Source organism: Henckelia pumila, chromosome 3 (genome assembly GCF_033568475.1).
Source record: "Henckelia pumila isolate YLH828 chromosome 3, ASM3356847v2, whole genome shotgun sequence".
NCBI classification, from domain to species: domain Eukaryota; kingdom Viridiplantae; phylum Streptophyta; class Magnoliopsida; order Lamiales; family Gesneriaceae; genus Henckelia; species Henckelia pumila.
Genome location: NC_133122.1, coordinates 165,102,087 through 165,174,175, shown reverse-complemented (window position 1 = coordinate 165,174,175; position 72,089 = coordinate 165,102,087). Strand labels below are relative to the sequence as shown.

At 37.0% G+C, this 72,089-nt stretch overlaps 2 protein-coding genes across 4 annotated transcripts; both read right to left on the bottom strand.

Annotated features, from left to right (window-relative positions):
* Nucleotides 1–35,057: 35,057 nt before the first annotated feature.
* LOC140892991 (josephin-like protein) lies at nucleotides 35,058–36,902 on the bottom strand. 3 transcript variants are annotated; one of them, XM_073302056.1, is made up of 4 exons: nucleotides 36,871–36,902; nucleotides 36,712–36,790; nucleotides 35,982–36,082; nucleotides 35,058–35,609 (listed from the first exon to the last, which is right to left on the bottom strand). In XM_073302056.1, exons 3-4 carry the CDS (start codon nucleotides 36,063–36,065, stop codon nucleotides 35,139–35,141), a joined length of 555 nt encoding a protein of 184 aa, XP_073158157.1. In that variant the 5' UTR covers nucleotides 36,066–36,082; nucleotides 36,712–36,790; nucleotides 36,871–36,902; the 3' UTR covers nucleotides 35,058–35,138. The 3 variants fall into 3 exon arrangements, with proteins under 3 accessions (XP_073158157.1, XP_073158156.1, XP_073158158.1); XM_073302055.1 differs by lacking the exon at nucleotides 36,871–36,902 and adding an exon at nucleotides 36,430–36,505 and having other exon boundaries at nucleotides 36,712–36,845; XM_073302057.1 differs by lacking the exon at nucleotides 36,871–36,902 and adding an exon at nucleotides 36,440–36,505 and having other exon boundaries at nucleotides 36,712–36,845.
* Nucleotides 36,903–37,617: 715 nt separating this feature from the next.
* Nucleotides 37,618–60,683, bottom strand: LOC140887777 (AUGMIN subunit 3). Its single transcript, XM_073295248.1, has 18 exons — nucleotides 60,248–60,683; nucleotides 59,924–59,960; nucleotides 59,295–59,398; nucleotides 51,181–51,376; nucleotides 48,569–48,635; nucleotides 48,082–48,185; nucleotides 46,876–46,960; nucleotides 45,838–45,892; nucleotides 44,386–44,517; nucleotides 41,259–41,328; nucleotides 40,984–41,041; nucleotides 40,801–40,856; nucleotides 39,817–39,969; nucleotides 39,388–39,499; nucleotides 39,165–39,306; nucleotides 38,345–38,420; nucleotides 38,061–38,156; nucleotides 37,618–37,945 (listed from the first exon to the last, which is right to left on the bottom strand). Exons 1-18 carry the CDS (start codon nucleotides 60,421–60,423, stop codon nucleotides 37,814–37,816), a joined length of 1,851 nt encoding a protein of 616 aa, XP_073151349.1. The 5' UTR covers nucleotides 60,424–60,683; the 3' UTR covers nucleotides 37,618–37,813.
* Nucleotides 60,684–72,089: the final 11,406 nt, after the last annotated feature.

Genomic DNA, 72,089 nt, shown 5'->3' with positions numbered 1-72,089 from the left:
AAACTCTAATAATAGAGTCCCTCTAAAAATACAATTTACTAAATCCACGTTTACATATCTAGTTCCCAAGTTTTAGTATCCCAAAAGTCATGCTTCTGCTGCGCCACTCTGATAAACAACATATTTTATATAATTCTTAGTACTATAATGAACATACAACTATATGCTTATATCAACTTATACATAAACCCAAATATTAACTCTATTGCTCAACTTCCCAAATACAACAATCGCATTATACCAAAACTTGACTGATTACATATGCTTATACACTACACTTATCTGTACTCCAACATTCGTGAGCCGAACTATCTGACGCATGATTTGGAGCTTGCAGTTGTTGTATTTGTGCTTAAAATTTGGAGACACTACTTGTACGGTGAGAAGTGCAAGATTTTCACTGATCACAAGAGTCTTAAGTACTTCTTCACACTGAAGGAGATGAATATGAGGCAGCGCAGATGGTTGGATCTAGTGAATAATTATGACTATGACATTAGCTACCATCTCGATAAATCTAATGTAGTATTTGATGCCTTGAGTCAGAAGACTTCAGTTATTCCATATTTATCAGTGCAACGACCTCTACAGATTGAGATTCAGAGGTTTGATTTAGAGATCTACTCGATTGGGCATGCACCGAGTTTATCAGCAACTGATGGTACAGTCGACTCTACGAGATCGGATCAGAGATGGACAATCTATAGATGAACAGTTGCAGCATATGAAACAAAAGGATGAGGCCAGAGGCAGTCTTATCTATACAGTTGAGGATGGTATTGTTCGGTACAGAGGACGGATGTGGGTGTTGAGTTCTGATCAGCTGAGAGCAGATATTATGACAGAAGCACACGCGTCTCCGTACTCCATACATCCCAGGAGTACGAATATGTACCGAGACTTGCAGATGTTATATTGGTGTCTTGGCATGAAGAGGGACATTGGTCGCTTTGTATCAAAATGCTTGACTTGTCATCAGGTCAAGGCAGAACATCAGCGACCAGCAGGGTTGCTTCGACCACTTCCCATTTCTGAGTGGAAGTGGGAGAACATCACCATAGATTTCGTGGTTCGGTTACCGAGGAGTGCCAGAGGATGTACATCAATTTAGGTTATTGTCGATCGACTCACCAAATTAGCGCATTTCTTGTCGGTGAATACTACTTTCACCATGACTCAGTATGCAGATCTTTATATTAGAGAGATCGTCAGATTACATGGCATTCCAGTTTCTATTGTGTCAGACCGAGATCCGAAATTCACTTCTGCGTTTTGGAAGAGTCTGCACACAACCATGGGGATGAAGCTATTGTTCAGTACTGCGTTTCATCCTCAGACAAATGGACTGTAGTGACCCTACATGGAATCACCTACTAATTGGCAACTAATAGCATGCATTAAACTTAATACAGCAAAATACTTAACAGAGTAAAACGTGCGGAAACATAATCCATAAATTACATATCAGCTTAGTAAAATATATCCAGGCTTAATATTGTAGTGATACAACCATATCGAAAAACTTAATAGTAAACATTATACAACTATATCGAATCCTGCTGTATAATTAACTCCTCAAGTCTCCTGCTCCCTAGTCCGGCCTTGAACTACCAGCTCCGTACATCCTGCGACCTAACCCGTGGAATAGGGTATCCAAGATAACAACTAGGATGTGAGCGCTAATGCCCAGTACATAAACATGAGTAAACATATGTATTTAATGCATGCAACATGATGACTGGTAAAAGGTCATCTGAAAAGTCATGCTCAGTACCGGTGCCACAGGAGTGCTGCCACCGCACGGATCAACCTCTGGGTGCCACCACACTCGTCTAGTACACCAGAGTAGTCAGACATAAATGTCCCCGCCGTCGCGGTACTTTCAATGATAGGCTATCAAGTATAGAGTTGAGCAGCTCTATAATCAGGTATATCAAGGTATAGGCTCAACGTTTATATGCACATGACATATGAATATAGAAAGCGGTAAATCATATATCATGCCATATAATAATGCCAAATAAATGCAACATATAAACATGTATACACGTTGGCAATCTCAGTCAATGTGTGCGTACATCTAGGCTAGTTCAAGTATAGTAGATCCTAGGTTCCAAGCCTATATTCAAAAGTTCACCGTATCACTACACAAGATCTATAAGCCTTAACTAAGCTAATAAGTACTCACAAAACTTAAATTGATTCCCGGACCATACCTTCGTCCGTAGATAGCCCTTTGGAGTTGCTGGTCCCGGATGACTATAACCACACCTTGGTTATTCCAGAACCTCGATTATAACCAATAGGGCCCTCAAATGTATAACTCACACTATATAACTGGAGAAGGAAACTCGGAAATTTGTAATTCAAATTGAAATCGAATGAGTCCTATTTATAGGAAAATTTCTAGTCGAGTTCGGGCCCTCCGAACTGGGGTTCGGATCATCCGTTCCAGCTTAATGCATGCATGCAAGACACGTCGGGTTCGGAGCCTTCAAACTCAGGTTCGGATCGTCCGAACTTCTCTTCGTCCGACACTTGTCAAAATCCATGGCTAAGTAATCCTTCTTGCATGGCATGAGGGAGTTCGGGCCGTTCGATCCTTAGTTCGGATCGTCCGAACTTACCTTAGCTCCGAAGTCAACAAGCCATCTTCGGAGCCCCCGAGTTGCTGAGTTCGGGCCGTCCGAAGTTCTCTTCAGACCATCCGAACTGGTTCAGAAAAATGAAAATCCAATTCTTGATTCTGAAGTCCGATTAGACCCCGGAATTGGTTAATCACCAACCCTTAATCATGTTTAACATATTATTATCTTAAAATGGAATCTGGGTTACTACATTCTCCCCACCTTTAGATATTTCGTCCGCAAAATAAAATCTAAAGACAAATCAAGATAACAATATGAAACATCAAACCATGTTTTATTACAACAACTGTAATTACATCTTTACATGGTAATCAAAAGTACAAAGCAAACAACTCAGGATATTCAGCCCGCATATAGCTCTCGGTTTCCCAAGTTGCTTCTTCAACGCCTCGGCGCTGCCACTGTATCATCACAAGTGGTATAGTCTTGTTCCAAAGAATTTTCTCCTTCCTGTCTAGGATACGGAGTGGTCGTTCAACAAAAGACAGATTTGGTTCTAGCTGAATATCAGTATGCTGGATAATATGAGATTCATCAGCTATGTACTGTCGAAGTAACGACACATGAAAAATATTATGTATACTGGAAAGAGATGTCGGTAACGCCAAACGATATGCAACATCTCCAATTTTCTCCAGTATCTGGAAAGGCCCAATGAAACGAGGTGACAACTTGCCTTTCACACCAAACCTCGTCACCTTCCTAAAAGGTGACACTCGTAGGAACACATATTCACCAGGCTCAAACTGAAGTGGCCTGCGGTGAATATTAGCGTAACTGGCTTGCCGATCTTGAGCAGTTTTGATCCTCTGCTTGGTCAAATCTACCTTGTCTACAATCTGCTGCACCAATTTAGGACCCTCGACTTGTCGTTCCCCGACTTCATCCCAAAATAACGGAGTACGACACCGTCGACCATACAATGCCTTGAAAGGTGTCATATCAATACTACGATGATAACTGCTATTGTAGGCAAATTCGATCAAAGGTAATTGATCCTGCCAAGATAAGCTAAAATCCATGACAGAAGAACATAGTATATCCTCCAGCGTACGAATAGTTCGCTCTGACTGCGCGTCAGTCTCCGGATGATATGCAGTGCTCAAACTCAGAGTGGTACCCAACGCCTGCTGAAAATTACCCCAAAAACATGAGGTAAATCGCGGATCTCTATCACTAACTATGCTCATTGGAATCCCATGTAATCGCACTATCTCCTGGATATATAAGCGTGCCATGCGATCATAAGAATACTCCCGGTTGTAAGGAATAATGTGTGCTGATTTCTTCAAATGGTCAACAACGACTCAGATAGCATCACACTGACGTGAAGTCATAGGCAAGTGGGTGACAAAATCCATAGTCACATGCTCCCACTTCCATTCTGGAATCTCAAGATTCTGCAGTAATCCACCTGGTCGTCGGTGTTCAGTCTTGACCTGTTGACAAACCAAACATCTTGAAACAAACTGATATACACTCCGCTTCATCCCTTTCCACCAGAATCTGGTTCGCAAGTCCTTATACATTTTCATGCTTCCAGGATGAAACAGACAATCGAATCCTGTGAGCTTGAGATAGAATATCATTCCTGAGCTCCGTAACATCAGGTACAACCACTCGATTCGATAAGCACAATAAACCATATGCTTGAAAATGGAATCCAGATGTATTACCCCCATTGGCTAGACGTGCCAAACGCTGAGTCTTAACATCAGATATCTGAGCATCTCTGATCCGAGAATACAATGCTAGCTCAGATAATATAGTATACAAACTAATTTCAGTTATTCCTTTCTTGTGCTTGAGTGTAAAACTCAATGAACAGCACTCTTGAACCAAATGAGATATTTCACTAGTCTGAAGTGCAGAAAGTCTCACCTACCGACTCAAGGCATCAGCAGTAAGATTAGCAGAACCTGGATGATATTTGATTTCACAATCATAATCCTTCAAAAGATCCATCCAGAGTCTCTGTCGCATATTCAACTCTGCCTGAGTGAATAAATATTTCAGACTCTTGTGATCCGTGAATATCTGAAATTTCTTGCCATAAAGATAATGTCTCCAAATCTTGAGCGCAAATACAATGGCGGCTAACTCGAGATCATGCACTTGATAATTATTTTCATGCGTCTTCAATTGTCAAAAAGCATAGGCAATAACATGTCCATGCTGTGTAAGAACACATCCTAACCCCTGACCAGAGGCATCAGTATAGACAACATAACCTCCCGATCCAGAAGGTAGAGCTAACACAGGTGCAGTAGTAAGACGTCTACGCAGCTCGTGAAATGACTCCTCACAATCTGAGGACCAAATGAAGGTAACATCATTCCATGTAAGCTGTGTCAAAGGCCTGGAAAACTGTGCAAAATTCTCGATGAACCGACGGTAATAACCCACTAGACCCAAGAAACATCGAATCTCAGCAACCGTCATCGGACGAGACTTCACTGGAAATCACATGACCAAAAAACACTACCCGATCAAGCCAGAATTCACACTTGCTCAATTTTGCATATAGTTGCTTATCCCATAACGCCGGTAAAACAATTCTCAGATGCTGTGCATGCTCATATTTGTCATGAGAATAGACAAGAATATCATCAATGAAGACGATGACAAATCTATCCAGATATTCTCAAAATACCTGATTCATCAGATTCATAAAGACTGCCGGTGCATTCTTCAAACCGAATGGCATCACCAGAAATTCATAATGCTCGTATCTGGTCCTGAAAGCAGTCGTAGAAATATCTGAGTCTCATACCCGCATCTGTGAAAGAGTGGGTGCCCGGTGAGCCAACTTGTGGCTAAGGGCTTTGATGACTCTATGTATAAACAATCTTTTGTTTAATATAATTTACACTTTTATAATGGCATCTACTTTATCTTTTATCATATTATTATATTGTGACATACTATAAGATGTTTAGATAAAGACCTTGAATATACTATAGTGTATGTAAGATGTGGTGGCACATGGGGATGGCTATCATGAAACACATCTTATAGTCACTGTATATTCTAAACAGTTCCTAGTCGATTGAGTCGTCCGTAAATAAGGATAAGGATCGCTCGAGATTGAGACTAGCATTTGCGATGCCGAGTACCACGTTTCATTGGTATGGAACATAGAGATGTTCAAAGCATGCAAATGGATATTCATACGATGAATGATCGAACTACCCTATCCGGACTTTCCAAGTGGTTATCACTTATCGAGTGGATAAAGTCCGCGGTTTTGGTTGTACACCATTAGTCCTTACTACTTGAAACATCATTGAGACTCTATATGCTAGTACTGTACTTTGACTAGTTTACCCACTCTATTTGGGTCATCAGGTGTCGGGATTGGGTACAGTTACGACACATATAGGAGTCGATGCTTTGTTGTCAAGGATTCACCACATACTTACTAGTGTGGATATCCTATGCAATCTGAGGAGATATTAGTGTGACGAATCTCTGGCCAGAGTACATGATGTGTTTTAAGAAATGGTTTCTTAGTAGCACATGCGATGTCACTATTTGATCTTCAAGATGCATTGCATAGTTATCGAATCTCGAACGACTCTCGATTTACCAATAGTTGTTGATTCGATCGGGATATATGGATGAAGGGACCGTACTATACGCTAACCAAAATCTATTGGTTCTTGCAGGCACTATCAGTGATACCTAGGGAATCATGGGGCGATGTTGCTAGGCGCTCTTACCATGATTCGATGGGCAAGTCGGAAATTGTTGTTCCGAGTCACAAGGAGTTGTGAGCCCACGGCTAGCTGTATCCCTGAACCATTGAGGGTCACACAAGTAATGGATTTTTAATCCCCGTTGAGATAATTAAATTTAAAGAGTTAAATTTAGTGAATAAAGAAGTGGGACTTCTTATATCAGAGTAGAAGAGTAAGATTTCCTAAAATGACATAGTGATGGACATTTTTGGAAACCACTGAATTCGGATTCAGAAAATTTATCTTGACTTTAAAAGATGCAGAAATGGTTTCTGTGCACATTGGTGAAATTGGTTTATCAATCTGAGTCACGATGAATTTTATATTAATTTCTGAACATGTGGGCTTTGCTTGTTAGGCTTGAACTTATGACTAATGGGCCCTAAGCTGTTAGCAGCCCACATTATAAATAAGTTATTGCAGTACAGAAATTAAATAACAGAGGCTCATAATTTCGAACACTAGGGTTTTTGAGACCTATAGTAGCCGCCCCCTTTCTGTGTTTTCTCTCTGAAAATTCCAGCCTGTGAATTTTGAATTTGCAGTCTGGTTTAACGGATCAAATTCGTTAATTCTCTTCGTAGAAACTTCTGATAGATTTTCTAGTGCAATCTATCAGAGGGATTAAACTTCTGTTCGTGGACCTGATTGAAGAATTGTTCGTCCATCAGTTCCTGGGATATACAACAAGAGCAGAGTTATCTGTTGGTGTCCATAATCTCGTTTCGAGATTCAAGGTAAAAATTTAATTGTTATTTAATTTTTACACGCACAATTTAATCATAAAGTTTTGATACCCATGATATGGAATCGCGTTCCATATAAAATTTTTAAACTTCCGCTACACCGGGTATCAATTCTGATTGATCTGAACACCGTTCTTCAACAGTGGTATCAAAGCCAGGTTGCTCAGATCAAGCGATTAAATTAATCAATTGTAAAAAAAAAATTTTAAGCCTCGGTTTTTGAAACAAAACAAATTTAAAAATTAAATTTTTCGACGGGCAAAACACGGGCAGCGATTGGATCAGCGCAGGGCAGCGACGGGCTGCCCGGGATCGTCCCGGGCGGCCCGGGAAAATTTATTTTTATTTTTAATTAAAATTTTAATATGTTAAAATTCTATTTTTGGTCCGATCAAAAATTGTTTTTGATTGGTCCACGAGGCGTCGGATCGAATTGTTCGAGTCCGAAAATTTTAAAATTGATTTTTGGATAAATTTGAATTTTTGGAAAATTTATAGATTTTATCCGTTAAATCAGATTTTATGAAATTAATTATTTTTGGTACAATTGATGATAAGATATGATCTTATGGAAATATTGAGTAAAATATGATTTTATGTATAAAATTGGATTTTATATGTAAAATATGATTTTATTTGATAAAAAGATAAAATATGATTTTGTATGTAAAATAAGATTTTATATATGGAATATGATTTTATCCTTTTTAAATTTAATTGCCATTGCATGTTATCCAATAAATTAATTTTGAATTAAATATTATTGGATAAGGATGATCGATTGCCATGACCAATTTTGTAGGTGTATGTTAGGAATTTACATTTGTTTTTATTGTTGTTGGATTTATTAATGGGCCTGGTTTATGGCCCAATATGAATTGTCATATGTAATAAAAGTGGGCCTGGTTTATGGCCCGTACCCACCCCTTAAAATGTATCCCCTACTTGTCATAGTTATTTATTGTAAATACATTATACTTAGTGGGAGATGAAGATTGGAAGCGTGGTGGGCCCAGCAGACAATAAAGACTGAAGAAATGTAAATTGAAAGCACAATGTAATAGGATTGCATTGCATACTTGCATATCACCTAGGATTGGACTTAGACTCGTGATTGGCAACCACGGGTCGATTAGTAATGGAATCGATCATCCTAAAATATAATATATGATATTATCGTTGTATGCATGTTTTAGACTAAATTGTATGAATCCCGCAAGCATACAAATTTTAAATGATGAGACAAATTTTCAAAATTAAAATCTCTCATTTTAAATATGATTTAAAATTGATATCAAGATTAAAAGGAAATTTAAATATTGTTTAAATGTTCCTACCTTCCATCAACGATCAATGTATGAGATGCTACCCGCGGATACGGTTCGGCTCATATTATTGGGGGGGCCCGTTCGTCGGAAAGCTGTACATTGGATCGACACATGTTGTAAGTTGGGTGGAACTCCCATGGGATCGGCTTATATTATTGGGGGATCCACAGGGCGACCGTCCATCACAACTTAATATTGATGGGTCATCTTGACATGTCACAATAAACGGCGTCACATTATTGGGCCCTTATTGGACATGAGGTAAAAACATGGAGGTTGCTTTGGAAGCAATTGGGCTCTACCTTTTGAAAATTATGGTTGGCTGATATTATTCGGGACCATAGTTTGTCAATTGGACTCCGTGTTCCCACTAAGAAAAACAGTTTCCCGTTTTCACTAGAGGGTAGTGAAATCGTTAAAATAGTGGGAGTGAGATTCATAAAATAAATTTCGCCTATTTTATGTCTTAGTAAATTAATTAAACAATCACTGATTATTGTCTGTTTCTTTTCAGTATTTCATTAAGATGAATTCGCGCAATCCACTATTCTCTATTCTCGAACAAAATAAACTGACTGGCGCAAACTATACGGAATGGTTCCGTAAGTTGAAGATTGTCTTGACCTCGGAGAAGATGCTCTACGTGTTAGAAAAATCTCCTCCGAAGGAAGCACCAGCTGATATAAGTCCGGAAGAGTTGGCCAAACTTGATATATGGTGGGACCATGATATCAAGGCCAAATGCTATATGCAAGCTTCGATGTATGATGAACTCCAGAGGCGATTTGAGGATACCGTGAATGCTGCTGACATTCACGTACAACTCAAGGAACTTTTTGGGGCTCAATCGAGAGCTGAAAGGTTCGCTACTGTAAAAGAGTTAATGACGTGTCGCATGCGTGAAGGGACTTCGGTCCGTGATCATGGGGTACGAGTGATTTGGCTCATTCAGAAGTTGGTAACGCTTTATTTGGTATTGGAGCATGAACTCAATGTGGACTTATTACTTCTCTCTCTTCCTTCATTGTTTGACGGTTTTGTGGTGAATTTCAATATGAACAAGATAGAGGTCTCCCTTGAAGATATGGTCAATATGCTTGTAACATATGAAGCCACTTTAAAGAAGGATAAACCAGTTCTCTTGGTGGGCTCCTCTTCTTCTGCTAAGAAGGGGCCAAGTACAAAGGGTAAGAAACGTTCTGCTCCATCCAAGAAAACCGGACCCGAGAAGAAGAAAAAGACAAAGGCTTCAAACATGGAAAAGTCCAAGGATGTTTGCCATCACTGCAAGAAACCCGGTCATTGGAAACGTAACTGCAAGGAATATCTAGAGCAGTTGCGAACTGCGAAGGGTATGTTCTATATTGAAATAAATGTTTCACTTAATACTACTTCTTGGGTATTGGATACCGGATGTAGATCTCACATTTGCAATGATTTGCAGGTGATGACAAGAAGTCGCAAGCTTAGAATGGGTGAGACCCAGCTGAGGCTCGGAAATGGTTCTAGAGTTGAAGCCAAAGCTATGGGAGACGTTTATTTAATTTTGCAGAACGATTTTAAGTTACTTTTGAGAGATGTTTTATTTGTTCCAGATTTGATTAAAAACATTATTTTTGTTTCTATGCTTGATAGAGATGGTTTTTCTTGCAATTTTGTGAATGGGATTTGCAATATTTACAAGAATGAATGTTTGATTGGAAATGGACAACTTGAAAACAATCTATATAATTTAAAATTAAAAGACGTTTCAATAAATTATGTTGATAAACCGGTAACAACGAACAAAATGAAAATCGATAGTCAAAACCCGGCAAACCTTTGGCATGCTAGGCTAGGTCATATTTCCTCAAGGAGGATGAACAAGCTAGTGGGAGAGGGCATGTTTGATATGTCTGATATTAACTCTCTACCTACTTGTGAATCCTGCCTGAAAGGAAAAATGACTAAATCTCCATTCAAGGGGAAACCTGAGCGTAGTCAAAATCTGTTGGATTTGATCCATACAGATGTTTGTGGTCCATTTAGAATCGGTACTCAATTTGGCCACACCTACTTCATTACCTTTACTGATGATTATTCAAGGTATGGGTATTTATATTTAATGAAATATAAGTCTGAAGCATTTGAAAAGTTCAAAGAATTCAAGGCTGAAGTAGAAAACAAGCTAGGTAAAAGTATTAAAGCACTTCGAACGGATCGAGGTGGAGAATACTTAAGTACCGAGTTTTTGGACTATCTGAAAGAGAATGGGATTCTCTCTCAGTGGACTCCTCCTATGACACCTCAGCTGAATGGTGTATCGGAGCGTCGTAATCGAACTTTGTTGGACATGGTTCGATCCATGATGAGCTTCACTGAGCTTCCACCTTCGTTTTGGGGCTACGCGCTTGAAACGACGGTATTGTTGTTGAACAACGTCCACACCAAAGCAGTGGATAAAACACCATACGAGTTATGGAATGGCAAAGCTCCTAAGTATTCGTACTTGAGGATTTGGGGGATGTCCTGCTTACGTGAAGCAGACAGTGGGAGATAAGTTGGATAGTCGATCCACCTTATGTTTTTTTGTAGGGTATCTGAAGAATTCAATCGGATATTATTTCTATCATCCTACTGAAACAAAAGTGTTTGTTTCAAGGAATGCCACCTTCTTGGAGAAGGAGTTCTTATTGGATAAGAAAGGCGAGATGATGGAACTCGAAGAAATTCGAGAAGAACCCAAGATACAAAATAATGATCCTACACCTCAGGAACCATTGATGGACACGCCTATACCTAGAAGATCCGAGAGGACTTCTAGACTTCCTATTCGATATGGTCTTCTTCTTGAAGGGGATCAAGATGAACCCGACGTTGGATGTGATCCAAGAAACTTCAAGGAAGCAATTTCTGATGCGGATTCAAATTTATGGCTTGAAGCTATGCAGTCGGAAATAGATTCGATGCATACAAACCAAGTTTTGTCTTTAGTAGATCCTCCCGATGGAATTGTTCCAATAGGGTGTAAATGGATCTACAAGAGAAAGCTTGGGCCTGATGGTAAGGTATTGACCTACAAGGCACGATTGGTGGCGAAAGGTTATACTCAAAGACAAGGAGTTGACTATGATGAAACCTTTTCACCAGTTGCAATGTTCAAGTCCATAAGAATCCTTATTGCCATAGCTGCTTGGTATGACTATGAGATATGGCAAATGGATGTGAAGACTGCATTTCTTAATGGAAACATTAAGGAAGAGATCTATATGACGTAGCCTGAGGGATACACATCCATGGGAAGCGAGCATAAGGTATGCAAGCTTCAGAGATCGATCTATGGTCTCAAACAAGCATCAAGAAGTTGGAACCAGAAATTTGATGAAACAATAAAGGATTTTGATTTCATCAAGAACCCGGAGGAACCGTGCGTGTACAAGAAAGTAGTTAAGGATGCTGTGACATTATTAGTACTTTATGTTGATGACATCTTACTCATTGGGAATGATGTAGGGATGTTGCAGTCAACAAAGATATGGTTATCAGGTAGGTTCTCGATGAAGGATTTGGGTGAGGCATCCTATATTCTAGGGATACAGATCTATAGAGATAGATCTAAGAGAATGATAGGACTCACTCAAGCAACCTACATCGACACAATATTGAAAAGGTTTTCAATGGATGGGTCCAAGAGAGAACATCTACCTATATGTCATGGAGTTTCTCTATCCAAGTCCATGTGTCCCAAGACTGATGAAGAGATAGAGAAAATGACACATGTACCATATGCGTCAGCCATAGGTAGTATCATGTATGGGATGATATCTACTAGACCGGATGTAGCATTTGCTCTGAGTGTCACGAGCAGATATCAAGCCAATCCCGGTTAAATGCATTAGAAAGCCGTGAAGGACATTCTTAAGTACTTACGAAGGACTAAGAATATGTTCATGGTATATGGAGGAAGAGAACTGAAGTTGGAAGGCTATACCGACTCTAGCTTCCAAAGTGACGTGGATGACTCGAAGTCAACCTCTGGATTTGTGTTCATGCTCAATGGCGGTGCTGTCTCTTGGAAGAGTTCCAAACAGGACACCACAGCGGATTCCACCACTGAGGCAGAATACATTGCGGCATCAGCTGCTGCTAAAGAGGCCGTTTGGATGAGGAATTACGTCAAAGAGTTGGGCGTCATTCCTGAAGTTGTTGGTCCAGTCCCGGTGTACTGTGACAACATGGGTGCCGTTGCTCAGGCAAAGGAACCAAGGTCTCATCAAAGATCCAAACATGTACTGAGGAAATACCACATCATCCGGGAGATCGTGGAAAGAGGAGACATCACTGTCGAGAGAGTGGCCTCTGCAGACAATATCGCTGATCCACTTACTAAGCCCTTGCCAGGACCATTATTTGACAAACATCGCGAAGCAATGGGACTGCGTAGTATGACTAGTTGGCTTTAGGGCAAGTGGGAGATTGAAAGAGTGGGTGCCCGGTGAGCCAACTTGTGGCTAAGGGCTTTGATGACTCTATGTATAAACAATCTTTTGTTTAATATAATTTACACTTTTATAATGGCATCTACTTTATCTTTTATCATATTATTATGTTGTGACATACTATAAGATGTTTAGATGAAGACCTTGAATATACTATAGTGTATGTAAGATGTGGTGGCACATGGGGATGGCTATCATGAAACACGTCTTATAGTCACTGTATATTCTAAACAGTTCCTAGTCGATTGAGCCGTCCGTAAATAAGGATAAGGATCGCTCGAGATTGAGACTAGCATTTGCGATGCCGAGTACCACGTTTCATTGGTATGAAACATAGAGATGTTCAAAGCATGCAAATGGATATTCATACGATGAATGATCGAACTACCCTATCCGGACTTTCCAAGTGGTTATCACTTATCGAGTGGATAAAGTCCGCGGTTTTGGTTGTACACCATTAGTCCTTACTACTTGAAACATCATTGAGACTCTATATGCTAGTACTGTACTTTGACTCGTTTACCGACTCTATTTGGGTCATCAGGTATCGGGATTGGGTACAGTTACGACACATATAGGAGTCGATGCTTTGTTGTCAAGGATTCACCACATACTTACTAGTGTGGATATCCTATGCAATCTGAGGAGATATTAGTGTGACGAATCTCTGGCCAGAGTACATGATGTGTTTTAAGAAATGGTTTCTTAGTAGCACATGCGATGTCACTATTTGATCTTCAAGATGCATTGCATAGTTATCGAATCTCGAACGACTCTCGATTTACCAATAGTTGTTGATTCGATCGGGATATATGGATGAAGGGACCGTACTATACGCTAACCAAAATCTATTGGTTCTTGCAGGCACTATCAGTGATACCTAGGGAATCATGGGGCGATGTTGCTAGGCGCTCTTACCATGATTCGATGGGCAAGTCGGAAATTGTTGTTCCGAGTCACAAGGAGTTGTGAGCCCACGGCTAGCTGTATCCCTGAACCATTGAGGGTCACACAAGTAATGGATTTTTAATCCCCGTTGAGATAATTAAATTTAAAGAGTTAAATTTAGTGAATAAAGAAGTGGGACTTCTTATATCAGAGTAGAAGAGTAAGATTTTCTAAAATGACATAGTGATGGACATTTTTGGAAACCACTGAATTCGGATTCAGAAAATTTATCTTGACTTTAAAAGATGCAGAAATGGTTTCTGTGCACATTGGTGAAATTGGTTTATCAATCTGAGTCACGATGAATTTTATATTAATTTCTGAACATGCGGGCTTTGCTTGTGAGGCTTGAACTTATGACTAATGGGCCCTAAGTTGTTAGCAGCCCACATTATAAATAAGTTATTGCAGTACAGAAATTAAATAACAGAGGCTCATAATTTTGAACACTAGGGTTTTTGAGACCTATAGTGGCCGCCCCTCTCTGTGTTTTCTCTCTGAAAATTCCAGCCTGTGAATTTTGAATTTGCAGTCTGGTTTAACGGATCAAATTCGTTAATTCTCTTCGTAGAAACTTCTGATAGATTTTCTAGTGCAATCTATCAGAGGGATTAAACTTCTGTTCGTGGACCTGATTGAAGAATTGTTCGTCCATCAGTTCCTGGGATATACAACAAGAGCAGAGTTATCTGTTGGTGTCCATAATCTCGTTTCGAGATTCAAGGTAAAAATTTAATTGTTATTTAATTTTTACACGCACAATTTAATCGTAAAGTTTTGATACCCATGATATGGAATCGTTCCATATAAAATTTTTAAACTTTCGCTACACCGGGTATCAATTCTGATTGATCTGAACACCGTTCTTCAACAATCTGGTGGTATCCAGATCTCAGATCTATCTTTGAGTAAATAGAAGTACCCTGTAATTGATCGAACAGATCATCAATCCGCCCAATGGATACTTATTATTGATGGTGACACGATTCAACTTCCTGTAGTCAATACATAATCGCATCGATCCATCCTTCTTCTTGACAAATAAAACAGGTGCTCCCCATGGAGAAACACTCGGACGGATATATCCCTTATCTAGCAGATCCTGCAACTGCTGTTTCAATTCCCTCATCTCTGACGTTGCCAGACGATAAGGTGCTCGGGATATAGGCGTAGTTCCTGGTACTAGATCAATACCAAATTCAACCTCTCGAACCGGAGGAAAACTAGGAATCTCATCAGGGAATACATCAGAAAACTCGCTAACAACCGGTAACTGATCGATACTCGGACTACTCATGGACATATCAACTGCATAGATGAGGTAGCCCTCCCCACCTGACTCCAAGACATGACATGCCTTCAGAGCCGATACAAGTGGCATCGGAGGTCGCGCACCCTCACCATAAAAGTACCAGCTATCACCCTCATCCAGATGAAACTGTACCAGACGCTGATAAAAATCCACAGTAGTGTGATACAAAGTCAGCATATCTATTTCCAAAATACAATCAAAATCTGCCATCGCTAGAATCATCAGGTTAGCAGACAACACGTGACCCTCAAACTCTAGAAGGCAACCCATCACTAGACGCTTAGTCACTACCTCCTGCTCCAGCGGAGTAGATACAACTAAATCCATATCTAATGATACATAAGGTAATCTATGTCTCTTAACAAAACGGCTAAAAATAAAGGAATGTGATGCTCCAGTATCAATTAAAACAAGTGCAGGAATACCACATAACAAAAAGGTACCTGCCAACATGCGATCGCTTCCCTCAGTAGCCTGGTCCTGAGACAGAGCAAACACCTGCCCTTGAGTCTGTGGACGATAACCAGAAGGACTCTGTGGTGCTGGCTGCTGACGTGGAAAAGTAGAAACCTGAGATCCAACCTGTGATCCCGATCCACTAGCAGAACTCATGCGCTGAGGACAATCTCTCCGCAGATGTCACTGCTCACCACAAATATAACAAGCACCAGTAGCTTTCCTACATGAAGCTGCAGGATGCTTCCCACCACAGTGACTGCAAAACTCCTCCTTCTTCTTCTTCTTCCCAAAGCGGAATGTACCTCGTGAGCCACAAGAACCAGACGAAGTAGTAGGAGTAGAAGAAGACATAGGTCCAGATTGCACAACAGATTGAGCCCTAGGCCCAAGAGATCCACTAGGCTGTTCTGGCATCATCAACAGTGCCTGCCTATTGCTTTTCTCCACTTGACGGCAATGGTTCACTAAAGTCTCATAAGATGTCGGATTATCACATACGACAACTTGTGAGTAGATATCTTGATTCAGGCCTTGCAGAAAGATATCATACTTGGACGCATCACTGTCATTGATATGAGGACTAAAAGGTAGCAGATCAAGAAATCGTTGCTGATATTGATCAATAGTCATTGATCCTTGCTTCAGAGTCAGCAACTCCATAGATCATGCCTGTCGAACTGCTGGAGGAAAATACAGTTTCTGAAACTGCAGACAGAAATCCCCCCAAGTCACCTATCCTTTCTCCGTACGTTCTTGAGTAGCTTTGGCATCCCACCATAAGCGTGCTCGATCCTCTAGAAAGAATTCTAGAACTTCCAGTTTCTGCTCCTCAGTGCAATCGAAAGCTTGAAACGCACTCTCGAGTTTAGACATCCAACCTCTTGCCTGTTCAGGATTCTCGCCTCCCACCAAGGGTTTCGGCCCTACTTGCATGAACTTATTGATAGAGTAACGGCGTCTACCCTCATGAGGACGATATCGACCATCATGATGGCGATGATGACGATGATGACCACCTCCCTGGCCAATACTACCGTGACTCTCGTCAGCCATATCCTGAAAAAAAATTGCACATTAAAATCCCAAATGCGCAAGAATTACTCAAGACTAAACTAAATCCCAAGTACTAATTCCCAAAATCTATGCATGCTCTGATACCAAAAATGTAGTGACCCTGCATGGAATCACCTACTAACTGGCAACTAATAGCATGCATTAAACTTAATACAGCAAAATACTTAACAGAGTAAAACGTGCGGAAACATAATCCATAAATTACATATCAGCTTAGTAAAATATATCCAGGCTTAATACTGTAGTGATACAACCATATCGAAAAACTTAATAGTAAACATTATACAGCTATATCGAATCCTGCTATATAATTAACTCCTCAAGGCTCCTGCTCCCTAGTCCTGCCTTGAACTACCAGCTCCGTCCATCCTGCGACCTACCCCGTGGAATAGGGTGTCCAAGATAACTAGGATGTGAGCGCTAACGCCCAGTACATAAACATGAGTAAACATATGTATATAATGCATGCAACATGATCACTGGTAAAAGGTCATCTAAAAAGTCATGCTCAGTACCGGTGCCACATGAGTGTTGCCACCGCACGGATCAACCTCTGGGTGCAACCACACTAGTCTAGTACACTAGAGTAGTCAGACATAAATTTCCCCGCTGTCACGGTACTCTCAGTGACAGACTATCGAGTATAGAGCTGAGCTGCTCTATAATCAGGTATATCAAGGTATAGGCTCAATGTGTATATGCACATGACATATGAATATAGAAAGCGGTAAATCATATATCATGCCATATAATAATACCAAATAAATGCAACATATAAACATGTATACTCGCTGGCAATCTCAGTCAATGTGTACGTACATCTAGGCTAGTTCAAGTATAGTAGATCCTAGGTTCCAAGCCTATATTCAAAAGTTCACCGTATCACTACAGTATTAAGCCTGGATATATTTTACTAAGCTTATATGTAATTTATTGATTATGTTTCCGCACGTTTTACTCTGCTAAGTATTTTGATGTATTAAGTTTAATGCATGCTATTAATTGCCAGTTAGTAGGTGATTCCATGCAGGGTCACTACATTTTGCTCGGCTCTAAAATCAGGTATATCAAAGTATAGGCTCAACGTGTATATGCACATGACATATGAATATAGAAAGCGGTAAATCATATATCATGCCATATAATAATGCCAAATAAATGCAACATATAAACATGTATACTCGCTGGCAATCTCAGTCAATGTGTAAGTACATCTAGGCTAGTTCAAGTATAGTAGATCCTAGGTTCCAAGCCTATATTCAAAAGTTTACCGTATCACTACACAAGTTCTATAAGCCTTAACTAAGCTAATAAGTACTCCCAAAACTTAAATTGATTCCCGGACCATACCTTCGTCCGTAGATAGACCTTTGGATTCGCTGGTCCCGGATGACTATAACCGCACCTTGGTTATTCCAGAACCTCGATTATAACCGATAGGGCCCTCAAGTGTATAACTCACACTATATAACTGGAGAAGAAAACTCGGAAATTTGTAATTCAAATTGAAATCGAATGAGTCCTATTTATAGGAAAATTTCTGGTCGAGTTCGGGCCCTCCGAACTGGGGTTCGGATCGTCCGTTCCAGCTTAATGCATGCATGCAAGCCACGTTGGGTTCGGAGCCTCCGAACTCAGGTTTGGATCATTCGAACTTCTCTTCGTCCGACACTTGTCAAAATCCATGGCTGAGTAATCCTACTTTCATGGCATGAGGGAGTTCGGGCCATCCGATCCTTAGTTCGGATCGTCCGAACTTGCCTTAACTCTGAAGTCAACAAGCCATCTTCGTAGCCCCCGAGTTGCTGAGTTCAGGCCATCCGAAGTTCTCTTCGGACCATCCGAACTGGCTCAAAAAAATGAAAATCCAATTCTTGATTCTGAAGTCCGATTAAACCCCGGAATTTGTTAATCACCAACCCTTAATCATGTTTAACATATTATTATCTGAAAATGGAATCTGGGTTAATTCATGGACAGTCAGAGAGAGTGATACAGATTCTTGAGGATTTGTTGAGGGCATGTGTCATCGAATTTCAGGAAACATGGGAGTCGACATTACCTTTAGTGGATTTTACGTATAACAACAGTTATCAGGCGTCGTCTATAGTTATGGCTCCCTACGAGGCTCTTTACGGAAGAAGGTGTGGATCTCCTGTGCATTGGGATGAGGTTGGAGAGAGGGTTCTTTTAGGACCCCGAGTTAGTACAGTAGACTACGGACATTGTGACACATATTCGAGATCGGATGAGGACCGCGCAGAGTCGTCAGAAGAGTTATGCTGACCGACGACGATGAGACCTCGAATTTGCCGTTGGCGATCATGTGTTTTTTAGGGTTTTGCCTATGAAGGGCGCGATGCATTTTAGTAGGAAGGGCAAGCTCAGTCCGAGGTTTATTGGTCCATTCAATATTTTAGAGAGGATTGGTACGTTGGCCTACCGTTTAGTACTACCATCTATTCTTGCGACAGTGCACAACGTATTTCATGTATCTATGCTTTGGAAGTATATCTCGAATCCATTTCATGTACTAGATTTTGAGTCTCTTGACACCAGAGTTATCGTTCGAGGAACGACCAGTGCAGATCTTGGCACGAGTGGATCGGAGACTTAGGACGCGTGTTATTCCTATGGTCAAAGTCCAGTACTAGCTGAATCATTCCAAGGAAGAGGCTACTTCGGAGACCGAAGCCGATATGAGGACGCGTTATCCGGAGTTATTCGGTAAGTATCTCAATTTCAAGGACGAAATTCCATTTAGAGGGGGGGAGAGAATTGTAACGTCCGAAAATTTCGTTTACGTTAACCTGCATAACTAGGGAATTAATTATTTTAAAATAGGTTAAAAGGGTTAAATGATATTTATAAGTATTATGTGACATGTTTACATGCATGCTTTAAATTTATTTATGACATTTAATCCGATTATTTTGAAAGTTACAAAATTTTAAGAAAAAGCCGATTTACGATCGCGTAGACGGGATCGTGGACAAACGAGGTATAATTTTTCATCTAGATTAAATGCCTAAGGTTTTCAAGAGTTCTAAATAATTATTTGAAGGCTCAGTTTATAGAAAAGTATAGGTTTAATATGCACATATCATTATAAATCCATTTTTCACTTAATTAAGTCATTTTAAGAGCATTTAGTACGTTTTTTAAATTTAAGCACCTTTTTGGACGAAAATTAAACATAGTAGTATTAAAGTGGCCATTTCAAATCATCTGAGTGATGGCCGATGGCTTGTTCCATTATTGCAAAACGTGTAGACCCACCTGCCATATGATTTTCTTTATATCAAGGATTTCTTTGGTTCCCTCCCTCAATCATCCACCTTTCACCTCTTCTTGTCCCTTCGTGAATTCCATCTTCAGCAGCCTAGAACATTTCTTCACGCCATACACACACCACACGTAAAGCTTGGAGAAAACTCAAGGAAAAATTGGAGTTCGTTCGTTCTCACTACAACAAAAATTGCTTTCCGCAGCGCACAATACATGCTTCACAAATCAAAGCTGTTGATAATAGACGTTTATTGGCAGCGCAGAATGTATGCTGCCGATAGTTACATCCGCAGTGCATAATACACGCTGTGATTTGTCATTTCCGCAGCGCAAAATGTACGCTGCGGATAGTTACATCCGCAGCGTACATTTTGCGCTGCGAAAATGACAAATCGCAGCGTATATTATGCGCATCCGCAGCGTACATTGCGCACTGCGGAAATGACAAATCACAGCGTGTATTATGCGCTGCAAAATGTAACAACCACAACGTTCTATGCAAGCCTTGGAAAGTAAAATATCAACAGCACATATTGCATGCTGCGGAAAGAAGTAATAACAGCTCGCAATGCATGTCGTAAAAAAATTATGGACAACAACAATGAAAAAATAATTTTGCAAGCATATTGATCATTAATATCGTTCTATGATTCAAATGTAACAAAAAATTCAACCGATAAAAATAAAAACTAAATAAAATTATTCGATTGATAAAAATAAAAACTAAATAAAAATATTCATATTTCATTCATGAAAACCATAAAAATAAGATTTTTGCACAAATTATGTGCAAACTTAGCACTAATATATATAAAGTTGCTAAAACTAACTTATTTGTCCATCCTACCAACATATATAGGAATCTTAACATAAAAAACAAGACACAAAATCCCTCATAAATGTATATCAATCACACAAGACAATAAATTTTGATAGCCATGCTACTGTACTTCCTATTGCATCCTCAAGAAAACGCATTTCGTCGTTTGGTCGAATCAAGTCCACCTTCTCCTCAAAAACTCTATCAACCCAAACTTTCCAACAAGATCCACCAAGAGCAACATGATGCAGTTTTGCATTTGGATCTATAAATGCAATTCTACCTTCTGCAACAGTTAATCCTTCAACACACCAATGCAACAGCTTACATTTAGTATTATCACGAATTTCTCCACGACTTGCATTCTTCAAATTTGACTATAAATAAAAAAATAAAAATTTATTAATTTTACAATGCCTAATATTAATATATCGCAACAACTTAGTGGTTTAGATGTTTGTTACCTGAACAGTAGCTAGATGTTTGTTAACATTACCAAAATCACCATTTTTTTTGGCACCAATGTTGATATCACTACTGCTACCAAATTCATTCCCAACACCGCTACCAACGCCGCCACTAGCAACCTAATTTTACAAAAAAAATCTTTCAAACAATGTCATCATGATAATCCAAGAATTTAAGTGTATATACCATATATATTATATATGTTGTTTGATTACTAACCTGTTCTTGATGATTTAGTTGGCCCATATTTTGTAAAAACATGGACCTCATTTCTTGCATCATTTCTTCTTTCATTCCTTGCCTTATTTCTTGCATCTCATGTTAAAGATTATTCACCATACCTTGAAGTTGTTTGACATTTCCATTTTGTTGTATAGAAGCTCCAACCAAAGATGGTGTAACTTCAAAGCCCATTCCTCGCACCCGGACCTCGAGCATCCTTACCAAACACGATGCTAATTGCATCTTTAGCAATGTTTGACGTGTTTTGAGATTCTAGTGGGCATTGTTGTATTTCTTTCTGCAAATAACAAAGATAATTTATGAGAAAACAAAAAATTCAGGTTTTCCATATTTTATTTTGACATTATGCGAAAAAAGTAATTTTTTTACCATTTTCTCTCCAGCAGCTTGACTACAAGGTTCTCCATTTTTTTTCTTGTGACCTTCAATCCATACTCGAGATCTTGTAATTTTTGTATCTGCTGAACTTTCTTTTTCCTTAAATATAGAAATATATATATATAATCATCATACACAAAATTCGAAAGATTTATCATTACTTACATAATAAAATTAAATAATATTTACCATGATGTGAGCCAGACAAGCATAACCTCTTCTGCTCATTGTGTGAATGTGATCTTTTTTTACTCTCATTGCTCTAAATTTGGCACTCTTTTCCTGATATTTAACAAACAAATAAACCAATACATTAATATAAAGATTAGAAAAACATACAATTAAATTGAAATCTGAAAATTGCATAGTATATGAAGCTAGACAAAGAAATAAGCTCTGAAACAAAAGATAAGACACTGCACAAAGAAGGTAGATGCTTCTCAATGAATAATGCAAATAATGCTTCTAAATTTGGCACTCTTTTCCTGATATTTAACAAACAAATAAACCATATCAGATAATAATTTCTCCACCAAATCAACAACAAACACAAGAAAAGTTAACAAGCACACAACTAGAGAACTACTAGACGGATATATAAAATCTTGCTACTCCTGATCCATCCTTATCTATGCAAAATCAGCTTCTTAATATCAAGTGACAATCTCTTCCCTTGAATATTAATGTTGAAACATCACAACAACAAAATACAGACATTAGATGTCCGGTCAACCATCAAATTTAGTCATAACTCACAATACAGAGATCTGCCCCTGTTCCAACAGCTTTAGGTAATATTTTCCGGCAGCTACTTCATATCATTTAACAAAAGTTCATTTACAAAGAAAGATAATTCTACCACAAATGTAGTAAATTATTATCACACATCAAATCCTATATAAAAAAATGCACAAAATTGAATATGCATGATTCAATAAAAAAAAATGACGAGCAACAAGGATAATTAAAGAGATTATGCTTTAAAAACATGGATTTACATTAATACAAAACATCAACAATTTTTATGATTTAGTTAATTAAAATATTTTCAAAAGCTTATAGGTTAACTGCACAAAATGCGCAGAGCAGAGAGTTGAAGTACCAACCATCCATGTTCAAGATTTACAAACTTTAACAATGAAAAAAATGAGAAAAGCATGCTGCAGACCTATGGTTCATAATACAACATATCAATTAGTTAAAAAAAATTTGCATAGCAAAAAATGTCATGATACCTGTACGATATTTTTTTCCATGCGCACATATTCTGATCACAAATACCAACATGCCCATCATCATCACTATCTAAGACTTATTCTCAAATATTTGGGTTGAATACATCAAATGTGTAGAAGACCATCAAGTTGTAGTTTATACATCAGAAATTCTAGCAGTAGCAAGAATCCAAAAAAAAAAAACAAGACAATCCTTCTAGTTTTTTTTATAAAAAATAAATGCTTACTTGAAAGGTAGGTGACAGTGTCTTCTTTATAAATAATTCCCATTGATTTTGGTCCATAAATTCAGGCTTCAAAATACTGAGATCTCTTGAAGCCCCTCGACCTGCATCAACCTCTCGTACAAGTATTTGAAGCTTAGACTTTCTATCACGCAACAATTTGACTAACTTTTGAAATACTACTTTTTTTTCCCAATCCTCAACTTTAAAATGCATATGTACATAAAAAAAAAAAAAGTAAAGAAAATATGTCTAGATTTGCTTATAGAATTAAAAGTGAAAAATTCATTTATTGAAGATATTATCTAAAGACAGCTCCACATCTTTTCCTTCACTTCTTCTTCTATATTATTCCATCCATCTGATGTGTAAGACACAAATTCTTTTATCATGCAACCTAGAAAAGAAGCGTACTTAACTGAATTATCTCCAACCGGTTGTCCGAACTCATTACGCTCTAGCTCTTTGCATTTCTGTTGGCCAATACCCACTTTCAACTTTGATGGACCCCGTCCCTTTTTCTTTATTGTTTCCTCAATTGGTTCTTTACCATTTAAATCATGTGATAAATTAGGCGGAGTGTCCGAGTTCCTTTTTGATAAACTATCAGCTATATTTTCCTGTAAAATAGCAAAAGAAGATGTTGAAATATGCAAGTTTAATTTATTAAAATAAACAAAGATTTAAAATAAAATACAATGTCACCTGAATTTGATCTACAGATGCTTTGTTGCGTTTTTTCCCAATTTTGCTCATCTTTTGAATGTTATGTAAAGACCTGATCAAACATGTAATATGACAAGAAACATCGCTGAAAATAAAACATGCAAACAAATATATTGCAAAAAACAAACTTGAGAAGAACATTTATCAATCCAAATAATTAAATAAAATTTCTAAAACTAAAAATCCCAATCATGTCTCAGTCACATCAATTCCCTCACACTCATTCCTTGAGTAAGGTTCTTTCTCAGTAATGTTAATCTCAAGTTGAGACACATCAAGAGGTGTTGATGACGTATATGCATCCTCTTCCAACACATCCATGTTAGTACCTCAAGGCGGTGCTTTTAACAACACATACCAATTTGATTCATCATTGTCCCTAGAAGAGAATACTTGCTTTGCTTGTGATGCTAGAATGAAAGGATCACTTTCAAAAGTTCTTATTCCTTGGTGTAAGTTGACCAGTGTAAAACCATTCTCCATTTTTATACCAGTGCTGGGATTGGCCCAATCACACCTAAAAATAGGCACTTGAAAAGAATAGTAGTCCAGTAAAATAATATCTCTTATAACCCCATAGTAGGATAGCCTTCCTACTATGTGCAAAGAATCATTACCACCAGATTGACAAATAGTGTCGGCTACAATTGAAACACCACTGTCTTGTGTCAACCTTTCAATATCAATTGTGTGAAACCGATGTCCATTTATAATATAACCTGTATAAGATGTAACATGCTTTCTTGGACCATTGGCTAGCCATTGAATTCAGCCTGAGGAGTTACCACAAACATGTTTTGATAACCAGTGAGCAAATGTTTCCATATGCTGCTTCTGTAACAAAGTTTCATTGTTTACAAGACGATGATCTGTTTGTTTAAGCTCCTTAATGTGCATCCTATTTAATTTAAATATTTTAAAAGGAGATGTTAGAATATACAAATTATGTAATATATCAAGTGTAATAGAGTATGAAATTAACTATACTCACTGTAAGTAAGATTCAACTTCTGCAGTATTAAACAACACATATCGATGTGCAGCTTGCAACACATTGTCTTCTAAAATCTTTTCTTTTCCCTGAGAAATTGGGCGACCTTCGACTAATCCATTTTCCAAATCCTCATTTCGATTAGAACGGACACAAATACTAGCAGCTTTTTTTATATAAGCACTACAAAAGCGCATTCGTTCATCTGCGAGGTAACACTCAGCTATGCAACCCTCTGGCCTTGCTCGGTTCTTCACATAAATTCAAACTGAATTTACTAAATCATGCATTTACTCACGAAAAAAGCTAGCATGTATTCGCACAAGTGACATGTACACTCAGAACTATCAATAGCACTTATTTATCACCAAGAAGATGATGACTAAATATGGACAACTAAATAATAAATAATCAAATAAAAATTTGAAAACAATTCAAATTACCTAATTCTCAATGTGTAAAGTTTTGAATCAATAAACTAAAATATTATTATTTACAGAAAATTTTGAAAGATTTCATCATATTATATGGTTAAGAAATTTGACTATTGAGTGGTTCGGTTCAAAGTTTTACTTGTTAAAAAAGTGTAGGGAAGTAAAAAAATGAAAGGCAACAAGTTTTTAGGAAAATAGTTTCATTACTTTAAAAGTTTTTCATAAAATAATTCATTTGAGTCTCATGAGCAACGTAGAATGCAGAGTGTTTACCAACGAATTCGGCTTAAATATAAGCAATTATATTATTTAAATCTCTCCCTAAATTTTCACTCTAAAATTATTTGAACAATATCAAATAACTACACAAAAATCAAGCAAAAAGTACAGTAAAAAAAATAAGGGAAGAAACACTCAAGTGACACAAGGATTTATCTCTATATATAAAAAAAAAAAAAAAAAAAAAACAAAACACATGACTACTGAATGAATAATGACCAGATTTAACAAGAGCCTTAGATTTACAAACTAGGACTGAACATCGCATTTGCAACTAAATGTTTAAGGCAAAAAAAATCAGGAAAGAACACGGCACTATAAAATTCAAACTAAATTTACTAAATCATGCATTTACTCACAAAAAAAGCTAGCATGTATTCGCACAAGTGACATGTACACTCAGAACTATCAATAGCACTTATTTGTCACCAAGGAGATGATTACTAAATATGGACAACTAAATAATAAATAATCAAATAAAAGTTTTAAAACAATTCAAATTACCTAATTCTCACTGTGTAAAGTTTTGAATCAATAAAATAAAATATTATTATTTACAGAAAATTTTGAAAGATTTCATCATATTATATGGTTAAGAAATTTGAATATTGAGTGATTCGGTTCAAAGTTTTACTTGTTAAAAAAGTGTAGGGAAGTAAAAAAAAATGAAAGGCTACAAGTTTTTAGGAAAATAGTTTCATTACTTTAAAAGTTTTTCATAAAATAATCCATTTGAGTCTCATGAGCAACATAGAATGCAGAGTGTTTACCAACGAATTCGGCTTAAATATAAGCAATTATATTATTTAAATCTCTCCCTAAATTTTCACTTTAAAATTATTTGAACAATATCAAATAACTACACAAAAAGCAAGCAAAAAGAACAGTAAAAAAAATAGGGGAAGAAACACTTAAGTGACACAATGATTTATCTCTATATATATATAAAAAAAATGAAACACGTGACTACTGAATGAATAATGACCAGATTTAGCAAGAGCCTTAGATTTACAAAGCATGACTGAACATCGCATTTGCAACTAAATGTTTAAGGCGAAAAAAAAAATCAAGAAAGAACACGGCACTATAAAATTCAAACTGAATTTACTAAATCATGCATTTACTCACGAAAAAAGCTAGCATGTATTCGCAGAAGTGACATGTACACTCAGAACTATCAATAGCACTTATTTATCACCAAGGAACATTTCGAATAGAATGTCCTCACCTGATATATTGTAAAATCCCTAGGAATCCTCAAGCCCCTACATCCAATAAATTATCAAATTTATATATATATATATTAATGTATAAATAATATTCCTCATCTGTATATAATATAATGTCATACTTTTGAAAAAGATCGGGTCAATGTTGCGAGCGTTGACTTCTGACCTTAGCTGGTTGAACAAGGAAAAGAATTGCAAATTAAATTTTTTTTCCTTCAGCATCATAATTAATTACAAATGTTTCGAGTTTTAATCATGGTTACTTCATCATAGAACTTTAAGAGAAATGATTTCATAACAGATCTCATCCTAATAACAGTACAAAGAAGCCTTTGAAGAAGCAGAAAATTGGGAAATTAGAACAGATTAAATGCAAATTAAGCATATCAATTAATGGAGTCGAAACGACGAGGATTATTCACCAAATAAAAGCTAGTCAAGTTTTTATATAATCGCAACAGCAAGCGGAACAAGCTGGAGCCCCTAGAAAAGATGAACAAGGAGTTGGTTATGGTGAAGCAACTGGAGCAGGTTTACCCACAGCAAAAGGTGGCATATGTGGTTGCTGACAGAAGTGGCAGGCTGGAGAATTTCCAGGTCTGCTTGGGTGCGGAGGAGGATGAAGCCCCAGCCAGATACATCTCTAATGTGCAACAAAGGTTTCGACTGGAAAAGATGCAGCTCTGATCCTCTAACTCTCACTTGCTAACTCACTTCACTTTTGTGCCGGATCGACTTGCAGTTTTTAATTAAACATATATATTTTTGGCTAATTAATAATATTTTGGCTAGCGTCATTCTGCTGTATCAATCCATCATGATTTGAAGTGTTTTAAGAAGCAGAAAAAGTGAGAAAATCAAAAGAGGATTAGGAAGCAGAATGACATGATATTCTACGGCGAAAAAGCTCTCGCCCTTGTTGTTTTAATTTCCTAAACGCTAACATTTCTTGACGTGAAAATCCAATTCGTTTGAACAGGAAATTATATTGTTAACTTTAAAAAAAAAATTAAAAACTCCATAGTACTACGGCGAAAAAGAACTAAAAATATTTCAACAGAAAGCGAAGCTAGCTATATACATATATATCGTTTTTAAATATACTAACAGAATGAGTAGATTCAAATATGCAGTAGTTTGTTTCTGGTAATGCTGAAACTAAATCGAATAGCCCAAACTAAAATATGATTACTGGATTTAATGTGAAGATATTACATTTAAGTTATAATCTCATCGATATAACTTACAAGTCTCACACGGTCAAATTATGTAACGACCCACTGTATCAAGACGGGTCTTTTCAGCGTGCTTATGTCCTCACTCACACGCACCCTGAGAAACTTCCCAAGGGGTCACCCATACTATAATTGCCCCAAGTCAAGCACGCTTAACTTTGGAGTTCTTATGTGATGAGCTTCCGAAAAGAAGATACACCTTCTTGATATGAGTAGCAATATGAAACCTTTTAAGCCCTCCTCAACTATGTAGTCCCATACCTACACAGTCTCAGAATCCCCTCTCATTCCGGCACGGGATCGGTTCATTCATATCTCCCTCCGCCTAGAAGCCTACCAGGAGCCGCTCATTGTCCGTGCAACCTCTTGGCACAGGCGATCACTCCCTGCCTCTTCAGCCCCGGGCATCATATGCCCACCAGCTTCCGCTTGGTTCGTCCCCGAACCATACCGTACTAAGAGAGGTCGGCTCTGATACCATTTGTAACGACCCACTGTATCAAGACGGGTCTTTTCAGCGTGCTTATGTCCTCACTCACACGCACCCTGAGAAACTTCCCAGGGGGTCACCCATCCTATAATTGCCCCAAGTCAAGCACGCTTAACTTTGGAGTTCTTATGTGATGAGCTTCCGAAAAGAAGATGCACCTTCTTGATATGAGTAGCAATATGAAACCTTTTAAGCCCTCCTCAACTATGTAGTCCCATACCTACACAGTCTCAGAATCCCCTCTCATTCCGGCATGGGATCGGTTCATTCATGTCTCCCTCCGCCTAGAAGCCTACCAGGAGCCGCTCATTGTCCGTGCAACCTCTTGGCACCGGCGATCACTCTCTGCCTCTTCAGCCCCGGGCGTCACAAATTAAAACCAAAAAATTAAATATAACATAAAAGTAACATTCTTATACCAGTATCTCATCGATCCATGAACACTACGTAGGAACAACGTATATCACTATGAACCAGTGAAATCTATCACATATCCGACTATCACAAACTGAAATTTACACCAAAACTTGAACACTAGTGATAAAACTCATTGATGGTTATCGAAGGAGACCACAACATACTACAACCAATCAACAGGAACTCACACCCGATTTGACAACCGATTTGCAGAAAAAGAGAAAAAAAACTCATAAACGGTTGAAAGGGGCAAAGGCAAAACTCACAGTGACAGAGGATCGATCACTTACGGCTGCAAATTTGGGCATTCAGCGGATGCTTGGCCTTGGGGTTCTTCTTCTATCGTGACTTCAGATTTAGGGAAAGACGGAATGAGGCGCAAGAGAATTCCGAGTCTGGGACAGATCGAGTGAGGCGCAAAGTGGTGATATTGTTTAGAGGGAAAGAAAATAATTAGAAGAGGGAATCCGAAAAAATAAGGCGCCGAGTTGTGAATAGAGTGAATGAAATTTGGGTAGGTTTTAATAGCTTGTTTTTTCACGCTGTAGACAATAATATAAATCTAATGAGATTTGGGTAGATTTTTAAAAGCTTGTTTTTTTACGCTGCAGACAATAATCTAAATCTATTGGCAGCGTGCAATTAATGTAAGCTGCTCTATATCTTAACCTGAAATTATTGGCAGCGCGTAATTAATATAAGTTGTCATATGTATACAATTTAATAACATCAACAGCACACTTTTATGAGTATGCTACAAATAATAATATTAACAGTGTGTTTTTATTATTCGCTGTTAATGCAACGCTGCGAAAAGTCAAATTTCTTGTAGTGTCGAGTCGCGATCTACGCAACCGTATTCATTTTTTGTGGTTTTAAAAGCTTAGGCACGTTTCTAATCCCTTTTTGCTCACCATTTAAGTCATAATACACTTATTTGTGCATGAAAAATATGATCAAGCATGTGTATGTGGATTTAAATGAAAATATTCAAGTTCATGCATGAAACTCACGTTTTTCTTTCTTGTTGGCTCGTTTGATGCATGTTTCTGGTCATGGATGGTTCAAGCTTTCTACCTCACGATCCATGGGTCTAGGAGGGTCCCTTAGGGTCAGGATGGCTAGGTGGTTAGACCATATAAGTGACTAGACGATGCAATTATGGATAGCTCGCATGTTGATCACATGGTTAAGGACCCGTTGGAGATGCCTCGAGGACCAATTACGAGAGGTCGAGCTATTAAAGTCCAAAGAAGTCAAGAGAGTGGAGAAAATATCAAAAAAAACATAAAATACGTGTCATGGACAGTGACGTATGCGCGCCCGCGCCTCCTTGACGTGCGCCCGCGCCTAATCCGGTGTTTTCAAGATTTCTGGACAAAATGCTATGCGCGCTCGCGCCACTTCCCACGCGCACCCGCGTGTCGATCCAGAGAGCTATGTGCGCCCGTGCGTAGTCCTTGCGCACCCGCGCCTCGTGTTTTTACACACAGTTTGGCATGTTTGTGTGTGTACGAGACTTTTGATATTTTTGGAATTATTTTCTTATTTTGAGTCTTTTTATTCCTACTAGGAAACTTTTTAGGAAGATATTATCATATCTTTAGATATGTTTTTAAGTTATTTCGTGATATCTTTTATTATTTGTAGTTGTATTATAAATACAACAAAACATTCATTATTGATATAGAATCAAGATTTCTGATTATTGATTATTCAATACAAAATTCTCTCTAAAATTTTATCAAAGCTTTTGCTTTACCCAAAAATCAAACTTATCAAAGTTTCATAGTTTTGTGGCGTTTGTCAATCGATTTTCAATTGGGTTGTCAAAGACAGGTTTCTTTGAAGGTCTAATTGAATTTTTGATTGTTTCCATCGTGAATTCTCTGTTGCTAGTTACAGGTTCAACTAGAGGTGGAGATTCCAAAATCTGTTACTTGTTTCAAAGTCGGGACAAAATCTTTGAATTCTTCTGTTATAGAATTGAGGTGCGATTTGTTGTAGTCGTGTTGCCTTTTATACATAAGATTCATATCACTAGATAAGGCTGAAAGTCTGTTGGTGCATGAGATTGTCAAGTGCGCAGATTTGGGTTCTGTGGAAGATGGGTTCGCTGGGACATGCAGGGGCTTGGATCAGACCAGGACTGGGTCAGGTACTTACTCCTGGATCTTGGAAAGATTTTGGTGCCGGTTCTCCGGCCAGTTGTGGTCGGAGTTGGTCGGAATATGTAAAAATTAGGACTGCTACATGATAGAGAACAGTTTGAGCAGTTCTGGGAAAAGAGTTCGTGTGAGCTGTAGGGTGCGATTTAGAGGTTGATTCTAGTTGGGTTAGAGCCCCAAGACCTTGGGGAAGATTTTGTCGGTGGTTCTCCGGCCGATGGTTGTCGGAGCCAGGCGGCCGAATCCATTTTTGGGAGCTGAACGTGAGAAGAAATCTGCACAGATTAAGCTACTGAATTTTGGTGTTTTACGGGCCTGGCTTGGGTCTTGGGTCCGGGTCGGGTCTGAAAATATAATGAGTTAAGTTACTTGGGTCCGGGTTATATTAATTGAACTCGGGTCTTTTAATTTATTTTGGATTAAGATTTTAAGTTATGATTTAATGGGTTTAAGTTAGTTTTAAATAATTATTTGGGCTATTAAATTTTTATAAATTGGAGTTAATTAATTATTTAATTTAGCCCATTAATTTTTATGGGCTTGGTGGTTCGTGGGAATTTATGGGCCCGATTAAGTTGTTAATGGGCTTAAGTTCAGTTATTGGGTCATTCTTTGATTGTTTGGGATTAAGTCGTAGAAGTCAGCAGCTCGAACAAGTCTATGAAAAATAAATAATCCATAAATATATATTTAATTCATGCATGTATTTTTATGTATAAGTATGATTTTATGATAAATAACTAAATATATATATTTACGGGCAAATTTTTATGTAAAGATGAAATTATGAAGAATTTTAAGTTCATGCATCAAGAAAGAATATTTTATAAATAATGTTGGGCATGTAAAGAAAGTATTTTATGGATGTTGAAGTGAGTGTGGCAAGCACGAGATTAAAGATGGGATTCTAGAGCCCGGAGCCCTTTACACTTATGTTTATGATTATGAGCTTATGGATCCAGGGCAAGCCCCGGTGAATTGGTAGCACAGAAGTGGTTATACCACCGGCACAGATGTGGAAATTTCACCGCCACATACTTTGGTTTTTATGATTGATTAATCATTAATGTTTAAGGCCACCATCATGGATACAACCTGCACAGAAAATTTTATGATTACGACATGCCCTATTATGATACGTATTATGTTTATGATGATGTATAATGATCAAGTTTAAGATATGATTATATATACGATGAAGTTTATGAAATAGTATGATGTTATGACTATGATAATGATGAAGTTCAAGATTCAGAAAAAGACATACGTTTTTAAGAGCATGCATGCATACATGAGTTTATATGTATACAGTATACGTTATGTGCTTACATGTATTTTCCATGTTGATATTCTGGATAGAGTGTGTTGAGCCTATAGGCTCACTAGACTTAAATGATGCAGGTGAGCAAGAATTTAATGTTTAGTATATGGCCCCGACTGGTGGTGAGGATGTATGAGTTCCTGGTAGCTGACTCATCCGTGACCGATGTTCAATTTATGTTCAGTGGTTTTTTAAATTTAAAACAGTTATTTCCGCATATGTTTTATTATTTTCTCAGTTTATTGGTTTCATGAAGAAATAATGTTGAAGTATTTAAATTATGACATGGATTATATGTTTAAATATTTATTCCAGTGATATTTTATTTGTATGAAACAAATAGTATTTTATGTATTATATTTTATTGAAAGTTATTTTAAGTATAAATACATATATGTATGGGCGTATATGTATTATATTTATAAAAAAAATTAAAAAAAATTAGTAGATATGGGTGTTTCAATAGATCTTATAGATATATTTGATATTCATATTTTTCAGGAAAATTTATCATCCTAGGTCTTTAATCAATATTTTTCATGAATATTGAAGATTATTATATTTCAGATCTTAAATCATAGATCTGGCTATATAAACAATACAAAATTATGGTATGCTACAAGCATCAACATGAAACTAAAAATTTGTGCAATTTCAAGAGCAATAACATAAACAAAAAATTGTGCTGCTTCAAGAGCAACAACACAAAACTATAAATTATGCTACTTCTAGAGCATCAATACATATATATATCATAAATATGATATTTTCAATAATATGTTGTGCTCTTCATGGGAAGAACTTTAATTATAAAGCATTCGTGTTGATAAAGTGTTATAAATTTAATGAGAAAATAGAGGAGAAGTATTATAGGGAGAAAAATGAGTTCGGAGAATGACTCAAAACTATTTCATTCATAACTGAGAACTCCTATTTATAGGGTATAATTATAAGATACAATTATACAAATATGTAGATAGATAAGATTGAGATATCTATCTTAACCAAAATCTATCTTGTCCAAACATCTTTTTAACTATAAATCCCATTTTATAAAATTGTTGTTCAAATACATATTTATTCTTAAAAAAACTTTAAAAACATTTTATAAAATTTTTAAAAAAACACTTTTATAAAAAAGTTGTTGTCCACACGGTTACTTTGAATAACAATACTTTTTGTACTTAAAAAAAATAACTTGATCAAATTAATTAGTCAAACATAGTTCTCAACTTTTCATCAAGTTATTCCTTATAATCAAACACAGTTGGACATGCCAATGAGGTCTTGGCCTAGTGGTTAAGACTGAGGCCTTGAGTGGTCTCAAGTTCGATTTCCGATGACTGCGGGTTAGTTTCCTAATTTATTTAGGTTGATTTAGTTACTTTTTTTGCTCGAGACAAGTACGTCTCGAGTCCATGCTCAAGTCTCGTCGGTTGTGTGCGGGCAATTTCATTCTTTAGCGTTACAATTTGATGTAATTTGATATACGATGTACTTGTACTCAAAAAAAAAAAACACAGTAGGACATTCTCAAATATCTTTTTTTTTTTTTTTACGGGAATTCTCAAATATCTTTTATGCTTTATATATATAAACAAAAATTAAAATTAAAATTAAAATTAAAATTTGTTAAAGAATATGATGTGCTATATCATTCTCTATATGTAAAGAATATTTCCTTTAGACACCATCTTTTTATTTGCCGAAATTGTCCTTATGTGATATAAATATTATATTTTTATTTTTATTTGTTTTTTTTTTTTGAAATTTTGATATTTCAAATTTTCATGTTTTTCTCAACTAAACATTATAGATAAGATAAATTGATAAATAAATTTTAAATTTATTATTATATTATTTTATAAATAAAAAGAATAAATTTAAATATTATCGAAAAAATAATATTTATACATATCATACAATATTAAATATATTATATGATTTTATACATACGTAACGTGCAATTATACTAGTTGTTATAAAACTAGAACTAAAGATATACCAATCATTTGCATAGAAATGAGTTTATAAATATTAAATCTTAACAGGTTGGGTATGTGAAGGCTTTGGGACTTGACATCCTCGCCGAATGGTGTTACGCGACTTGATACCCATTTATATCCTCTGGGGTTCCGGGTCCGGGTATGGTATCTATTAGACCCAGACTCACTGTCATATTTCAAATTATTTGGGGAAAAAAAGAGTGAGAAATAGTTGATTATTGATATAATCCATAGTATTTTAACAGCTTCCAACGGTTGCTATTTCTAACCCAAAAAACATTTATTTTTCTACCGTAAATTTATTAGATTATTTATTGAAATTTAGCTTAATAAAAAAATCAATTTTTCGTCACTTACGGCGGTGTGCGCGAATTGGCTACTGTTTATTAAGAATGATTAGTTCTTTTACTCCAAAATCTTCATCCAAACAGTACATAGGAACAGTACACAAATTCAAGTCATTTCTTGATCATTCAGGACTAGCAAGACCTCGCCTCCTGTGGTTATGATACTATCAATAAATTCCGTGACCTCTTCGACGTTTTTGAAAGGATAGGGAGATGGAAGATCGCTATCCAAATTGTACCAAACTCTATCAATCCTTTTCAATGCAACCCAATGCCTACTTCTCCATATCCCACCATACCTTCTAACTGGGATGTTCAAAACGATCCCGAACAATTCATCCCTTGTTCCATCAAGATCGATAGAAGATGCACCAAGTCGTCGATCATGCCATGTTACCTTTTTACCCTTATCTTCAAGTGCCGCGATCAGAACATTTATATCATAATTCCCTGTGAGGGCGTTATGATGAGGCTTGAAGATTGCAGATAAAGGAGTCCAAGTCGCCTTATTTGGATCACAGAGGTCAAGCTTTTCAGCAAACTCGTTCAAACTTGCTCGAGTAAATGCATCTTTCTCCTGAAATTGAAGTATACCCATTTTCACATACTTGGTATCGCAATAATCACCACCACAGATGGAATTTGCCATGTTTCGAAATCCACTATCTATAATCTAAATCCAACTCCAACTCCAACTCCAACTCCAAATCTATCAAACTAGCCTAGTGTGATGAAAGAAATGATTGGATGAGATCTTTCAAAGTAAAAATTGCGCACAGAGCAATACCATACATGTGTCGGTACTTGGTAAAGATGCATACATATACATAGTAGTTGGTAAACATGAATATATTACGATTGACAATAAAGTTAAAGAGGCATGCATAAGAACAAAGTAGATTCAGTAAAACAAAAAGGAGCACCCAAAATTAAAGAGGTAGAAGAATACCTGGAATAGATTGTTGAGGGAATGTAATAAACAAAATTGTAGTCTTTGCCTCTCGTGGTATACCAAATTCCCTTCTCTCTCCATAATCCACTTAGCTAGTTCTGCAAGGGCAAAAACAGGACAACAAAAACAAGAATGAGATATACCATGGAATCGAAACTGAATCACTAACCACCGGCAATAATCAACATTATCAAGCTACCAAAAATCGGCCAGGTGTTCATTCAAAAGGAAAAATTCAGGGTTTTTTTTTTGTACAAGTTCTTACAAAAGTTGTATATTCAAAAAAGAAATTCAAAAAGGCTTTCTGCCAGTCTCGGTCAATTGAATCTAATTTTTGTCTAAAATTCAACTTTCACCCCTTTGTGTCTAAAAATTCAAAACCCCTGATCCACCACAGCAGCTCAAATGTTGTCCACTTATCCGGATGAAATATTTTCTTTCTTACATTTTATTACCTCTCTTTGCTCTTTCTGCAATCGTAATCTCTAATCCGCCAAAACTTCGTAAAATTCTACTCAAGTCTGCAGATGAATCGATACTTTAACACAAGAACACGGGATTACAATCTTTCGACAAACACAAGAAACATCCATCCAAAAAGAAAACCAGCGAAACATTAACAATAGCCCAAAAAACACACGCAGGAAATTGAAACAACCAAACGCAAGAAAAAAATTAAAGATTATATTGAGAAAGTAACTTTCCAGAAAATGTTGTATAAAAATACCTCGATACTGTTGGGTGAATCAGTGATTGTGCCACCAGCGGTCAACGCCAACTTTTCGAAGAATTTCACAGAATCGCAGCTGAGAAATGTACAACACAAGTTACAAAGAAAGAGCGACGAGTAAGTACAAAAAATCGCCAGAGATTTTGAAAAATTAACCTCCCATTTTATTTAAATTTCTTCCACCAATTTCTTCCACCAACAATCATTATCAGCTGATTTGTTTGAATGTGAAATTGAATTAATTAGTGAAAAAATAAATTATTTATTTAAACTTAATAATGAATTAAATTTAATTATACCCCATTTTTAATTATGAATTAAGCACAAAAACTCATATTATGTCGTCCCAATTATTAATACTATAATACATTGTCGATACGACTCGACTCATAAAAAATAATATTTTTTATGTTAAAAATACTATTTTTCACTGTAAATTACATGTCGATATGGCTCACTAATCATCTTTTGACTTACTCTCGGTTATTGTTCCGCACAATTTTACACAATATAAATTTAAATTCAACCTTTCACTGAGACCACAACAGATAAAATCATTCATTGGATAGACCATATTAATTTTAAACTAAAAGTAGCTATTCATAAATTCAAGTATAATATTTTTTGAAAAATAAAGTTTAAAATGCCAACAAGTTTTTAAAAACAAATAAATGTTTAATAACTGTTATGTTATCTAAAGAATTCAAATGATTGTTTTTTGTCCTAAAACATCTAACTTGTATTCCCAGTTAATGACTTTGCTAAGGCTATATAATCTGGATGTAGGATTATAGTAGTTGAAATTATTTATGCTAATAATAACGGTGGTCAAATGAGCTAAAAATATTTTGATTTGACATTAGTTATGCTGATAATAACGGTGGTCAAATGAGCACAAAAATAATTTGGATTCAATCAAAAATTTTGATGTTCAATACAACTCAATGGTGTTGGTGTTGGTGTTGGTGTTGGTGTTGGTGTATATTACATATCTCATCTTGTACAAGACAGATTACACCTTTGCAATTGACTCAACATAAAATGTACAAGACGATCCTTTCACACCATATAAACAAACAGGCAACAAAACGTAGCTGGACTATGACACCTGCAAGGCCCTGACACGTGCCGTGAGTTCCTTAACTTGATTCCTCAGCCGTTCGGGGTTGCAGAAAAAATCAACAAAGACTCGCCTTTGAAGTGCCATTTCTTGGGAATGATGTTTGACAATCTGCATTTTTGCTTGAAAAATTCTTACACACGAAAAGCTTTTCAAACAAATGATCTGATTTGCCACTTAGCTCTTCAAGATCTAATCACAGAAACAAAGGTTGTTTAAAATGTACCTCATTCTTCTTGCAGTGCTCCATTGTCACATCTTCAACCGCCGTTGACAGCTTTGCATTGACCTTTGCCATTTCATCCAGTTCCTTCATTAGTGTCTAGAAAGAGAGAGAAAGGAAGACAATATCTTAGAGTTGGAAACATGCAAGAAATTTTTAAAAAACCAGACTCGATATAACATTACATTACCCGAAACATTATCATTCTGCAGAATCAGTAACGCCGCAAAATTCATATAAAACAATAACTCAACATTTTAGAAAGAGGAATAACAGAAACAAAATACCCAGGGTGTCAGTATCGGTTGGGCAGTTGTAGATGATGCAAATAATAATTGCTGTAGACTTTGAACAAGAGTACACCTGAGATGTTATCAACAGAGAGTCGTGAACAATGTGTTAAGAGCGCATAAAATGCTAACCAGCATATTGATCAATACTGGAATAAAAGAGGTATCAAAGGCAGCATGTCTAGGAGTTTTTCCTAATTATTTTGGTACATGCAGGATGCAAGACTGATTGTAGGGTTCTTATATTAGTTAGTCACATAAAAACAGAAAGAATAGAAAAAACATCCACCCACTCTTGAAAGGTCGCATTTTAAATAGGCACCGACACTTAGTTAGATGGTACCTAAAAATCGACAATATATCCTGACATACCCACAAAGTGTCTCGTTTTTTAAATAATTGGATGCCACATAACTGGAGCATTCAATTTGGAGGCCAGAAGCATATCATTTATCATAGAAATGCTAGATGACAAGGATGGAGTACTCAATGCTAGATGACAACAGTCCAAGGATACCACAGTTAACTTCGGATGAATGACAGTTTTACAAAAGAAGCCCAACTACCAATAGGTGTTCTCACTAGAAATGCTGTGAGTGTTTCACTAGAAATGCTGTGAGTCTCGTCAAGGTCAAACACTATGATACTGGCAAGAGATAGAACCACAATGAAGTGTTGGGTATTTAACACTACAGTAATGCCAAGGAACCTCAAGCGTGAAATTAATGGCTGTTGATTTGATATAAAAATGATAAGCAATGGATTCTACACATGGTCATTGGAAGATTGAATACGTGAAAACAAATAAAAAACTTACAATTCGTTAATACATCTGTTTCTGTCCTCAGGAAGAGTATAATCCAAGTCAGATTGCAAAGTCATTAGGTCAGATTGAAGGTTAGATAATTGCTGAACAAGGCCCGGTGCAGAGACATATGTTGATAAACCAACTTGAGCATCTGAAATCATGCATTAACGTGACTCATTTTGTTTTAGGATTTTAACCAAAATAAAGCAATATGTTTCTAAAAAAACTATACTTGAATAGATGCTCAAAAGATCTCTAACACCATGGAGAAAAGTGTCTCGATCATCCACTGCTCCTTGTTCAGGTACGTCAGATGAAGCTTCAGCTAGTGCTATGCAACGGCCCTATTATGATGAAGATACACATCACTTCAATAAACAATGTATTGTGAGTGTGTAAACAATAAGATGGCGATCGTTTTCTTTCAATTCTTTGGAGACTATGGTTTTTGGCAATTTCCATATTGGTTTGTCATGAAATTAGGTGATAGTGATCACAAGATATATTTTTGAAAATTTATGCTGTAAGAAATGATATTAGTGATTATCATTTTAAAATTAAAATTGGTCAGACTGTTTCAAATACGTTGCTGTGTGATGATCGTAGTTTGAAATTGGTCCCCAAAAATTAAGTTTAATAGGTGTATTACGATGATCCATACCATTCGACCTTTGCCCACTGACAGGTATCCTTGCAGCTCTAGTTCAATAACTTTAAGTAAGGAATAGGCTCCCAGCATGGTTTTCTTTTCCAACTGACATGCTATTTTTAAAAATTGATGCCTTGATAGTTGATTAATCAAATGATTAATGAACTGCAAAAGAACAAGAAAAAACCCTTCAGAAACTAACCAAGACATAGGTTTTTGATTAATTAATATACTGCAAGAATCAACAAATCCATGTCCATATCAAAAGATGATTTTTATCTTGAATTTCTCATTTAAAAATGATCTAATGCGAAGGAGATACAACAGCATACCATGTACAATGACCATAAAATTAACTTTTAGAGACACCAGAACCAATCACATCAAATGACCATCATATTAACTTTCAGAGAGACCATAACCAATCACATCAATGGAAAGTACGTTTAGGCCGAAAGAATTGTCCTTGTACAAAAGCTACTAAATACGCTTCATTTTGGTCAAGGCACTAGAGAAAATGACAGAATGTTCATATCAATTCCACTTTATCTTTTCATCTCAGATAGAAAGCAGAAGAAAAAAATGGTGCAGCTCAATTTTGAGATCAACTGTTCTGCTAATAGTCAATGCTTTTCACAAGTTTTCTATGTTGGACTACACTGGAATGGGACCATCAAATGGCATACAATTATAATTAGTAGCACGCATGCATCAAAACATAAGTACTTTCCTGGCAGGACACTACAAGCATCATAGTAAATTCAATTTCATGGTATTAGTTTCAAGCACTGCCCAAAATCAATACGAGCTAAATATTCATGAGTGGTCATACTAATAATCATACTGCAAAAACAAAGTCCTAACACAGCCAATTATCCCCTAAACAACAGTACATCCAACAAGTTGAACAAGGAACAGCAACCAAGTAATCAAGGTACAGTTACACGACGTTTCTGTGTACAAACATGAAAATTGTTACAAAGGTGCAAAGCATACCGCTTTTTGCCGATTGATATAAAATTCTTGCCGCATAACTTTCAAATCGTAATCCCCTATATCATTAGTAATAAAGAGATACTGTCATTGACAACACTTTAAAACACTTGATCAAAGGGGAAAATAACAGATGCCAATTACGACTGCTTCAAGTTAATTGATTTAAGAGACAATGATCAATGCCTTGCAAGATGTATGTGTCTTGTAACTGAGCTAGCTCCCAGCAAAGATCAGGAATAGTCTGGAAAACAGAGTTTCAGTTAGAAACCCAGGATTATTTGAGATAAAATACACTTAAAAGTTAAAAGCATAGTTTGGGGCAACTGTATAATCTTACTTCCTTTTCATTTTTTTTTAAACTATTAGAAAGTGAAATCCCAACATCATGCGCAAATAAAAGTACGACAAGAAGATAACATGTAGTAGGACGTTAACTGCCACTTGTTGCAGATACAAACCTCAGATAATAGCTTCTCTTCTCTGCGATATAAAGTAGAAAGTTCTCCAGCCAGTTCAGCATGTTTTCTCCTACTCAAGCACGATAGGATCAAGAGTCAAAAACTACAAAACGTAAAACAAGACAAAGTAGCTGAGCATAGGCAATACTAAATTAATTGCATCTTCGTGCCAATATTTACTTTCCTCTCTAGTTTTTAACATGCAAGTACAATGATCAATGCAACTCTAAACCCAGTAAATACAATTACTTTACCAATAGGAAAATGAGAAACTTTGGCGCCTGGTACAATTTGGAATAACAATGATAGATCAAAAATTTAGATGATGAACCTTTACTTCAACACTAAAGTGTCATCACAAACCAGAAACTATTTTCCAGATCAACATGCACATATGCGAACACCAAGACCCCTCATTCTCTATATCCACCCAACAAATGAAGTCAAAATGAAATACTGTAGACAGATCGAAGCAGATGAAAATACTAGCAGCTTCCAAATTAGCCAAATGATGGGCATTGCGAAGAGCAAAGACTCTTCAGTTGAGAGTTGATGAATGGTCCATCACTACTAAATCATGGTTTTCCGAAAACGTGCTGTTCCATCTTCTTAGTCTTTCATTTTACAAAATAATTGCAAAGCTATGTATTTGAAAAAATGTACTTTGGAAGTGTGTTGGTTTGGGAGCACCTATAATTCTCTCCAAGTTTCATTGTTCCATCGTGATTACTGAATGCAATCAAAACATGTTAAAGCACCACCCTTACTGTTTTTTTATGTTTTTAGAATCCCACACCCAAGTAAGCATGAAAAACAAACTACTTCCATAAAAACTACAGTGTCAACGTAGAACTTGAATCCAATTTAAGAAACCATGTGATTGTTAAACAGGAAAAATAATCTAGCAGTTTCCCATCTATTGAATTTAATCACTTCTGCAACAAAAAATAAACAGAAATATATATTAGCTGTAATCTGAAATAAACATTGACAATAAACGAGAGTAGTAGCTATGCACCCCGACATAAAAATGTCACGAGCAGCGATCAAGAAATGAGCAGTCAAGAGACATGATATCTAGAGCTTCCAAATGCTAAGAAGTGGGGCATTAAATAATAGGCTAGTACTCGGCAGTTCGACATTCTGTAATAAGTTGTGAGATGTGACAAAAGGGCCCAGAGGCAAGAATAACCACAAGGCAAACATTACACATCATGCATTTGGATATCTGCAAATCGAGATATGGGTAGGTCTCAAAAGTTAGAAGCTAGAGATAATCTGAACTCTGAAGTTCAAAATTGAAGGGGGACTCAATTTGTGAAGTATGTTTCTAGAGGCAGTAAAAAGTAACAAGTGAGCCCGAACTGAGCAGGTAGAAGCCCAGCAGGCATACCATGAGCAATCAGTGTACAAGTAGGCTAGAGCTCAACAAGATCACAATGGTAATTCAAACAGCAGAAGAAGTCAGAAATTTGCAGTTCGGAAGCATGCAATTGGGATTGAGCAGACCATAATCTCAACTCGTGAGGGCCGTCTGAGCTCTAGAGACAGCCCAAAGTTTGCACAGTTGATCCAATGTTCGAAGACTATAAAGACGACCCAAGATGATAATTTTTGAATGGAACAACAACATAAAAGGTAAGAGACAAGATGACCAGTAAAGATGATGTCACAGTACACCAACACACTAGATTACTAATATTAAATGCTATACACCCTGTTTCAGTTATGCTCAGCTTATTTTAAGTAAATATATTTTGTAATGATATGTGTACACATGAAGTTTGAACTCATCTTTTTCCCTCAAATATGTATGAATTTCCAAGCACCTCTGGGAGAGGAAAGTTTGGAGTTGGTCACGGGGATTTCATCGAGCTAGTAGACAGTAGAATAAATTTCATCGTTTGCTCTGAGGTTAATAGTTCCAATTTGGATATGACATATTAAGTTCGTAAATGTACTGATGTTCCGATTCTGAATAATGTATGTATAATTTTTTTATTCAAAGTTATGTCGTTATTCCATTGTCACTACTATAACAACTATTAAAAAATTGGACTTCGACCTCACTTCAACTCCCAGAACTGTATCCAACCGATGTGGTACATCTCAACACACCCCCACACGCCCAGAAATGAACATCTGGTGCGTGGAATATTAACGGGTGACCCAATTATGGGCAGCCCAACTACAGGCAGTCCAACACATAACGGTGGGCTTGGGCTCTGATATCATGTTAAAAAATTGGACTTGGACCTAACTCCAGCCCCAAAAACTAGTTCAAGGGAGGAGCATTGTCCTTGTCTATATATTGTAATGGAACTTTCAGGAATTATATCCAACCAATGTGGGACTGTTATGAGCACGACTCGACATCTCAACAACCACCTTTATCCCTCAATCTGAAAAATAATTTTTATCTTTATTTGGGCCCACTTTCATTCATATGATTATAGACTTGGCTAAAGTATGATTAACAATGTTATTTTGGAAAATGTAACAAGAAATCCCAATAATTAATTTATAATTTCCGTGGTTAGGCAAACCAATCACCACCTTTTGAGATTTTGGCCAGGGCAAGGCAACACAGTTATTTCTAAATTTTGAAATTTTAACATATGTGTTATGTATGAGAGATCAGAGACGATGCATGAGGAAGAAAGGTCCATGAAAATATTCAGCATGTTTTACTACCTACAATATTGGTAAAAGTATGATCAGGGAAAAAAAATCATTTATTACAATAATATCAATTCGGACTCTGTAGCCCTCACCAATGTTATCAAGATATATGAAATGTGTCTAGAAACAAATTATAAACCATTAGGATCTCACACCCCCTCCCACCGGCTCTCTAATTCTATGCCTTACAAGAGAAATTGCATTCATCTCCCAACAACTCTATCAGCAGATGACACCTAAAGTTCAACCAATACTGTTATGATTTTTATGTTCTAATTGCTAAGTTGGATCTAAAGAACTGGTTACACGAGAAACACAACAGAATAAAATAAGAGGGAGAGCACAATATTTTCTAATTGGGAAAAAAAAGAGTTAACAAAGAACATAGTTTTTGGAAAGCAATTATGAACGGACACAAAAAGAAAAAACTCTGCATTAGCACTACCGAAGAGAATGAAGGTCAAGGTGGATATGAGCATCATCTGATGTCACTTGCGCTTTAAGCGTCGTGAGGACGGCTTGCTGCTTGGCATTCTCAACTTGAGCTTCTACCCATTGCCTTTCACTTGTTCCAAATCTATAACAAGAACCGATACATAAGTAACTGGGAGATACACATTCAAACTAATGAAACATGGCAACATCTCTTGAGAAAGCATGGAAGATACCTCAATGAAATGGTTTATCGCATAACATAGCTATCCAAGTCAACCACAACAAATGCAATGAAAAAGACACAATCAAGGGAAGAGTGACGGAGCACAGGGTATGATTTAGGTTCTATTCATTGAACTTTCATGTGCAGAATTCTCCAATCGAAAGTTCTAAATCTACCAAGAAAAGTCCATCAGCTATTTGCGTTCATTCTCCATTGAAATCAAATTTCTTCCTCTAGTACCATATCATTTCCAAAACTCAAAATTCATCCAGCAGCAATTTTCAAGTACTAGACAATTTTTTGAAATAATTTAGTATTTTAAATTCTATAATAATTAGGTTTCAACTATAAGTTGACTAAGATTTGACGTTAATTAATTGCATTTCCCTTTCACCAATAAAATTTTTACACATTTGATTACTATTTGGGTGTTTTTGCTAGCATGATTTGAATTGCTGTTGGAACATAAATTTCAAAACACATAAAAAGCGATGTTAATGATTATATGAAGAATATCAAAGGGTATAGTAAATACAAATACACGTGATTTTGTTTTGAGTTATTTAACTAAAATGTGAATGTTATAACGATTATATATCACAAATCTATCAGAAGCTACTCAAGTTGAAAATTAAGTGGATTTATTATGTATGTCTGTTAATAGTGGACAACTAAAATTATATGAGGGCATGGGCATTTCTGCTATAGTTTATTGATTATAAGTGTATATGGAAATTAAAACTGTTCTAAAAAAAACAAATGTAACTAACATGAAACACACTATTCAAATACATTTTCCGAAGTGAAAAAGCTTAGTTAGCTCTTAAAAAATAATTAAACACATTCCTAAAACATCTTAAGCGTTTTACAACACATCTTTAAAGCTGTTGAATTGAATGTAGAAACAACCTCGACAAAACAACATTTAACTTTTAGATTCAAATATCATACCTTCATTGATTCAGATCTACACATACAATAAAAATGATCAACGACTTTAAAGGTGGGAAATTTTTAAGGCTTAGGATAGTTGATATTAACTACATGATACTGAAACAGTTCTTTAACATTGGGCAAACTACTGCTTTTATAATCAATTACAAGACAGGTTACAATTCAACTATCCAATAATGACTGTAGACCAAGATGAATTGTTGTCGTGTTTCAAACTTATCAGTCAGCAGATACAAATCAAAGTAAAAGCCAAACACCTGACTGTTAGAAAATAAAGGCACATACATGGAACGAAGCCGCTGCAATTCAGAAAGGCGTTGATGCTGTGTATTTTCCGAATCTGGTCCATGAGTAGAAGATAAATGAAGAGGGATAGGATACAGAACAGTAAAATTAATTATAAAAAATTTGGGATATTTTGGAATCTGTATCAATATCTACTACGCATCACCATCACTATGCAGTGAGAAATTAAACATAATGAAAGGATTGCATCATAACTTGAAGAATAAAGTTTAAAAATTGCCAGCTTTTATAACACAACAGAGAATCAGTCCTTTAGGAAGTCACAATATCAGCCATCATTGCTTTATTATTGGAACCATGAGTTTCTCTTCAAAGTCAAGATTCTAAACGAGTTGCAAATCTAAAGGACAAGAATCCCCAAGTTCAGTCCAAAGAGCGTTTGGAAAGTGCCGATAACGTGTGGACGGTAGGATTTTTGTGTGTAGAAAAGAGTAAGATCTTTCATACCCTGACAAAATATATAGCAAATTCAGGGCATTATACAGAGATTCATATGATCCGAATCCCGATGAATATTGACGAGGCACTGCATAATCAAAGTGGAGGGCAGTAATTTTTGAAGAAATGAAATACCTTCAAGGTAAAGATACTTAGGATATTGTTGATCTACCAAAAGGGAAGAATGAGATGGATATTTAATGAGTGTTCAACGTGAAACAGGAGCTGATGGTGGTTGAACATAATAAGGCAAATGCCTGCGTTTTACGCAGACAAACGGAATATATTATGGGAAAACCTTTGCTCCTCTGACCGTCATATCCCATCCATGTTTTACTAATTCTTATTGAAAATCTGGAAAGAGTGGAAGCTACATTGTCTTTCTCAATTTTCATCTGGGGTGAAGAAACAAAGTTACTTCAAAGTGATCAATTTAAAAGAGCAGAAGCAATATTCTAAAGCACAGCAAGGGAAGAGAGGAAGATAGAAACACACACATAAATAGGTTCAACATACAAATGTAGTCATAATAATCTGCCCCTTGTGAATGCACGTGTGTTGTGTGGGAGAAGGAGGTACCTCGCACTAAGACTTTCGAAGTCTCATTGAGACTCATCCACGAACATTTAGATTTTCCCTCTTCAGCCACTAATCTGTACGGCCCCTAGAAACATGATGTGATCGCAAACAAAAAAATGTTTAAAATTAAATATCTTTAGACATCACATTCATATACAAATGGATAACACTCAAATCATTTGACAGTTTTTAAATGCTTTCTGCTCTCGAAGGTATGGTGCACAATAACCTATAAGTTTATTAGAACACAATAATAATAATGATAATAATAACAATAATGATAATAATACTTATAGTAATAGTAATACTAATAGTAATAATAGCAACATTAATACGAAGAAGAAGAAGAAGAACAACAACAACAACAACAATAATAACTATTATTATTATTATTATGTTAAAATATTGATATTCCACTTTCATCTTTAAAATCATTGACAATAAAATAATCAATAAGATGTTATATGAGAGAAATAAGGTCGCAAAAAGGCAAACATGAAAGTCAACATTAACGGAAAATTGGAAAAAGATTGGACATGAAAATGATGATCTGCTACGTTTCATGAAAACATCGGTAACTAAAGAGGGCACAACAAAGCTCTCACAAGCACATTAAGTCGGGATAGAGTACTATCTTGGACATAGAACATAAATTGACGTCTCAAAACATGTTTGGCCTCAAGATTATGATCACACATTCAGCCAAAACAATGCTCTTGCAAGAACATAATGAATAAACAAAACAGAAGACCGAAAACAACTCTCAATACATGTTTGCTAATGAACAATGGGGCCAACATCATTCGTTCGTTAATATACGGATTATTGCACGGTTTAAAAGATTTATGTTACCAAATTATCATCATTTATGGTACAACGGCAATTGCTTAGTTAATAGTTATCCACATGCCATCAGAGTGAAGGTTCTCAGTCTGGTTTATATGGATTGCACGCAGTTGTTAGGACTGGAATTGTTGAACAACAATTACCATCATAATTCTTTTGTGACTGTTATTGCACAACAATCAACACGTAACGCCTAAATTACAATATGATTTACAAGATTCAACTTACACCATTAACATTATCTTTAGTTATAAAATTTCGAAAAGTGCCACTAACCTAGCTTTGGACTAGTCATTTTACAATCACCAATGTTTTTACAAATGAGATGATTAAGGCTTTAATAGAAGTATGTAACCATACCGTGTCCAGTTGCTTGGCGAACCATTGATTTAACTGTTCCATGCAAGAGGAATCCACAACCAAGTATGGATGAAAATCAGCGTAAGTCAAGTAGATTCCATTTTCTGAAAGCATAGAATATCAGGTAAATAATAAATAAATTAAGAATCATTATTAAATATCATATAAGCCTACATTCAAACCATGCTAGGCAAGTAAATAGCATACATTTCCTATTTTCCTAATGTTACACGCCAAAATCTTCATTCCACTTCCAACGCATTTGTTTTTCATACTACTTAATAAGAAACGTGTCACTTATATTTAACAAGAAAATTTTAAAGTACTGGAAAGGTTTTAATTCATTATCTTACTAACTAAAACCTAAATATGATCATTTTACCATCCTCGTTTTTACTTTACTAACAAATATAAGACTCTAAAATTATTAAATTAATCACAAAATTCTTTTATTCACATATCTTAGGGGAAGGAGGAAAGACAATACCATCTCCTGAATGATAGTGAACCAACTCTTGAGCAGTAGAAGTCATCCGTCCTAAGACTGCATTCATCTAATTAAATTCATAATCAGGACAGTTGTGAAAGTGTAAACAAATAATGAAAAGATAACCTTACAATTATTTCTGTCAGGGAATGATATGTATTACAAATGACTAATTCTTAACCCCTCTTGATTTCTAAGTCAGCAACTGCTTGGAAATAATAAATTAAACCAACATTGTCGGGTTTCTGTGCTGTGGAAAAGAACTTGATCGTGCAAACACAAAGCTACAAAAGTTTGTGTAATACTGTGAATATCATCCAGATTTGAAGTAAAATAAATTCATGATACTTTTGCAAAAGAGGGTCAATATTGGATCTCCACCTTTCCTAACTGACTTACACTTGCATAAATGGTTAGCTCGATTCAAAACACTCTCCAATCAACAAATCCTAAATTGAGCACAGAGATGTACTTTTTTGAGTTCAATCGAGCATGAATTCAAGCTCAAGCCCGGAACTGAATATATACAAGGTTCTAGCGCCGGACTAGTGCCTAGACTAGGCGCCGCTAGGCGGATTTCTCGGTATATCATAATAAATCAGATAATATAACTCCTACATGATAACATCAAATTTAAAATGAGTTAAAAATTACATAACTAATAAAATTCCACAAATTTACTCTACTTCTTCATTTCCATAAATTTTCTACTTATTATTCTCCATATTTTTCTTCTCTTTTCTTTGCAAATGACGTTGAAAGGGTTTTCGTAGAAGAGCAATAAAATTTTCTGTCAGTTTTTTACTGGGCTTATGATTTAAAAGCCCAAATTCTTACTTTATTTTAAAAGGTTAAGTAAAAATATAAATAAATTAACATAACTAAAAATATAAATTACTATAACAATGTTAAGTATTATTCTATGTTAATTAATAGTTTTGATTATTATTTTAATCTTCATTCTAAATTTTATCATTTTAAATAAGTGTTTCATTGTCTTTCGTTTTCAATGTTGTAAATGGCGGGAGGCGGTGCCCAGGCATTGTGTTACTTAACAACACAATAACCATCCCCCACTTCGTAACAACCCCCTCTATTTATCGCATACCCCAACAGTCTCGGCTCTTGCACTTGTAAGATAAGGGCTTAGGCTTCCTTTATGAAAACTTGTCTCTCTTCTGGACTTGGGCTTAAGAACATTTCTTTCCGTAACGCAGTGCTTAGGCGGTCGAACTTTTTTAGCAATTTTTTATAGGTAATTATGTATAATCATGTAATGTAATTACAAATAATCATAATATTTATGTAAAATATGTAATTAAATAATATAAATACATAAAGAAGTTTCATACAATACAATCTAAACAAAGTGCAAATAAATATATAATGTAAACTAACAAGATAATTAAGGTGGTGGCTGATGGCGGCAGCGAAGGCGGGCCACAGGAGGCGGTTTGAGGCAGGTGGTGGCTGATTGTGGAGGGAACTTGAAACCAAAAGTAAATACAAAAGAGAGTGAGAGGTGCTTTTATTAGATCTAAGGTTTTTTTTATTGATTGACTTTGACTGGTTTTCAAAATTATTCAACTCTGATGGTTGACTGAGATTTTAAAATCATTCACCCCCTCAACCTGCCTCCTTGTCCGTCTCACCCGTCGGATGGCATCGGACCACCAACAGAGACCGCCTTAGACAAAGGCGGGCCGGTCGAGGGCCGCCTCGACCGTCAATTAGAACATTGTTCATTTTTTGACCAATTAAAAAATATATGTATTAAGTGGAATACTGAATACTGATAACTTGTAATCACTTTTAAGATATAAATATTTCATTTTACTCATACCTCTCCACGATTATAAGTTCATAACTTGAAATTAATATTAGTATTCAAATTGGATGGAAAAAGTTAATGTAAAAATGATTTTCCTTATATCTCCATACCATTTTATGTATACAATTTATTGGTCAATTAAGTAAAATCATTATTAAGATTTAAATTGGATTAAAAAAGTTATATGTATAAATTATTTTCCTTGTATCTCCTCACCGTATTACGTATAAATTAACTTTTGGAGAGTATTGGTCTTTTGGTTTTATGATTTATTCATCCGTACCTTATATTATATTATATATAATAAAAGCAATGACATATAGATTAGAATGGTACTGAAAAGTTAACAGGATTAAATATATAATATATATTTATTTTACTTCTAAATGTTTCACTTGGTTTAATTTATTATTAACTTTGTATTGTTCATTAAAAGGTTTACTTGAAATGAGAATGGCAGATGATGGTATGGTATTTAATATTTTATTCGTATTGGTTTAACAAATATATTGCATTAATTTTAATAAAGTTTGCTTCATTCCAACACAAAAGCAAGATCTAGTCATACTATACTTGTTTTCATATATGCTTGAGACCCAAGAAAAAAACATAATCCACGGATCAGCTATCATCCAAGAGAAAAGAGTGAAATGCGCAGTAAAGAATTAACTTTTTGCTTAATTTCTGGAAGTAAAGAATGAAATTCACCCAAGAGAAAAGAGTGAAATGCTCACTTATCATTTAAATTACGGGATTGATGAGGGCATGTTTATCAGCATACCTCCAAATTCCTCGCTGAAAGGCTATCATCTATGGTGGTCAGTTGTCCATTGGCAGTGGAGGTTGCAGAAACTCGTGCTCTTCGACCTTGAATTAGTGTTGAAGCCTGCTCAGTGAGCATATCATTTTGAAATTGCAGATGCTGGAGCTGTTTCTGTAACTCTGAGGCTTCGGATTTTGCTGCTAATGTAGCATCACTGGGCATAAACACAGCAACCGTTAACTTCACAAAGTAACAAAATCCACCATAATCAATTTAAAGCTTCAGATTCTATCCAATTATAGCAATTGATTATCTTCCTTCTATTTCTGTTTATGAACAGTGAGATCAACCTAAAGCAAACCGAATTAAGAAAAAGAAAAGTATTAATGATTTACAAAATAAAATAAAGGCCTAACAATCACTCCCTTGAACCAATTTATTCTTCCTCTTACACAATCTTTACTTCATCCCACTGGCTATCATTTTCCAAGTGTGTTACTGACCAAAGGGAAGTGTGCCCAATGAATAGAAAGGACAAGCCCACGATTAAAAATGTATATCATAGGAGAATCAAAAGGGGCGCTGATGTGGGGAGTGAGGGAGAATGAAAGAGAGAGGGGAGTTTGTTATGAGGAGTTATGTTCATGATTTCTTTTGTGTGTCACTAGCTGAGCTAGGGGAGGATGGGAATACTATGCATTTCATTACAGTTTATATCATCAATATATTTGCATGCCATTTCCAGAATTGTTGTGTTAAACTTATCTTCCATCTCTGTTACTTCGTGGCCATTTGAACCAGTGATCTAACAAAGTGGTCAGACCTGCCATGGCCACAACACGTTCCGAGGCGAAGGCAGAGGTTCTCGAGAAATCAGTTTCAGTGCTCCAGGCGGACATGGCTTCCATCAACACCCGGCTCGATCACATCACTATCCTCATGGAATAATTATTGGCTGACAAAGTAAAGGATATCAGGCACCCACCGGGCGGGCACTCATGAATCACACATTTTAGATTCCATCTCTGACCGGCACAACTCTTCCAAATTTGACAAAAGTGATCTCAATTATGTATTGAAACAAGCTGCTAGTCGCATTGAGCTCCATCCGTCGATGGTTCTGACCCCTTGGCATGGTTGGCACAATTGAACAATATTTCCAACTCCATGGCAAGCCTCCAAGCTTTCGTTTACAGTTGACCCATATCTGTATGGATGGGTCTTCCGTCAGGAAGGCCATGAATCTTCTTGAGCTTTTGGCCGCATTGAGACAGGATTTTCAACCGGTGGATGCTTATATTGAACAATTTGAGATGGTTCTAGCTCAAATCAGCGATCTCTCTCTGGAACAATCTCTCGCTTTCTTTCTTAATGGTTACGTGATGAAATACAATGGCGGGTCAAGAATCACATTAAGATGGTTCTAGCTCACATTAAGATGGTTCTAGCTCAAATCGGCGGTCTCCCTCCAGAACAATTTGATGAAGAATTTATACATACTTCACGGAATTATCAATCTAGGTTTGTCTCCTTAGCTTACAAATCAGACCGGCGGTTTGGGTCTTTTTCCAGCCCAAGCCCTCGGGCCATTATCTCGGTAGAGATGGTTTTGGCTCTTGAATGCCCAGATACCAACGGCGACAATCCAATTCGCTGCACAACCAACGTTTCTTCGGGCACGGTGAAGAGGACTGTAGGCTCCCCACAGTGGAAGCATAAAACCATTTTCCTAGTGGGAGAGTATTTTGTCATTACAGAGCTTTTGGTGATCCCATGATTTTGGAACTCCTTTTTTATTCTGTTGAGGGCCTTGATCATCCCACTGCCAATACCATGAAACTAGAAGGGAAATAGATATTGATATTGCAGTGATGATTGATAGAGAGAGGGAGACGGGAAGGGGGTGTGAAGCCACAATTTTATTTCTCGAAATTCAGTAGCAGCCTTGGGGCATGAGGTGGATGAGGGTAAAATTTGGAGTGCTTCTAGGCAATGAGTGCAAGGTGGCTTGTCAAGGGGCATGCACAGATCGACACTGGGTGCAAGGTGGTTTGTCAAGGGCCATGTCGATCATTACAGATACATCTCTGCTTCCACCACCTTCAAATCATAAGATATTTATTCGATTTGGGAGGTGCTGATTTAAACTTGGGAATTGATTGGCTGCGTACATCGGGAGAGGTGATAGTTGACTGGGGAAAATTGCATATGAGATTTAATTACAATGACAATGAAGTGCAAGTACAAGGTGATCCAAAGCGTATGAGGACTATCGTCTCTTTGTGTTCCTTAACCAAAACAATAGATATTGAGTTTGGGGGAGTTCTTTGGTCGATGTCTAAATCGTGGGATAAAATCGAGTGGAAAGTCGGTTCTGGGGTTCAATCTAGTGAGCTTGAATCTTTCTTAAACAGGTACCCGAAGGCTTTGAACCACCTATTGGCTTACCCCTAAAATAGAGTCAAGATCATCCTATTAGAATCAAAGAAGGTTGTGGCCCAGTGCAAGTTTTCCTGTATCGTTATGCTCAAAATCAAAAAGGACAAAATTGAGAACATGGTGGCGGAAATGATAGCATTGAGGGTGACACAGTCAAGCAGCAGCCGCTATTCCAGCCCCGTCAGATTAGTCAAAAAAAATATGGGAGTTGGCGGTTTTGTATCGATTACAAGCCCTTAAATGACATTAATGTTCCCGATAAGTATCCCATACCAATCATTGATGAGATTTGGATGAATTACATGGTGCAGTATATTTTTCTAAAATGGATTTGAGATCAGGATTTCACCAAATGTGTGCATTCGGAAGATGTCCCTAAACATGCTTCCCGGACACATACTGGGCAGTACGAATTTTCGTAATGCCTTTTGGGCTTTCAGATTGCTCCTTCAATATTTCAGGCGACAATGAATGAGGTATTATGCCCTTATTTACGCAAGTTTTTGTATTGGTATTTTTGATGATATATTAAATTATAGCAAAAGCTGGCCGGATCACTTTTTCCATCTTCAAATCATTTTAGAAATATCAGGGAAGCATCGTTTGTTAATAAACCGAATGCCATTTTGCGCTGTTGGAGAAGGAATATTTGGGGCCGCATGTGATTTTTTCAAATGTAGTGGCCGGACATTAATGTGATTTGCTCATGGCCTACACCTCTCTCTACGAAAGGTGTTAGGGATTCCTTAGATTAAGGGGTATTATCAAAAATTCATCCGTAACTACATGAAGACAGCAAAATCTAAGAAAAATAATTTCAAGTGGCACGATGAGGCCCAAAAGGCTTTTAATATGGGGCCCTCTTCCACAACGAACACATGGTTCTGTGATATGAATCTAGAAAGCGTTCGAAAATTCATATTGTTCCAAGATTTTTATTGTAATTTGTCCTCGAGATTAGAAGGATTTGGAATCCATGGCAATCAAGTTGGAACGCATGGAGATAGAGTTGGAGGATGTTTGAAGTTAATTGAAGTCTTAAGAGAGGAAGAAGGAATTACGAGGCAGCACATTCCCTAAATTTGATGGAGAATTTAGAGAAATCCAAATCCGATATCCACCGTTCAGAATGTAGTTTAGGATGTTATAAAGCTACAATCCAAATTTCAGCCCGATCCGACGGCTCGAACTCCAGATATGAATTTTTCAAGAATTATGCACAATCGGAACAGACTCAGCGCCTCAGCGCCAGTGCCAAGCGCTAGTTCGGGATTTTCACACAGTACGGCATGTACTGTGTGTTTTCGAATTTTTGAGTATTTTTTATATTTTGTGCTATTTTTGAGTATTCTAAGCCTATTATGAAAATTTCTTTTGATATCTTTTGTATTATTTTGCTTTATCTTTTATTATTTTGTAGTTGTATTATAAATACAACATATACATTCATTATTGAATATAGAATGAAGATTATAGAACATTGATTTTATCAATTATAATTCTTTCTAGAATTAAAACAAAGCTTTGTTCTGTTTATCAAATCAAATTTATCAAAGTTTAACCACTTTGTGGTGTTTGTCGATTGATTATCTTCGTGGATTGTCAGAAACAAGTTTTCTGAAGGTTCCGTTGTGATTAATTGTTTATCTCGTGATTGTTTGTTGCTAGTTTCAAGTAAACTAGAGGTGAATATTCAAACTTACTTGTGTCAAAAATATTGGGACAACAATTTTGATTCTTTTTGTTATTGAATTGAGGGTTCGATTCGTTTATAATCGTATTTGTTTTTCATGCCATTAAAGATTCTTATCATTCTGTCATCTAATTCAGACTTGATTGCAACAGTGTTGGATGAATTCTATATCACACCAGGGGTACATTCCCGGGTCTTTTGAACGTTGAGGAGGATTGGTGACATTTTTTATTGGAGAGGAATGAAGGGAGATAGATAATATGTGGCTGGTTGTACTACAAGCCAACAACAAAAATTAAAAATATCCGGCCACGAAACCGGCTGGTCTCTTTCAGCCCATAACAATTCCCGAGGCCATTTGGGAAGATATAGCGATGAATTTTATCACAGACCACAAGACTACGAAAGTCAAAGGGGTATGAGATAATCTTCATTGTGGTCGATCGTGTTACTAAATATGGTCATTTTATCTTATCAAAGCACCCCATTTCAGCCAAGGTGGTCGTAGAGGTTTTTATGAAGGAAGTTGTACGGTTGCATGGGGTTCCTAAAACAACAGTGGATGATCAAAATCCTATCCTTTTGAGCAACTTTTGGACATAGCTTTTTCCGGCTGCGACAGACCAAGTTACACATGAGTGTTGTCTATCATCTGGAAAATGATGGACAAACTGAGGTTTTAAATCGTTGTTTGGAGACTTATCTATGTTGTTTCACATTGGAATAACCCAAGAGTTAAGCAGATTGGTTACATTGGGCCAAGTTTTGGTACAACGCTTATTTTCATGCATCTGCGGGTATGACGCCATTTCAGGCAATGTATGGGAGGAAACCTCCTATTCATTCACATCTTGCCAAAGGAAACAGCTGTGGCGGCAGTTAGCTAACAACTACCAGATAGGTGGGACAAATTGTTAAGGCAACTGGCAAGCAAAGGATAATTTGCATTGAGCCCAACAGAGGTTGATTATATGTGCCAATTTACATCAATGGGATACCTCATTTCAGGTCAAGATATGGTTTTCTTGAAGCTTCCACCCACTGACAAAAAATCGATTAGTTGACGAGTTTGTCAAAAAATAGCACCGTGGTTTGTGGAACTTTTAAGATTATTCAGAAGGTGGGACGATTAGCATATAAACTGCAGCTGCCACCCGGTTCGCGAATTCATCCTGTTTTTCACGCATCCTGTCTTAAGAAGGCGATGGGAAATTCTTCACAGGTGCAAACACTCCCGAGCAGTCTGGAATCTGGATGCCAACTTTGTCATGGACTTTGAACCATATAATAGACCGAAGATGCAAACATAAAAGAGGTGAACCAAGCCAACAGGTGCTGGTGAAATGGACAAGGAAGCCAATTGAAGAAGCTACATGGAGGATGTAGCAGATTTTTCAATCCAATTCCCAACTTCAGCCTTGAGGACAAAGCTTCTTTGAGAGAGAGGGTATTGATATGGACCAAAGAGAAGTGAGCCCAATGGGTAGAATGGGATAAGCCCACAATTAAAAATGTATATTGTAGGAGAATCCAAGGGGAGCTGGCATGGGGATTGAGGGAGTATAAAAGAGAATGGTGTGTTGTTGTGAGGAGTTATGTTCATGATTTCTTTTGTGTGTCACTAGCTGAGCTAGGGAAGAATCTTTTTTGCTTTCTCCAGAGAATAATCTCAGGGAAATACTTTGCTATTATATTCATTTCATTTCCAAAACTGTTGTGTTTATCTTATCTTCCATCCCTGTTACTTTGTGGCCATTTGACCCAGTGATCTAACACAGTGCTTCTGACAGATCTTTTTTAACTTTGAAAGCAACTGGTTTCAGATGTCAAAGTATACATTCTCTAACATGTTAAAAACCTTACTAAAAGGATCGCAATGACGTCAAAGTAAACATTACTAGAGGGTTCTAATGTCATCAAAGTATGCATTACATGACACAGTTCAAGATAATTCTTAATGATCTGCTCAGCATCAGTCGATAGAATCGTGGACTTGAATACATACTACATGTAAGTTTTAAGTATCTGAACTTTAGTACAATGATTTGAAAATTCAAGCAGCGGTGAGTGGTATGACCTTAATTAAGGGGTATACAAATTTATAAAGACTACTCTACGAAGTCATTAAAAATTATTAAGGATAAATCAATTACCTAAGTGAATGAAATAGCAGTTATGTTCAATGCTAATAACATCAACCTCCATTCAAATAAAAGAAATATATTGACAGGGGGGCCAAAGTGCATTGAGGCTATTAATATACATAATATTATCAATTTGGTAAGCTTCCATAAGAATATGCAGTCATATAAGTTTCAGAAGTATGCAGAAGTATGTACAACATAACCATCCTTTATTAACAGTAACGATCAATGAATATACACAAAAATACCACCCACAAACTTAGATATAAGTTCAAGTTAGTGTCAAACCTTGAAAATGCTGGAGTTAAAAAAGCAAGCAGGATGTCCCATTTCAATCATTTGTTTAAAATATATGAATCAAGATTGAGTTGGACCATAATTTCCTTTGTTTAACAACCGAGCACAGCAATTCCTCTCTTTTAGAGCTCATTCAGTATGAAGCAACAACAATTAAAAAGCTCAACTGAATCCTTTGTTCCTTAATCCACTCAGCACACATCAATTACACCCAATGAAGTTTAATTCTAAAGCCCATTCTCATCTTCATAAATCCACAGTCGTTGAAGAAATTCTGAGAACTATGCATTTCTTTCTCTGTTGCTCCTCCGATACGGAGCATTTTCCAGTTATATCTAGCTGCCCAAGCACTATATTCCCTCATTGTTTCGGAGTTATTATCGCAATGGTGGTTGCAACATTACGATGTACATGGAAGAAATCCTATGGTTGCTGTAGCACATAATGTGGTGATGGGAAGAATGGTGATCGTGGAATACATTCTATTATTATAAAAAAATTAAAAAAAAAACAAACAAACAAACTACTGATGTGGTCAATCGTTAAATCACTCTTAATACGATGAATAACCAAAAGTAGGGAATTAGCTTACACTTGTTCGAAAATGCCATATGATGTATCCTTGTGCCAAGTGTTAATTTCGTGTATCGTGGACATCGATACAATGACATCAGCAGATGCGAACATGCACTCATTAAAAATTAACTTCGCAAAACCATAACATGAAATTTTCTGAAAATATATGTGATGAGAAGAAAATTCCAAGTTGCAATTGTGCACTATTATTGCTCTGATAGACATTGTTGAAGTATCGTGTGACAATAGTTTTACAATTTAAATTTTAATTAAATCCTACTATTCCAAAATCATAATGGTACATTTTTTGGTATGCTTGTGAAACATGCAAAAATAAGCTTAATAATTAGAGATTTAATACTCACACACTTTGAAAGGGATGTCAAATATCCCAACATTGATGACATGACCAGATCTCTAGAAAATCATAGCTACTGTTAGAAAGTCTGTTTCTAGAGAATACAAATGCAATTCATCCAACTGGGAATAAATGCATTGCTTTTTAGGTTATAGAGTGTTTCAATAAAATAATACTTTATATTTAATGGTGTACATAAAATGATTGTGCTCCAAGCTAGATCTGGGCACTAGGTTTATCACTACATATCTTAATTCTTTATAGCACATTGTCTGGATTTTTAGGTATACTGGAACAAGATTCTAAATGTATTTAATCAAAAGAGTTTAATCAAGTGACAGTTAACAAACGCCTAAGAAGCAAAAAAGGAAAAGAACAAAAAATTTCTCTCCTAAAACTGCTAACTTTGTGACTCTACTACTACAAGTACAGTACAAGTGAGCCTAAGAACTCATACAAAACCGCGAATATGCAGCACTCTTACAGAGGAACTAACTTCCAGTGCATGATTTAATTACCAAATAAACGCAATTATGATTCAGAGCTTTGTATACATATTTATGGAAATCGTGGTATAGGAAAATTAAATTTACAGATAAGCCGGAATGGTGAAATTAACAATTACCGAATTTCTTTCAATCCTTCTTCAGTTCCAAAAACTGCCTCCTGGTTGTCTCTCCTTGCTGAAAATGCTGAAATGCTGTCATAAGCTAAGTCTAAATCTTCTCCCTGATGATATAAAAGCATACATTTGCTGAAAACAAACCATGAAAAATAACAAATATATACCAGCATGCAACAATTTTGGGCAATCCATTATTCATCAACAAATGGAAGAAGCAAAGGATGGCAATATGGGAAAGGCACAACTACGACCAAGATAATCACATAAAAAAATAGATCCAACTGGGTCATTTATTAAGCCTAACCTCAGACCCCAACTGACTTAAGCTAAATGTGAACTCAGAGAACTTGATCTGAATCAGGAGTTGTCAAAACTCTCGGTCCTTGGGATCGATGGAATAATCCTGGTAACTACGTTCTCCTGACTCCACACAAATGCTATAGTATGGACAATGGAGCAGCAGTTTTGGCAAAATGTGAAGTATTAACATGAGTGTCATTTAGACAGCTAATTTAACTAGTGCCAAATGTACGTCATCAAAGTGTGAATGTATAATGCTTTAATCTGACCATCGGTTCAAAGTTTGAAAATTTGAAATCAACCAAGTAACAACATTCACGTGATCATACCTCTAAAAGCTTCCCTTCCTGCAGAAACTGCTCGTACCTGGACGATAAGGTGGGATAATCATTGACCAGTAAAATTTAAAAAATAGCAAGAAAAACAACATTTAAACAGCAAAGCATGATTGAGACATGTATTCCCACACAAAAATGATCAAATGTCACACAAGCTACCCAAAAATTCGAATCATGAGAACACATCGTAGTTTAGACAAAAAAAAAAACTTAGGAGCCAAGCAATAAAGTGCCGCCTTTACTTTAACCAAATAAAGTGAAAGCATCACTTGAAGAGCAGTATAATGAAGGACAGAGTAGGGGCGGGAGAATTACTGAGAAAGGTCCGACGGGGAGAGAACGTTGGATGGGCGAAGGCTGGAGCACAGCCACTCGAGCACGGGTCGAACGTCGTCGTATTGGAAGGGCCATTCAAAGCTATCGGAGTCCAACAGATGGTGTCCTTCGTATCCCAACTCTCCCAACAACTCGCACAGCCGCGCGCCGCCCATCTTTGGGCGAGTAATAACCAGATCCGAACGTGATCGGCGAATTTGTCACTCCGTTACGTTGAAATCAGAGATTGGTGAAGGGAAGTTTTGCAGCCGGCAAGGCATCGTAGATTTGATTTTAAAAAGTAAAATTAAAATAAAATGTCCGATTTGTCAAGAGAGGGAAATACGAATACGAGGTTGTGCTTGTTTCAAACTTCAAAATATATCTGAGCTGAGGCTCTAAAATGATGGGATGCAGCCACTTGGAATCGTGGAGGTAATGAAGCTGAGTCTTGCGGGCACGTTTGGTTGGTTCTCCAATTTTATTTAAGAAATATATTCATAGTTGATGAGTTTATTATAAATTTAAATATTTATTTAATTTATTAAAAACTAAATTTTATATTTATAGAAAAATATATTACTTTTTTATTAATTAAAATTAGTATTTTACTCGTGCGATGCATGTAACATTAGTATTTTAATAAATGAAAATCTTTAATTATTTTTTAGAATATGATAAAAAAAAACATATATTTATATCAAGTTTATAATTAATAGCATATAATATTGATTTCAAACCGTCAATATATCAATCATTCACAATGATATTCTTTTAAAAGTTCGAAACGTAATATTATATAAAAAAAAAAGCATTTATATTTATTTAATATGATAAATATTAGTGAGAGAACTAAACATATAAAATTAACATGCGGACCCCCTTTGAAAGTTCTAATTGGCGTAAAACCCCCTATGATAAATTAATAGGCTCAAAGCTCCTCGTGATTTTAAAACTTTGGCACACGTCACCCCTGCGACTGGTGCTGTGAGTACACGCGTTGTAGCTACAAATTTTTATTGAAGTTTGGTACTTTTTGCACATGGTCTGACTTAATTGCCCTTTATCTTTATCTTTCTCTTTAATTTTTTTTTTTCATCACAACAAGTCAATGATGCTTTGGTTGTATCAAAATAAGAAATTGAAATTCAAGGCAGCAATAGAATCTCAAAGCAGATGCAGAAAATCAATGACGAAGCCCAAATTGGATTTAAGGTATCCGAACACAACACCTTGTTTCTGCAAGATTTCGACTGATATTAGAGTTGTGGTTTCTGAAAAAAAAAAAAAATCAAAAGGAATGTTGTATTATAGTTGTGCAATGAATCAGTGAGAATTTTTTCGTTGGTGTAAAGCCTGAAAGCTATTGTTTGCTGCCAAATGGAGGTGAAGGTGAATCATTTAGTGATCTAAGTGTAAGTTACAGTAGCTACGAAGGTGTTGAGAGGCATCCTAAAGAAGGAGAAGTTATGTCCAAGGTGCAAGAGACCAGTAATACTTCATTTTCTACTGGATATGTTTATGTTAGTTGGGTTGCTGCGATTTTTTTCCTCTTGGTCAAGTGAAGTGTGTAGTGTATTTGAATGGTCTTGGTACTCTTTTAGTTTCTGTAAACTTGAATTAGGCAGATGAATGTAATGTAATTAATTACTGTCATATTTTGTGGCTATGAATGAAGAAGTTTGATTCCGTTAATCAGTATTTTGTTTTTCATTTGTTAATGTAAATTAATCTGCATTTGAAAAGAATAATTCAATAAAAATGGTTACATCATAATAAAATGGTAACAACATAAATAAAATGACACCAAATACAACATTCTTAATTCCGGATCAAAATGGTAGCTTGATGTCAAAGGGTGAACAACAAAAAAGAACAAACCAATATATCAATTCGAATATGATCTCATGCAGCAGCAGGAACAAAGATTAACCAAAACTCAAAGCATAAACTTCAAACAAGAACTCAAAGCAATTTACATGGTTCGATCTCTTGAGAGATCTACATCCACAAAAACAAACCAAATCTTTATTAATCAAGATTACAATGAAGATTATTGTAATGGACTGGGCCTCTCTCTGCTGACTCAGCCATATTCTAACTCATGGGCCTTCTCCCCACCTGGAAAGGGGAGTTTTATGCCCTCCCCAGGAATCGAACATATACCACCAGGCTTAAGTACACATTCTTGCTAATTTCTGGTACCATTGAGAGCATGAAACTCCCTTTTCCAGGTGGGGAGAAGGCCCATGAGTTAGAATATGGCTGGGTCAGCAGAGAGAGGCCCAGTCCATTACAAAAAAAGGTGCCCTTTTATGTAATGGACTGGGCCTCTCTGCTGCCCAACCATTTTGCTACTCATGGCCTTCTTTCCCCTGGTGGGAAGTTTCATGCCCTCCTCAGGACTCCAACCTTGTACCTCCAGGATAAGTACAAAGTTCTCTCAATCCTGGTACCATTGAGCTAGTCTAGCTCAATGGTACCAGGATTGAGAGAACTTTATACTTATCCTGGTGGTACAAGGTTCGAGTCCTGGGGAGGACATGAAACTTCCCACCGGGAGAAGAAGGTCATGAGTAGCAAAAATGGGTGGTCCCCCTAGAGAGATGGGACGCACCTGGACCATTACAAAAAGGGCGCCCTTTTTGTAATGGTCCGGGTGCGTCCCATCTCTCTCGGGGGCCCGCAACCATTGTGCTACTCATGGCCTTCTCCCCATCTGGCTGGGGGAGTTTTTGCCCTCTCCAAGATTCGAACCTTGGACCCAGGCATATATCCAAAGTTCTTTCAATCCTGGTACCATTGATGTGAGACCTAGATTCTAATCATACAATCTTAGGTTAAAGGAATTAATCAACTCAATTCAAAGAATAGGATTAAAGAAAGACAAAGAAATTTTTTTTTTTTAAAGGGGTGCTCGCTCGATCGGTAAAGTCTTACCGATCGAGCGGGCCAAAAATTAAACTCTCTGCCCAAAAGCTCAAGACCTCCCGCTCGATCGGTAAAATCTTACCGATCGAGCGGGCACAAAATTTTCCAATCTCTGTCTCGCTAAAAAAAGGTGCTCGCTCGATCGGTAAGAAGCTGCCGATCGAGCGAGACGCTCTGCCCAGAAAAATTCTGGTCTTCTGCTCAAATTTTCAACTCCAATCAAATCACAATAACAACATCAAAATCTCATTCAACAAGATACAACATATATGTATTAAGTTATACAAACCTCACAAAATATAACATGCATAAAAAGGTCCATCTAGTTCGGACTTATTCAATACAAAAAGGAGTTCAATTACATAAAGACTCCTAACATCCAAGCCTCACTCTATTCTCTCAATCCTCTAGCCATGTTGTCTCTGATTCGTTCCTGCCCTACCTGTTGCCAAGTACACATACAAACAAAGACAACAGCCGGATAATCCGGTAAGAATAATATTCCCAGCAAAAGAGACTGACATGCAATCAAATAAACATATCAATTCATATAAGAATTCGATCCTCATATAATCAAATAATTCAATCCAATACTGTAATTAAAATGATATGCATGTCTTTAAACTTCTGGATTATCAGACTCAGATAATCAATGAATTTCTTCTATTCTTTCTTTCTTCGGTTTGGGATCCCGAAGTTAAAACATCCAATAATCACACCGACTCCCCTCTCGAGATGGACATGGAATGCTTTAATCCTCTAGACTCAAGAGCATTATAGTGAGCTACTCGACAAGGTAGTAAATCGCCTACCAAGCTACTTGACTACAATCCCTAGATCGTCTAATTCAAATTGAACAAATCAAGGCTCAATATGAATGCATATGTAATCTAATGCACTCAATAAAATTCAATCATATAATCAATTAAGAAATCAAAACATGCAGTATGTGATTTCGTCTAGGACACTCGAATCAATCCTGATTCAAGTTCATCGTCCTATTCTATTTCGAAGTCGTCTTATACCTCTTCTTTGTCGTTCCCAACACTTCAATCTGAAAACAACAATTCTTCAATCAATAATAACTCAAGTCAAACAACCAAGTTCATCAATCGATATAAAAGGACGTCGATACTATACCGGCTCCACTCTTCCGAACTGATTGAGACTGCAAGGCTCACAATCTCCCAGAACTTCAATTCAATCTATCAGAAGAAGTTATAGTGATCAAAATCGACATCTAAACTCAATCAAACTCGAACGATATCCAAAACTCAAAATATCAAAACGACGTTCAAACTTCAAACTGATGGCGTAACGGCTATAAACTGATCAAACCGGAATTGCAGCCAGCAAAACAACAACTCAACAAACTCATTCCAATCTTCAAACATCAAACCCAACACAATATCAACACATCTCAAAATCAAGATTTTCGAAAATGACAAGAAAATTCAAAACAAATCCATTCGTCGTTAGATCTTCGAACCGTCTTAGATATACGATCACTGCTAACTCATAGTCATCCTCTCCGAATATAAACAAATTCTGACAACATCAATAAATTCAAACTTCTCAAAATTAAGATAAACTTACTTCCAAACAGAGCACTCATCGCTGTGATCGCAGATATCAACTCAGAATTCAATTCTATTGGACGGATTGAGCTAGAATTGAAATCACAAAAGCTTGGAAAAGCTTTGGGCGCCTTCCATGGATAGAACTCGGTTTGGGGAAGATGAAGGAATGATTAAAAGAGACTAAGTCAAAGTAGATAATATAAAAAATCCCCTATTTGCATTTTAGTCCCTAAAATTTCCGAAAATTGCAAAAAGATCCCTGATTAATAAAAAGTCGGCTCTCGAATTCTGAAATCACTGATTATCTCAAATGACATCAATTAAGATAAAAATGGGGCGTTACAATTCTTCCCCTCTAAGAAAAGATTTCGTCCTCAAAATCATCGATATCAACTCATAAGAAGATAATTAAGAATTCAAGAACAGAATTAAGAACTCACATCAGATGAATAAATCAGGAAATCTCTGTCTCATGTCAGATTCTGTCTCCCAAGTCGCTTCTTCGACTCCGTGACGACTCCACTGAACTTTTACCAAAGGTATCGATTTGGTTCTGAGCTGTTTCTCCTTTCTGTCAAGGATCTAAATCGGTCTTTCAAAGTAGCTCAGAGTTTCATCAAGTTCGTCTTCGTCAGCCTGAAGAACATGAGAAGGATCGGGATGGTATTTCCTCAGCATCGAGACGTGAAAGACGTCGTGAATACCAGATAAGGAAGGAGGAAGTGCTAATCGGTAGGCTAGATGGCCTATCTTCTGTAAAATCTCATACGGACCGATGAATCTCGGTGCCAACTTCCCTTTCTTCCCAAATCTAACAGTACCTCTAAACGGAGACATCTTCAAGAACACACGATCTCCCTGATCAAAATATAGAGGTCTGCGATGGATATTCGCATACTTCGCTTGTCGATCCTGAGCAGTCTTCATTCTCAAACGAATAATCTTCACCTGCTCAGCCATATCACGGATCATATCTGGTCCCAAGTCTGGGGACTCAGACATCTCATCCCAGTACAGAGGAGATCTGCACTTCTTTCCGTACAACGCTTCAAAAGGTGTCATACCTATACTTGTCTAGAAGCTATTGTTGTACGAAAATTCAACGAGAGGTAATGAATCTTGCCAAGTAGTGCCAAAGTCAAGCACCACCGCTTGTAGCATATCCTCCAGAGTCTGAATCGTCCGCTCTGATTGACCGTCGGTCTGAGGATGGTATGCTATACTTAGGTGCAACCTAGTACCAAGAGCCTCTTGCAGGCTGTGCCAGAAGTGAGAAGTAAACCGAGGATCTCGGTCAGAAATAATGGATCTCGGCACACCGTGCAGTCTGACAATATCTCTTACATACAATTCTGCCATCTGATCGTGTCGGTAAGTCATTCGATAAGGAATGAAACAAGCAGACTTCGTCAACCTATCAATCACTACCCAAATAGCATCACAACCTCGAACAGATCGGGGTAGTTTCGTGACGAAGTCCATCGAAATATGATCCCACTTCCATTCCGGAATAGACAGACTGTGCAGAAGCCCACCTGGCCTCTTTCTCTCGGCTTTAACCTGCTGACAGTTCAAACAATGGGATACAAAACTCACCACATCCTTCTTCAACTTCTTCCACCAAAACTGACTCTTCAGGTCGTTATACATCTTTCGGCCTCCGAGATGAATACTGAACCGGCTGCAATGTGCCTCTCGTAGAATACGCTGTCTCAACTCAGGAATGTCAGGCACAACAATACGGTTATTCACAAATAAAACATCATCCCTGACCTGAAACTCAGACTGGTGTCCAGATCTCACTTTCTCTATCGTATTCTGAATACTCTCATCTAATTTCTGTGCCTCTCTGATCGACACAAACAACTCTGGTTCGGCCTGAATCGCACAAACTCTGATCGGATTTCTATCTGACTCAAACTCCAACCCAGAAGTGCAACAGTCGTCGATCAATCGAGAAACACCAATCGTCAAAAGAGATAAAGAGCAAAGCTTACGACTCAAAGCATCGGCAGTTGCATTCGACTTCCCCGGGTAATACTTAATCTCGCAGTCGAAGTCCTTCAATAAATCTAGCCATCTCCTCTGCCTCATATTCAACTCAGACTGTGAAAATAAGTACTTAAGACTCTTATGATCCGAAAAGATCTCAAAAGACTCACCGTACAAGTAGTGACGCCAGATCTTCAAGGCAAAAACAATAGCAGCAAGTTCAAGATCATGAACTGGGTAGCGAGTCTCGTGCGGTTTCAGCTGCGTCGACACATAAGCTATCACGTGCTTCCTCTGCATAAGAACACAACCAAGACCAAGATGAGAAGCGTCGCAATAAACTGTGAAACCTCCAGTACCAGATGGAATAGAAAGAATCGGAGCACTGGTTAATCTCTTCTTCAACTCAACAAAATTGGCCTCACATTCTTCAGTCCAAACAAAAGGCGCGTTCTTCTGAGTCAGCTGGGTGATCGGCTTTGCAATAGAAGAAAAACCCTGAATAAATCTGCGATAGTACCCTGCTAAACCCATAAAGCTGCGGATCTCAGGCACTGAAGTTGGCCTGCGCCAGTTCATCACTGCTTCTATCTTGCTGGGATCAACAGCAATCCCATCTCCTGAAATTATATGCCCCATAAAGACAACTCTGTCGAGCCAAAACTCACACTTCGAAAGCTTGGCAAATAGTTGTTCAGTCCTCAAAATCTGCAAGATAGTTCTCAAATGCTCTGCATGCTCTGCATGCTCTGTACGGCTCTTAGAATAGATCAAGATATCGTCAATGAAAATAATCACAAACTCATCAAAAAAACGCTGAAAGATTCGGTTCATTAATCCCATAAAGACTGCTGGGGCGTTAGTCAAACCGAACGGCATGACAAGAAACTCAAAGTGGCCATACCTCGTTCGAAACACAGTCTTAGGGACATCTTCTTCACGAACTCTCAGTTGATGATATCCCGATCTCAAATCTATCTTCGAATAAATACACGAACCCTGCAATTGATCAAAAAGATCATCGATACGAGGTAAAGGATATCTGTTCTTAACTGTCGCCTGATTCAGTTGGCGGTAGTTAATGCAGAGATGCATAGAGCCATCTTTCTTTCTAACAAACAAGACAGGAGCACCCCAAGGCGACACACTCGGTCTAATGTATCCCTTGGCAATCAAATCTTCCAATTGCTCCTTCAGTTCTTTCAATTCGATTGGAGCCATTCTATACGGAGCTTTAGAAATCGGTTGAGTACCTGACGTCAGTTCAATGCCAAATTCAATCTCACGAACAGGCGGTAATCCCGGAATCTCATCCGAGAACACATCAGGAAATTCCCTAACCACTAGTATATCGTTCAGCTCAGGACTAGACTTCAGAATATCGATCGCATAAACAAGAAATCCTTCGGCTCCTTGCTGTAACAATCTAGTCATAGATAAAACGGATATCAAAGGAATTTTGGAACGAGAACCCTTACCAAAGAATCTCCACTCCTCTGACATCTCTGGTCTGAAACGAACTATCTTCTGAAAACAATCTACTGTAGCCCTGTACTTACTCAAAACATCTATGCCAACTATACAGTCAAAGTCAGACATACTAAGTACAATACAGTCGAACTCGATCAAATTCCCTTCGAAACTCAATCCACAATTCCTAACAAAACTCCTCGAAACAATTCCTCCACCCAACGGTGAAGTAACAGAAACTACAGCAGGTAAAGGCTCAAAAGGCAAGGCATGAATCAACACAAATTTCTCAGAAATGAAAGAGTGAGAAGCACCTGTATCTATAAAATAATAGCAGGATAATCAAAGATCGTACAATTACCTGCAATCACATCATCAGGTGCAGCCTGTGCCTGATCCTCATTCAGAGCATACACTCTCGCCTGCTGTCTAGGAGGTTGGTTCAGATTCTGGTTGCCTCCTTGACGATTCTGTTGTTGAGGCTGGAAAGAGTGAACTGCATTCAATTGCCTCTGAGGCTGAGATGACGGTCGAGAAGCATTTCCACTCTGTACTTGCTCAGAGCCCCGCTGAGGACAAAGTCTAGCATAATGCCCTGTCTGCTGGCAAATGTAGCAATTCCCAAATATTCCTCTACACTGGTCACTGAAGTGACGACCTCCACACTTGTTACAAGAAGTACCAGAGGAACTTGAACCTTGGCTGTAACTGTTCTGTTTCGAGCCACCCGAACTTGAAGAACTGCTTCCTGAGTTCTTAAACTGCTTTCCCTTGGGACGAAAGTAATTCTTCTTATTACCTCCACTGTTACCACCTTCAGTCCTCGGTGGTTGATTCTGATACTGGGGCTGTTGGGCCTGAAACTGTCTCTGTTGATGCTGAGGTGCATACTGATTCCCTCTCTGCCTTATCAATCCAGCTTCTGAACCTTTGGCATGATCCATAGCATCTGCAAAATTATTAGGCCTCCCGGTATTGACCAAAGTACAGATATCAGGGTTCAAACCGTTAATGAAGTGGTCAGCTTTTGCTTCATCATTGCCAGAAATGTGTGGAGCAAAACTCAATAGACTGTCAAATTTGTTCACATAATCTTCGATACTCAGATTGCCTTGCTTCAAATTTGCGAATTCGGCATTTTTCTCCTTTCGGTAAGAAACTGGGAAGAATCGTTTATAAAACTCAGCCTTAAATAAAATCCAATTTATAAGAGTACCTCGGTTCTCCATGGACTTCTTAGTTGAGATCCACCATTTCTTAGCCACTCCGTGTAGTTGATGAACAACCAATCTAACTCGACGATCATCGGAGTAGTCTAGAGAATCAAAAAGTTCATCTATATCATCCAGCCAACCCTCGCAATCCATGGGATTCTCCGTACCTCTCAAGATCGGTGGTCGGAAAGACTAAAACCTCTTCAGTAAGGTTTCCATAGGGGTAGCTGTGGCATCCATCTGATTCTCAACTGTATCGCCCTGGTTATTCTGAGGAGTCACTACAGGCGGAGTTTTAGTCGTAGCAAAACCCGGTGGAGTATTCATGTTCAATCTTCTTCGATTACCCATCTAGAACAAAAGGTATTAGGGAAACAGATATCTCAATCTCACAATTCCAGTTTCTCATAACCTCTGATCTTCTTACTCAAGCCAAAAGATGGAACTCGGATTCAATGCATGAGTACAGTTCATATCCCAATCAAATCATGCTTTAACAATTTGAATCTCCAAGTCACGTAATTCAAATAAATTTTCGATCAATAAGCATGCTCGCATATTCTGTAATCATAGAATTAATCAATCACATGCGAGAAATTAAAGTCAAGCGGACTCGATCTACCCCGCTCACTTCTAGAATCAAAATCCAGGAACTTATTGCTTTGATACCACTTAATGTGATGCCTAGATTCTAATCATACAATCTTAGGTTAAAGGAATTAATCAACTCAATTCAAAGAATAGGATTAAAGAAAGACAAAGAAATTTTTTTTTTTTTAAAAAGGGTGCTCGCTCGATCGGTAAAGTCTTACCGATCGGGCGGACCAAAAATTAAACTCTCTGCCCAAAAGCTCAAGACCTCCCGCTCGATCGGTAAAATCTTACTGATCGAGCGGGCACAAAATTTTCCAATCTCTGCCTCGCTAAAAAAAGGTGCTCGCTCGATCGGTAAGAAGCTGCCGATCAAGCGAGACGCTCTGCCCAGAAAAATTCTGGTTTTCTGCTCAAATTTTCAACTCCAATCAAATCACAATAATAACATCAAAATTCCATTCAACAAGATACAACATATATGTATTAAGTTATACAAACCTCACAAAATATAACATGCATAAAAAGGTCCATCTAGTTCGGACTTATTCAATACAAAAAGGAGTTCAATTACATAAAGACTCCTAACATCCAAGCCTCACTCTATTCTCTCAATCCTCTAGCCATGTTGTCTCTGATTCGTTCCTGCCCCACCTGTTGCCAAGTACACATACAAACAAAGACAACAGCCGGATAATCCGGTGAGAATAATATTCCTAGCAAAAGAGACTGACATGCAATCAAATAAACATATCAATTCATATAAGAATTCGATCCTCATATAATCAAATAATTCAATCCAATACTGTAATTAAAATGATATGCATGTCTTTAAACTTCTGGATTATCAGACTTAGATAATCAATGAATTTCTTTTATTCTTTCTTTTTTCGGTTTGGGATCCCGAGGTTAAAACATCCAATAATCACACCGACTCCCCACTCGAGATGGACATGACATGCTTTAATCCTCTAGACTCAAGAGCATTATAGTGAGCTACTCAACAAGGTAGTAAAGCGCCTACCAAGCTACTCGACTACAATCCCTAGATCGTCTAATTCAAATTGAACAAATCAAGGCTCAATATGAATGCATATGTAATCTAATGCACTCAATAAAATTCAATCATATAATCAATTAAGAAATCAAAACATGCAGTATGTGATTTCTTCTAGGACACTCGAATCAATCCTGATTCAAGTTCATCGTCCTATTCTATTTCGAAGTCGTCTTATAACTCTTCTTTGTCGTTCCCAACACTTCAATCTGAAAACAACAATTCTTCAATCAATAATAACTCAAGTCAAACAACCAAGTTCATCAATCGATATAGAAGGACGTCGATACTATACCGGCTCAACTCTTTCGAACTGATTGAGACTGCAAGGCTCACAATCTCCCAGAACTTCAATTCAATCTATCAGAAGAAGTTATAGTGATCAAAATCGACATCTAAACTCAATCAAACTCGAACGATATCCAAAACTCAAAATATCAAAACGACGTTCAAACTTCAAACTGACGGCATAACGGCTATAAACTGATCAAACCGGAATTGCAGCCAGCAAAACAACAACTCAACAAACTCATTCCAATCTTCAAACATCAAACCCAACACAATATCAACACATCTCAAAATCAAGATTTTCGAAAATGACAAGAAAATTCAAAACAAATCCATTCGTCGTTAGATCTTCGAACCGTCTTAGATATACGATCACTGCTAAATCATAGTCATCCTCTCCGAATATAAACAAATTCTGACAACATCAATAAATTCAAAATTCTCAAAATTAAGATAAACTTACTTCCAAACGAAGCACTTGTCGCTGTGATCACAGATATCAACTCAGAATTCAATTTTATCGGACGGATTGAGCTAGAATTGAAATCACAAAAGCTTGGAAAAGCTTTGGGCGCCTTCCATGGATAGAACTCGGTTTGGGGAAGATGAAGGAATGATTAAAAGAGACTAAGTCAAAGTAGATAATATAACAAATCCCCTCTTTGCATTTTAGTCCCTGAAATTTCTGAAAATTGCAAAAAGATCCATAATTAATAAAA

Coding starts and splice junctions, on each gene's coding strand:
- LOC140892991 (XM_073302056.1), bottom strand. CDS start 36,065: ATGGAGAGAGAAGGGAATTTGGTATACCACGAGAGGCAAAGACTACAA. Junction 35,610..35,981: donor CCCTCAACAATCTATTCCAG/GTATTCTTCTAC, acceptor CTTCAATTTCAG/GAGAAAGATGCATTTACTCG.
- LOC140887777 (XM_073295248.1), bottom strand. CDS start 60,423: ATGGGCGGCGCGCGGCTGTGCGAGTTGTTGGGAGAGTTGGGATACGAA. Junction 48,636..51,180: donor TTTCAGCGAGGAATTTGGAG/GTATGCTGATAA, acceptor GAATTTAATTAG/ATGAATGCAGTCTTAGGACG. Junction 48,186..48,568: donor TCACTATCATTCAGGAGATG/GTATTGTCTTTC, acceptor CTATGCTTTCAG/AAAATGGAATCTACTTGACT.